The 65,134-nt window shown below is 38.3% G+C and overlaps 6 protein-coding genes across 6 annotated transcripts; 4 read left to right on the top strand and 2 right to left on the bottom strand.

The window, feature by feature from the left end:
• The first annotated feature begins 4,509 nt into the window (after window positions 1-4,509).
• Window positions 4,510-10,329, top strand: LOC133720481 (carbon catabolite repressor protein 4 homolog 1). The gene is made up of 12 exons (XM_062146816.1): window positions 4,510-5,176; window positions 6,781-7,534; window positions 7,903-7,989; window positions 8,069-8,152; window positions 8,235-8,321; window positions 8,415-8,501; window positions 8,625-8,678; window positions 8,791-8,882; window positions 8,972-9,086; window positions 9,179-9,326; window positions 9,419-9,573; window positions 10,146-10,329. The coding sequence occupies exons 1-11, from the start codon at window positions 5,019-5,021 to the stop codon at window positions 9,562-9,564; spliced, it is 1,812 nt and encodes a 603-aa protein (XP_062002800.1). The 5' UTR covers window positions 4,510-5,018; the 3' UTR covers window positions 9,565-9,573; window positions 10,146-10,329.
• Window positions 10,330-12,914: 2,585 nt separating this feature from the next.
• LOC133721164 (F-box protein At3g58530) lies at window positions 12,915-16,758 on the bottom strand. Its single transcript, XM_062147697.1, has 12 exons — window positions 16,472-16,758; window positions 16,294-16,353; window positions 16,021-16,104; window positions 15,314-15,444; window positions 15,153-15,228; window positions 14,900-14,970; window positions 14,512-14,598; window positions 14,362-14,434; window positions 14,205-14,272; window positions 14,044-14,112; window positions 13,319-13,424; window positions 12,915-13,236 (listed from the first exon to the last, which is right to left on the bottom strand). Exons 1-12 carry the CDS (start codon window positions 16,631-16,633, stop codon window positions 13,171-13,173), a joined length of 1,053 nt encoding a protein of 350 aa, XP_062003681.1. The 5' UTR covers window positions 16,634-16,758; the 3' UTR covers window positions 12,915-13,170.
• A 1,028-nt stretch (window positions 16,759-17,786) lies between these two features.
• On the bottom strand, window positions 17,787-23,125 carry LOC133723023 (DEAD-box ATP-dependent RNA helicase 52-like). The gene is made up of 4 exons (XM_062149858.1): window positions 22,988-23,125; window positions 22,087-22,203; window positions 21,833-21,946; window positions 17,787-18,248 (listed from the first exon to the last, which is right to left on the bottom strand). The coding sequence occupies exons 1-4, from the start codon at window positions 23,123-23,125 to the stop codon at window positions 17,787-17,789; spliced, it is 831 nt and encodes a 276-aa protein (XP_062005842.1).
• Window positions 23,126-25,802: 2,677 nt separating this feature from the next.
• Window positions 25,803-27,640, top strand: LOC133723435 (stemmadenine O-acetyltransferase-like). Its single transcript, XM_062150260.1, has one exon. It carries the CDS (start codon window positions 25,969-25,971, stop codon window positions 27,358-27,360), a length of 1,392 nt encoding a protein of 463 aa, XP_062006244.1. The 5' UTR covers window positions 25,803-25,968; the 3' UTR covers window positions 27,361-27,640.
• Window positions 27,641-29,630: 1,990 nt separating this feature from the next.
• LOC133723647 (uncharacterized) lies at window positions 29,631-32,157 on the top strand. Its single transcript, XM_062150537.1, has 4 exons — window positions 29,631-29,743; window positions 29,914-30,826; window positions 30,943-31,122; window positions 31,298-32,157. Exons 2-4 carry the CDS (start codon window positions 30,308-30,310, stop codon window positions 31,625-31,627), a joined length of 1,029 nt encoding a protein of 342 aa, XP_062006521.1. The 5' UTR covers window positions 29,631-29,743; window positions 29,914-30,307; the 3' UTR covers window positions 31,628-32,157.
• Window positions 32,158-43,054: 10,897 nt separating this feature from the next.
• Window positions 43,055-44,466, top strand: LOC133720118 (cytochrome P450 704C1-like). Its single transcript, XM_062146298.1, has 3 exons — window positions 43,055-43,532; window positions 43,663-43,962; window positions 44,054-44,466. The coding sequence occupies exons 1-3, from the start codon at window positions 43,527-43,529 to the stop codon at window positions 44,381-44,383; spliced, it is 636 nt and encodes a 211-aa protein (XP_062002282.1). The 5' UTR covers window positions 43,055-43,526; the 3' UTR covers window positions 44,384-44,466.
• The last annotated feature ends 20,668 nt before the right edge of the window (window positions 44,467-65,134 follow it).

The following is a 65,134-nucleotide window of genomic DNA, read 5'->3' as shown; positions in this document are numbered from 1 at the left end:
CTAAATTAGTGTTTTTGTGCACCTCCAGCTTGATCATGCTGAGTTGTCGACTTGCCGACCTCAATCTCTTTAAGATCATATAATCATTGATACCAATTTTAGGCATGATATTCTTTTTGGCTCACAATTCTGAATGTGTTTGAGAGAAAAGAGATTTGGAGAATACTTAGATGATTTTATTGATAATAAGGGTCTCTTTATATAGAGGATTACAAGTACAAAATCTTAGAGTACAAAGAAACCTAATCAAACATTGATTAGGAGATCTAGAAGATTCTACCATCTTACAATTAAAACAAGTAAATGTGTTTGGGCTAGGCAAACATAATTTGGGTTTCCTTCAACACTCCCCTTGTGCCTTCCAAACAGCGGTGCTCCTCATGTTGCCTTGTCAAAAACCTTATTGAGTAACAAAAACTCAGTGGGACAAAAATAACCTCGGTCAAAGGAGAAAAAGAGTACAACACATCATTTACATTTCGAGATCAAAAGCATGGAGACATCTGCCCCTGATGTCTGTGTCTCTCCCTGATGACTACTAGCGCATGAAGATGTTGCGGCACTCTGGATTTATTGTGGGTCTGAATCCATCACGTCATCCTTCGTTTTTTCTCTATAAGGATAGAATAAGCCTATATCTATCGTGTCCTTTAAATATAAAAAGATATTCTTAACACTAGTCCAATGGTGTCGCGTTAGCGTAGAGCTATACCTAGATAACAAGTTCACAACAAATGAGATGTCAGGTCTTGTGTATTGTGCTAAGTAAAATAATGCGCCTATTGCACTTAGATAGAGCACTTCTTCCCTAGCACGTCTTCGTCCATCATCCTTGGGATGAAACAGATCTTTTTTAGGGTCAAGACTACGAACGACCATAGAAGTGCTCCAAGACTTAACTTTATCTTCATTAAAGCGCCTAAGCATCTTGAGTATAAGCTGATTGGTGAATCAGAATACGACCGACACAGTGCTCAAGTTCCAAACCGAGATAAAACCGTGTCCTCCCAAGATCTTTCATCTCAAACTCGGATTTCAAATATTCAGCGGTTTCCCTTAACTTATTAAGGGTTCCAATTATGTTCATGTCATTGACATAAACCGTGACAATAGCAAATCCGGAACTTGTCTTTATAGTGAAAACGTATGGGCATAGTTCATTATTGACATATATCTTCCCAATCAAGTAACCACCTAGACGGTAATACCACATCCATCTGAATTGTTTCAATCCATATAGTGAGCATTTCAACCTTATTACAAACACGTTTTATGGTCTAGAGTCACTTGACTTGGGTAACTGAAGTCCATCAAGAACCGTCATGTATATTTCCATATCTAGATCCCCATAAAGTACGTTATGACCACATCCATAAGCTGCATGTTCAGTTTTTCAAAAACTACCAAACTGACAAGGTAGTGGAATGTAATGACGTCTATTATAGGAGAATATGTCTCATCGTAGTTTTTTTCCAAGGCGTTGGGAGAAGCCTTGCTCCACAAGGCGAGCTTTGTATCTTACAATCTCGTTTTTCTCATTACGCCTTCTAACGAAGACGCACTTATGTCCAACAGGCTTTATGTTAGGTGGTATTGGTGCAATGGGCCTGAATACCTTCCTCTTCGCTAGTGAATCCAATTCAACCTGGATTACATATTTCCATTTAGGCAAATTCGCTCTACATTGGCATTCATCAACGGAACGAGATTCGATATTATCGGACTCAATAATCCCACGCGCAACAGAATACGAGAATACATCATAAATAAGGATGGAGTTTCTATCCCACGTCTCATGTACATTAATGTAGTTTACAGAGATCTCTATATTCTCAGGAGTATGTTCTGACGTTAAGGTATCGTCCAACGATGTCTCTTGGACATAACCATAATTCGGAACATTCTCATAAGATATATTTTGAGTATCAATAATCAAAGAATCAGGTTGTGCCAAAGTCGTTCTCTTTCTAGGGTGAGTATCCCTTGAACCAAGCGACCTCTAGTGCTTCCTCACGGGGGCTACGGCCTGTAACGCCACATCACCATCATAAGGGGGGCGACACCATCCTTAATTTAATGCCTTAGGGGCGGCGCTACATTCTGTATTCGAGACGTCTATCTATGCAAGCATGTTTGCAGCATGTATATGTGATCTCATCAGTTTAGCAATGTCAGAAAAAGCATCAGGTAAAGCATCTACTAGTTTGTTACGTTCTGAAGCTCGATAATCCTTCACACTTCTAGTTAGAACTGTGTAGTACGTGGATCGAGATGAGACAAAGTGGGGATAGACCATGACAATTCCTATCGTTTCTGTTGAACGTTGACATTCTTATCTTCCCCATGATAAGAATGTCTCATTAAATTAACAATCCGCAAGTTGGTTGAATTGGTCCACAAATATCCCCTTGGATTCTATGTAAGAATGAACTGAGAGCTTTTATAGCCTTTACATAGAACGATCTCAGTCCTAATTTCCCTAAGGAACAGGCTTTACAAAATGAGCGAGAGGTCTTATCAGCAATCAATGAGGATTTTGGTTGGACCAAGGCACCAGAAGTGGCGTTGAAAGCAAAATGGGACACGATGATGCCACTAGTGGAGTCATCATGGGGCCACCGCCAGTCCTATGTCAGCGGTGGACCGTGATGGCACCAAATACTGCCGCGGCGGTCCCACGTGGTTCTGGAATTAATTTTGATTCTTGCTTCGTGATGCTCGAAAGAAATGATGTCCGTGTGATGTCTTTAATTAACGGATCATCATATCACGATAAAGATGACCTAACATGTGGTGTTACAGTCAATATGTGATATTCTCTTATAACACTATTGGATTCAATGGCTCAAATAGTGGGGACATAAAGTCCAATAGAGAGACACATACGTTTCTCTAAGATGCGTTTTAGTTCGTAATCACTAGAGTGATGCAAAGGAACCATACCCGTCCTCACTATGCATTTCCACATGAAATTCTTTGGTTCTAATATCTTTAAAGCTTAATAGGGTTCGATTTGCCCTAGAAGCGTAGAGAGCTTCTGCGACATTGATCAAAGGCAAGAGGAATTGAGCCATTCAACGTCCTTGAACTAAACTCGATGGTCCTGCCATCGTAGTCATAGAGGAATGCGTAGGTAATATTTCCAAGAATAGTTGCCTATGGCGGAGAATTGTGTGTATAGTCACACTATCCGCGAGACAATGAAGTTCTCCAGAGTCCATTCATAAAATAAAGAGCTCAGAATTAAAATGGAGTCGATATGGAAAGAACTCAAAATTTTATTCATAAAGCCAATGGTTGCATACAAGTTTCTAACCATGAAAATATAATCTAAACTAGCTAATGCAAAAAAATCGGTGGTTTCATCTTCCTTGCCATATTTGATGTATTCAACCCTTAGCTCGGAGCTTAAAAGCTACCTATGAAAAAAGATTAGTTCGGAGCTTAAAAGCTAACCACGAAAACAATATGAATTTCTGAGCGTAATTCGCTCCCAAGAAATTCGATTCCAAGAGATATTGGATTAGATCGAAACAGTGATGTATAAAGGTCTATCGTAAGAATAATATCAACGAGTCAATACTCGGAGATAACACAAATCCCCACAGTTCGGCTCAAATCCCACGTTACAAAAAATGTGGGAGGTAGAAAAAGAGATATTAGAATCCCCGAGTGCAAGAAAGCAGGAAAGTAAACGAAAGCAACAACTTTTAGAAAAAATTACCTTGAAAAGTCACTTACAAGGCTAACTTGTGCGGGGGATGAGCCTAGCGAGGCTAACCAGTGCGTAGGAGGCGCTGGAGAGCGAGGTTAGCTATTGGCCGAGACTCGACTGGTGCATGACCGCGTCTAGCAGAGTGCGCTATTTGGTCGCGTCTGGCCGAGTCTTGTTGCGTCTGGGCGAGGTGTGAGATTTTTAACTTTCTAGGGTTTTGACTTTTTGATTCAGGGTTAGGGCTTCGTGCTGATAACGTGTTTAAGAGAGAAGAGATTCAAGAGAATAATTGGATGATCTCATTGATAATAGAATAGAGGTCTCTTTATATAGAAGATTACAAGTGCACAATTTTAGAGTACAATAAAACCTAATCAAACTTTGATTAGGAGATTTAGAATATTCTAACCTATTACAACTTAAACAAATAAATGTGTTTGGGTCAGACACACATAATTCGAGTTTCCTTCAACAAAATGGTAGTTATTCTCAAAGCTTTTCCAATTTTCATTAATCCACTTCAAAGCAATTTAATAAATGATAAATAATAACAAAATGAACCCCAAGCCACCAATAGGGGAAAAAAAAAACATTTTACCATTTACCATGGTATATTTTTTTCACCATTTTCTATTTCCCCGAACAGAACAAAGAGATCAATTCTCCAAAAAAAAAAAAAAAAAGAGATCAGAGAAGTAAAGAAGTTTAGAACCAAAGTAGAGTCCCAATTACACACAAATTCCAAATAAAAAAAAAGTCGTATCAGACTCGCCTTCGTATCGTATATAAGAAAGAGCGAGAGCCACCTCTTCTCTCTTCCCCTCTCTCTTTCTGCGTCTCTCAATTCAGAAAAAATGGAGCCAACCAGATTACTCTCACTTCCTCTGTAAAACCCTAATTACCGATCCCCCTTCCCCTTCCTCTCCTCCATTTCTCCTCTAGCTCCCCTCCCCCTCTCTCAAAGCCACCCTAGCTTTCGCTCTCTCACTCCACAATCCTCGATCCCATTCCCCCTCCCCAATCGATCCACCGCAACCACTCCCTAACCTCCGCCGGAGCAGCCCCTCTCCTTCCTTCTCCCAAACCCCGCGTCATCTCAATCGAAGGGGCTCGATCTGCGGCGGTCGAATTCGGAGACTAATTGTTAGGGTTTTGGGAGGTCCGTCAAGGCTGGCGGGTATTGGGGCCATGTAAATGGCGGATCCGCCAGGTATCCGCCTCGGAGTTGTTTGTGAATTTGGTGAGATAGGGTGTCGACATTTTTGGTGTAGAGAGTGAGAGAAACGAGAGAGAAAAACAAAGCATGCTTAGCGTGATACGCGTGCACCTTCCTTCTGATATTCCCATTGTAGGCTGTGAGCTCACGCCTTATGTGCTCTTGCGCCGCCCTGATAAGACCGTCACTACTGACGATGTGCCGGAGTCGGCACCTATTGATGGCCAGTTCTTGAGATACAAGTGGTGAGTTGCGGTTTTTTTGGAATCAATTTGAGTGTTTGTTTTTAGTAATGGTTTGTGTGGTTTTTGATTGGGTGTTTGTTAGGTTGGTTTGATTTCGGGGTTTTGAGCTTGGTTTTTTCGGGTTGTCAATGATTTTGGGACTGTTGGTGTTACATACGTGTTGGTGGTGGAAAGGACTGTGTGTGTAAGAGCATGCATTGTTGTTTAGTGTAGTTTGCATGTAGCAATGCACGGCATTCTTTCACTTTTGGTTTAGGGGTTATTTTGTTTTTTGGAAAATGGTTTCTGTTGATAAAGATGTCAGTGTGATGTATCAAACTCGGTGGTGTTTTATCTGGCTTTTGAATTTGAATGCTGTATCAATGTTTTAAGTTGCGGTATGGATTTCCTTGAACAGTCAAATTCAGATAATTGAATGCTGTATCTTGGTGTTTTATCTAGCTTAATAGTGACGTTTACTTTGATATAAAAAGGTAAAATGATTTGTCAATGTGCAAGCATGTAATAGTCGGTCATGAACTCATTGATAAGGATTAATAGCAGAGCTATCTGTGTTGCAACAGCTCTAATACTGCTAACTGTCATTTTGTAATAATTGTTAGGATATCCAGGTTAGATTTCTGCCTTTCCATCGCTAATGCATTATTAAGTGTATATGCTGCTAATTCAGGATGAGAACCTACTTACCTGGTGGTGTGCTTATAATAGAGCGCTTACACTTACTACCAAAATCCAAAATTTGATTCCCTTCCTCCCAATCTTATTAGAGGAGAAACTGAAAACATAACTGAATACAGTTTTTGCTTACTCTTTGTCTGCCATATTGGCTTTTGGATTTCTCAATATGGAGAAAGGCTATATGCCCATTAGAAACTAACCTAAAAAAAGAGAAGGAATTTGTTTTGGACAATGTCAAGGTTGGGGTTATAAATAAGTATCAAGTTGAGATGTTTGTTGAGATAGAGATACTGTGATCTCAACCCCCATCTTAACTCATACACTGACTCATTTTGATGTGCAAATTAGGTGTTTTACTTTTTTCTTTTCTTTCATCATCCTTTTTTCTTTTTTTTTTTCTTTTTCAAGAAAAGGCTTAGTTTCCATTTCCTGTTGGGTAAACGGTTTGTAACGAAGAATTTCTTGCATCACTCAACATTTGAGCTCTCACCTATCAAATATGCTTTTTTTTTTTCTTTTTTCTTTTTTGGTAAGATGGGGGCCTAAAAAGACCCAAAAGCAAGAACACTGACTTAAAGTTAAAGCATTACAAACTTTCCTAGATCTAGGAACTTCATCAAATCATCAAGGAAGGCATTCAAATCTGCTATTTTATGTTACAACCAGTTGGATAGTGTTCTTCGTGCCTGTAAGTCTTTACTCTGAGCATCCTGCAAAACTTAACATCTGAACTTTTTGCAAATTATATGCATTTTGTATGATATTTATTTGGTGAATTTATACATACTTTAGTTTTTCAATATGCTTCATAATGGTGAAATATCAATGTGCAGAGGAGTTGTGTTCATTAAGCAAATAAACTGCTGTTGGTGGTTATAAAAATTTATCTGTGATTTATCTCGACTCATTCTTGGTCTTGCTTGCAGGTATCGCATACAAAATGATAAAAAAGTGGCTGTCTGTAGCGTACATCCATCTGAGCAAGCGACATTGCAGTGTCTAGGATGTGTCAAGGCCAAACTACCTGTTTCCAAAAGTTACCATTGTTCACCCAAGTGCTTCTCGGATGCATGGCAGCATCACCGTGTTCTGCATGACCGCGCTGCTAGTGCTGTAAATGAAAATGGAAATGAGGAGGAAGAGGTGTTTGGGCGCTTTAATAGCTCAGGATCTGGTGTTCTCAACACTAGCTTATCTGGTTCTGTGTCAAGCACTAGTTTAACAAATGGTTCCACACCTTTGTATCCTGCTGCTGTTACTCAAAGAAGTGGGGGTGAAACATGGTTTGAAGTGGGACGTTCTAAAACTTATACGCCAACCGCTGATGATATTGGGCATGTTCTGAAGTTTGAGTGTGCTGTAGTTGATGTTGAAACCAAAGTACCTGTGGGACCCCCTAATGCCATATTAACTTCCCGTGTGATTCCAGCACCCTCTCCCAGTCCACGCCGATTGGTTCCTGTCAATGGAGTTGATGTGATGGGAAATATTGATTCAGATGGCCGTATTTCATCTTCTGGAACTTTTACTGTGCTTTCATACAACATTTTGTCTGATGTGTATGCCACTAGTGAATCATACAGTTACTGTCCTTCATGGGCACTTTCTTGGCCGTACCGCAGGCAAAATCTGTTGCGAGAAATTGTAGGCTACCGTGCAGATATTGTTTGTCTTCAGGAGGTACACATCCACACTTATTCCATTGCTTTAGTGATTCATGAGCTTTTATATATTTTGATATTGATTATTGCAAGAAGAATTTTGTTCTCTTTGGATTCATAAGATCAAGGTTCCCAGAGATTATATAAGGTTTAAAATCATAAGGAGTTTGTGCTCTGCTTTTGATAAGACAGTGAACAAGTTTAGATAAAATCATAAGCTATTGCAAGCCTTATTCATCCCTAAAGGCAGACAAATCACCTAGATATTTGGAATTATAATGCTACATCTCACCACAAACTCATCTGTTTGTAAAATTTGAAGAAATATATATATGCATTATCACTATAATATGAACTTATCAATGGACTGATCGCTTGCTCCCTCAGGTTCAAAGTGATCATTTTGATGAATTTTTCGCCCCAGAGCTGGACAAACATGGTTATCAAGCGCTATACAAGAGAAAAACAAATGAGGTAGAGCCCATCCTTTTCATTCCTTACGGTCATTTCCTAATATTTTTCTTGTGACTAATTTAGTTTATTCTGATTTCAGGTTTACAGTGGGAACACCCAAACAATTGACGGCTGTGCAACTTTTTTTCGTAGAGACAGATTTTCACATGTCAAAAAATATGAGGTTTCTATTCATGAAGAGATTACAACACACAAATTGTAGGTTTATTTGGTTTTAGTATGAAGAAATTTTTGTTTGTATGCAGGTTGAATTTAATAAGGCTGCCCAGTCTTTGACAGACGCCATGATTCCAACTAATCAGAAGAAAAGTGCGTTAAATCGATTAGTTAAGGTTGGTTGGTTATTTATGATTTTTCTAGTTTGAACCTTATCTTCTGCAATCAACGGTGTTGTGATGCTCATGCCTAGATTTGATGTTTCATAGGATAATGTTGCGCTCATAGTGGTCCTGGAAGCAAAATTTAGCAATCAGGGAGTTGATAATCCAGGGAAACGACAGCTTCTTTGTGTGGTATGGAATGCATTATATTATCTGTTCTTTGGGCTCTGTTTCCTTTTCAACTGCCCATAATTCAGTGCAAATTTACTTGTATTTTTCATGGCACTTTTTAATTACGCTCTTCTGATGTTACAGGCAAACACACATGTAAACGTCCACCAAGATCTGAAGGACGTCAAGCTCTGGCAGGTAACTTATATGGTTTAGGTCTTCCCTGTGTGCGATCAAATTTGTGACATATTCTTTAGATGTCATTATTTTGGTTTTCTCATATTGTTATTTTTCTTCTGTTTCATATCAGGTTCATACTCTCCTGAAAGGATTAGAGAAAATAGCTGCCAGTGCAGATATTCCAATGTTGGTGTGTGGGGATTTTAATTCTGTTCCTGGAAGGTCTGTTACTTGTCACTGATTATTTTAGCTGGAATTTGATAATTATTACCAGTATGTTTCTTGCTTAAGGTACTGCTGCTTTGTTGCAGTGCTCCTCATACACTTCTGGCTATGGGAAAGGTGGATCCGTCACATATTGATTTACAAGTAGATCCTCTTAATATATTGCGCCCTCTCAGCAAGCTGATACATCAGCTTCCACTGGTAATACATGCTTTTTCATGAATCGTCTACTTAATAATTCTTACAGATAGGGTATCCGCTGGTTGTTAAGCGGTGGCTATTGCAATCCACAGGTTAGCGCATATTCATCCTTTGCAAGGTTGGGAGTTGGTCTTGGTTTGGAGCAGCAAAGAAGGAGAATGGACCCCACAACAAATGAACCGTTATTTACAAATTGCACTAGAGATTTTATTGGTACCCTAGATTACATATTTTACACTGGTGAGTTTTACCATTGCAAGTTTAAATAATCGTTCATTTCGATGTTTATCTTTGATCTATTACACATGAAGTCTTTTGGTTTGTGGTTTCAGCGGACTCTTTAACGGTGGAGTCCTTGTTGGAGCTCTTGGATGAAGAAAGCTTAAGAAAAGATACAGCACTTCCTTCTCCAGAGTGGTCATCAGACCACATTGCACTTCTAGCTGAGTTTCGCTGCAAGCCTAGAATTAGACGTTGACAGGTTCAGGTAAAAGACTTTGTAATCATTATTTTTTGGTTCCGTTGAAGATGAATATCATACATGGTTTTGTCGAAGCTTGTCATTGCTAAAAGCTTTAATTGTTGTCGGGCTTCGTAGGTAGTTTAATATATTTATGTTATTTTCTGGCCCAATCATGGGTTTGTTTATTATTAGATCAGGGCAAATTCAAAAATGCAACTAATTGAAGACATAGAATTGTAACTGGAGATTTGGGGAGTGAAAAGTGAGTATGACATTGCTGAAACTAGGCTATTTCATTTTGTTGCTCTGGATTGTTTTCCCTCCATATAAGGTTCAGACCTTTGGTTTTTTTTTTTTTTTTTTTTTGGGTGTGAATATATTAGCTTTACCAAACTTTTCATACCCGCTTAGTTGATACTGGTTTTATCGTCGATATTCTTACTTAAGTGGGACCTCACAATCTGAACTTTCTTGCATCATTGATATGAGGCTTTAGTTTTTATTCAGAACTGAATGCATACAATTGCTGTGTGTGTGTTTTTGAATGTGTCACTTGGCTGTACTTATTGTATTGATGGCAATCTCAATGCTTGTAGGAGCGTATCGGAGACATCCAAGAAAAAGGCTTGAGAGAAGCCGTTGGATGAAGTTAAGTTATTGTAAGATGGTAGATCATTCCCCTGTTCTTTCCTGGTATCTCCTTATGAGATATATGCTATGATCTACTTTGTATTATGCCACCTTTATCTTATAGAAAAGTTATGATGATTCCTTGCTCAATCGCCCAGCTCATTTTTGCCAATAGAATTTCTTAGAGATGCTCACTGGCTCATCACATATAGTCGTAATCGTGTACTCTAATCCCTGAAAGGCTAGTGGTTAGTGGCCTGCAATATTTTTCTTTCTCAATGTTCTCTAGGATGTGATCAGCCCCCATTTTCCTTTTCTATTTTGGTCAAGGAAACAAAGATAAGTAATAAGATTTTGATTTTTTTTTCTTTACGGGTTCTCTTTTTCTTCGGATCAGTTCATCTTATAGTCTGAGGGTTGTGCACGAGTTCTTTCTGTTTTCCCCAATGAATGATATTGTAAACTCTACTTGGACTGTTGGGCTGTATGTTGAACACATATTTTTCCGTTTCATTCTGGAAAATGAAAAGCAAAGGGGCTGGAATTCATTGTCTTGATGTGCTATGGGGATCTTTTTTCTAACTTCTTCTTTTTTTGGCCGTAAGGTTTTTATTTTTGACAGAAGTATAGAAGTGTATTCTCTTTTAAAACCAAATCCCAAAGTTTAGTATTATTGGGTCCAAGCAATCCCAAACTACTTGTCCACCCTAAAACAATATGAGAAACAATGGAGTAATAGAAGTATGGCACGTGGAAATTTATAGTCAATGGGTTTTATAATACACCTTTTTCATGTATGTTGTGAGTTGATTACCCGAATTCCAGCAAATAACATGTCCAAAGCTTTGAGCTGGAAGTGATGAGAAACAACACAACTGAAAAGGCGACTACCTTGGCAAAGCAATAATTCCTTTTAGTCAAGCTGTTTATTGGGCAAATAATAATTGCAAATCTGGTTACTTCCACCATTATCTTGAGCATGTGGTTTGCTTCTAAGTAACATGTTGCATAACTAATGGGAGATGTCTTTATTTTTCTGGTCTAGATCTCAGGTTTTAGTTTCTTGTCTGATTGTAGATGAGTTTCTGAAAAGAATTGACCGGTTTGGCAAATGACTAAACAGTACCATAACATTGGGCTGGAGCCCATACCCCGTGAGGCGTTTTGGTCATATCATCATTCCGGAGCTGATGTGTAGCCTTGAAGATTATGAGTCGTATCTGCTCATGACAACTGTCTCCGGACGAAGCCATTCTGCTGTATGCGACTCATATGGCCTATTCAGTCATTTTACCTTATCTTGATGATATCGTTATGGAGCAAGTGTAAATCATACATTCATAAAAACTATATAGTAGACAAAATCAATTGGGCAAAATTATAAGAAAAATGTACAAAGATTTATTGGATAACCACGATTGATCATACTGAAAAAATGGAAATTCTTGGAAGTAAAGTGCATCAAAGAAACACAATAGAAGTTCGTTGCAATGAATCATGGGGAAGGAGGGAAAGAATCTTGGACCATTTGGTAATTAAAATCGTACGGAGGGTGGAATAAGGGTTTAAAAAAAACAAAAACAAAAACAAAAAATTAAAATCATATGGATGCTCATCATCATCGTCAGTGTCAATACCTCCAAACAAATCCAGAGGCAACCCTTCATTACTTTCGGCGTTGTTATCTCCAAATAGCTAAGGAGGCAGCCCCATATCAGTTCCCATAACTGCCCAAACATGTATGTGGTTGCAGCAGCCCCTCTATGTCCATTGCACTATTACTGCTAGAAATTGCAATCTCCATTCCAAATTGTTTTCCATTTACTCTTTTCAAATGATGAAATAGAGAATCAGTGGTTTTTTTTTCCTTTTTTTCTTTTGTTGTGATCGTAAGACTCCATTCTCGAGAGCTATCTGATGAAGATTCTTCTCATGATTACAGTAATCAATTAGCGTCTTGATCTTATCTATCGTTTTTGGAAGAATCCATATCAGTTAGTTCCTTGTGTTTAAATTCATGAAAAAATTTACCTTCTTTTCAATTTGGTTAATGGCATCTTCCAGTTCCATCTCACTGTTCTTCTTAAGCATCTTCCAGTTCCGCTTGCATTTAGGCTACTCTCTCCTCCTTATAAGTCTCTTGGTCCTTTATTTTCCTCTCGGCACGAAATTAGGAAGTCTGAGAAGCTGTTCCATTGGCTTTCAATGGTCACACTCAACCCACTTTTTCATTTTTATTTTTTTTTGGCTGATCAGATGCTATGGGACATACTGATTACATCTTAAAATTAAAACATAGTGGAATCGAGAGTACTAGGGTTCCAAAAGCAACAGATGCATGAGAGAAAAGAGCTAGCTTCATTTGTTAGCTCCATTAGTCTTTTAACTATTCAGCTCAATATATATTATTGACTTCCAGCACCACAACCAATTATACTATGTTGACAAACGACAATTGGCGCAGAATCTCAAGGTCGTGGATGGTCGAACCAAGGTCCAAGAAATGCTCCAAAACTGTAACTCTTGGATCATTAGTGTAGGAAGCATCAGTATAATATCTTCATGCCCGTAGCCAAAGGAATGTGATTCATATCAATTTAATGGTACAAAAATGGGGGACTGGCATAGTTCAGTGTGGGCAAGGATGTGACTGAGGTTTTATTTATTGTTGTCATTATCCTACTGTATAATCTAAAGTGTCAATTCAATCCCTTTGCAGAGATTTTACACACACATATAAGGCAAAACCAAAATCACTTGGAGTCGTTTGATTCATAACAGTCATTTCAATGTTTTATCAGAAAATCTGTACTTGTTCATAAATGCTGAGAACAGGATGAGAAAAAAAATTACAGATTGAGATTCCTGAGGTCCTATTAAGAGTGAATGCAAAAATTTGACATGCCACAACACACTAAGCACTCAAAATGTGTAAGTTGCCGTTTCTTAGAAGCATTTCTCATCCGCAATGTGGATTCTGTATGGCAAATGTTAGCTGTGCACTTTGAAGCACCGCAACTTTGGAAACAATTTAAGCAATTCATCACGACTCCGTCTCTACAAGGGAACAAATATACAGTCAGGTGTACTGGTCCAACTACTAGTAAATTCTGTTACTAAATATTAACTGCATCCTTACCTTAATTCCAATACATCCATTCACATCAAGAGTAGTAATTGTGTTCGAACAGGTCCTTGAGAGGGAATCCAGGCATGCATCGGTCACCCCAACTATCCCAAATAAGCTGCATTTTGTATTTTCATAAGTCAGTTCTTGCAGGAAATCATTCAAAAGCATGGGAACACTGTAGGTTCAATTAAAAATTAAAAGAAGTTCAAGCAAGTGTTTTCAATTTCAGTTACATATATAGTTAAAATAATTTATATTTTATACCATAATATATAAAGTCAAGACATTTCCAGAAAGCAGTTTGTCAACTGCACTGATGATTCTGGTACAAACAAAGGTAAGTAAAATTACACAGAGCTAACGCCGTTAATCTTCTTCTTTTATTTTTTATTTTTTGCCCATTCTGGAAGTGATAAAGCTCAAAGCAATATTGCAGCTTAATAAAGTGCAGCATGAACATGCTTCTCAGTCGCTATATGACTTTAGGATGGAGAGATTATGAAAAAAAGCAACATCAGTGACAATTTGGCTAACCAGCCACTCAGAGGCAGTTCCATTAAAGCAAAAGACTTCAAGCGCTTGTAATGCATGTCATCTACCAAAGATTCTCAAAAATCATCTTTGGAAAAGGGCAGACTTAAGAACATAAACATAACTCAGAAAGCTTGATATTCCACAGTTGACGATTCACAGACCAGTCATTAGGCTCTTCCAAAATTTCTTATCAAGATTACCTGAGATATTCGAGAGAGGTGCAACTCTCTGCAATGGCTATGACCCCCACATCAGTGACACGTACACACCTATTAGAAAGTAGAGATTGGTACTGAAAATATCAATTGATGTACTTCCTTTGCTTCATATACATATTTAGGATTTCAGGAGCTTCAGTTACCATGTCAAACTGAGAGACAGAAGGCCCTTGCATCTAGCTATACAAGAAAGCCCTTCATCTGATAGATTCTGAAATCAGATTTCCCATAAGTATTTATCATCAGTTTCCAAAGATTTATATCTTCAAAAAATAGTGTAGTATATATATATATATTTACCTGGGCACCACATAGATCCAAGAATTTAAGATGGGTTAGAAGTGATATCCTCTTGTAAGCTTCATCAGTGAAGCTGAACAAAGGAAATGCTAAGAATCAATACGCAGCAAGAAAACATAGTTTAAAGTAAGCAAAGACTCCACCAAATACCTAGACAGGGCATATAAGTTGAGACTCTGGAGACTGGAGCAACTGTTCAATATCTGCTGCAAGCCAAAATCTGTTAACTTGACACACCTATGAATTGCAAATTACAATCTGTGAGCAAAAGTGGGACAAATATTGCTTTGCACATAAAGTACAATTTCACTACTTGACTATGTAGAAAGGAAAGTGTTTGAGAGGAGTTGAGAATGCCACAAAATCACTAAACATTCTCATTTTGATCAACTCTCTACCATCACCATGTCTTGCAAATTATCAATATTTTATATTTTCATAGCCTTGATATAATGTTGTGAATTGTGATACAGTAGAAGAGTTAAATTCATTCTTTACATGAGCTTTCTGATATAACCTTATGAAGAGCGTTTTCTACCTTGTCAGATTCAGCAACTCTAATTCTGGATAAGTCTGAGCAACCAGTTGCAAACTTTTGTCTGAAAGATTCTGTGATTTTCACATCAAAGCTCCGGTCAATAAAAATCTTTCATGAAAATTTGTACTAACCTAGTTCAAGAAATCTATAACCAAACTTTTGCAGAGATAAGCGTTATTAGATAGCCATATACACCATGCACAGTTCGAAATCCGCAAAGCATGAAGTAGGATGAGACTCAGTAATTAAATACCTTACAGCCACTTATATTCAGATCAATGATATACTTGCAATTTTTCACCAGGTGTGTTATACCTGTATCTGTCACCCTGAAATTTACATTCCAAAATCATTAACCGTTATGAAATTTTCAATTAGCAGTATGATTTTTAAGCACAGAGAAGCCTTCAATACCTCACATTCCAATAAATAGAAAAGACCTTCAGATTGGCACAAGCACTGGTTATATCTTGAACTCCCTTATCAGAAATCTTCTGGCAGCTATTCAGATTCAAAACTTCAAGGTTTTGAAGAGAACCAAAACACTGTAGAAATGGTTAAATTTCAGGCCATGCAAATTGCAAAAAGCACCTCTTTGAAAAAATAGTGTATACTTCAGCAAGAGCTCTTAAAACAGAATTACAATATTGTGGTCAACTACCTTTGTCAAGGTGTCACATATAATAAAAGAATATTCAGAGTTGTAAAAATGATGATGAACCAGGGATGGAGGTTTACAAACAGCTGGGTGTAGAGAGCAACTAGTATCCTTTCCATTCTGTACCTCATGATACACAAACATGCCTTATGCCTAGTGTTGAGGAGCTAAGATCGCTCCGAACCAAGAACCAGATGTAACATAAAAGCTAAGACAGAAGCCTAATTAATTTTATAACGGGAAATATGTAACTATGCAAGTGTCAAGCCTAACAGAATTAGATGTAGTCTATGACAAGCATGGAGGTTACAAGTCCTAAACCTTATCTCAAGTCTCATAACTTACAAATATTGACCACTATATGGGTAACTTGATTGTGGCAAAATCAACAATATATTCAGTTTAAGGGTGACCACTATATGAGTTTGTTGATTCACAAACTCATAGTAGAATGGGATGTTACCTTGTTCTTTATGAGTTCAAGATGTTTGTCTTCAATATCTTGTGCAAATTCAAGGTTTATGTGCTTCACATGCCGATATCGCGGCTAGAAACATTGCAGCATGAAAACATGGTCAGTGTAAAACAATGCCATTAATCACCAAAAAAAAAAAAAAAAAAGCCATTCTAAATAAGCAAACTCCCACATGCAATGGGTCCAACACATAATTTCGGCATGATTTATCGAGAAGCTACATACAACATTTCTTTGCAATCCAATTCACAGTAAACTCACCAGTGACAGAGCAGCTATTAGGCGATTCCCAGCATTATTCATTTCACGAAAATCGATAAGCTGAACCAAAGAACCGAAACCCACATCACACAAAACAAATTCAAAGAGACCCACATCGCTTAAAACACTCGGCAGACCATTCAGAATCAACAAAAAAGGAAAAAGAGAATAATAATACCAGCCAAAGGGAAGCGTGGGAGATGAGAGTAGCGTTGAGCCATGGGCTGAGTAGCAAGAGAGAGATGAGGTCTCTCTGAGGGAGTCTTGTGCTCACTATCTTCACAACCTTGGGAACTGTTTCTCTGCTCCATGTCACCTCCTCACCTCCTTCTACTTCCATTTTGATCACCCCGATTCTGCAAACACCCGGTTATGGACCCGGAAGGACCCAAAACAATATCAGTAGCGGGCTATTTTCCGGGCCGGGTTTGCAATGAGAAATGGGGTTTGACCCCGACTTGATCTTGTGAGAAACCAAAAGGGTTTCCTTCGCTAAGGTTTCCTTGACTTTAATTATTGGGCATTCATTGATTGAAAATTCCAACGACACCTCAGCAAATTAACTTTAAACCCTCATTTAATAGGATTAGTAAGTCGCTTTGATTTGGCGTTTGAACTTTGAACGTTAATTTTTTTTTTCATTAGTTCATCTCTACTTCTGTGAGATCTTTCCATCCACTTATGATTAGATCTGTAAAAAAGGAGCGATTTTGATCCGGAGCGCATTCATAGTTATTGGACGGGTTGGATTGAAAAATTTGATCCGTTGATCCGCTAATGATCCAAATCCATTAATCCGTTTATTTAATGGATCAAATACGGATTTCGGTTGATCATATCCGTTAACGATCCGATCCTTTTTAATAATAATAAAATATTATTTTTTATTTATATATTATTATTAAAAAAAAAATATATATATATATATATATAAAATATACAATATTAAGAATAAATTTGGAAATTTAGTATTTTTGTTACCTTTGTTTATTGTTCTAACGAACATTTTGGTAATGTAGTTCAACTTTTGGCGAAACTCTTTATGTTGTTTTAATATTTTATTAATGTTTTATGAGGAATCATGATAAAAATTTAATATTACTATTTAAAATTAAAAATATTCGTAACTATAAACGGATCGTATTAGCGGATCAAGTATCCGTCGTGAGCTATTAATGATCCGTCGAGTTAATGGAGCAGGTCGGGTTGAAATTTTTTATTACTAAACGGATTTGGATTTAGGTTGATCCGCTCCATTTACAGGTCTACTTATGATTACATTGTCGTTTCTCTCCCGTACACTCATTGAGAAGAGTGAACCAGACAACCAGCCTTATCCGAAATCATTCTGATTCCTTTATATGTTAGTAAACGGATGAATAATTTTACCATGTAATCATTTCCTCCCATTTCAAGTAAGACGTGCCCTTATTGTAACTACTAAACGTCATACATTTCCTTTATTGCCTGGTGGGTCATGCGTCCGTATCCAATTATAAACTAATATAACCACCCAATATTGACCAAAGCGGCAAATTCTTATTTATTCCCCCGCCATCATTTCCCCCTCCATAGAAATCTGAACCAATGTTGAAAGAATTCTCCCTTCTGGAGTCACGGCCACCGAAACGGCCTCCCCCAGATCCCCCATAAGAAGCCCTCGATGCGTATCGAGTAATCCAAGCAGGTACTTCCTGATTTGCTTCTTGCATTAGATCAGCTAGTGGTTTTGCCGTCGAAAGGTTGTTCTCATTAAAGAATGCTGTTGCAAGTCCTGATTTTCCGGCTCGCCCTGTCCGACCTATCCGGTGAACATAATCATCAATGTCATTTGGAAGATCAAAATTTACCACGTGAGCTACATGGGGAATGTCCAGACCACGTGCAGCCACATCTGTTGCCACTAAAATTGGTGTATGTCCACTCTTAAATGATCTCAGTGCCTGTTCTCTTTCCTGCATACAGACATACCGGAATTATGTCAGGACTTGAATTAATGTTAAACTTGCATGGCCAATGTAACATCTAAAGAAAAGGACTACCATTAACAACAAAGTGATCTTTCCACTTGGCATCAGTATCATAAAATGCCATTACCCAAATCAGAAACCTATCTCTATTTAATTGAAGAGAAGTTTGACAGGTTCATAGGTGGTCTTAAGACATTATCAATGAAACAGACACTATCTTACTGCAAGAAAAACAGAAATATAATCTGCACGCTTATTCAGCTCAACAAAAGAGGTTTTTGTGTTTTTCTTAGATTCTCTTTTCCTAGTTTAGAAGTTTATGCCAGCTTATTCAGCTCATGTGTTCAAAGTCCCCAACCAAAAGCACCTAGAGCTCCCTACCGGATCTTATAGACACACTTGTGAGTGCTTGCCCGCATCTGCCTTGAATAGATAATACTGTCATGGCAAAATATTCTAACTACATTCAAATTACAAGTATCTAATGAAACCAGGGTTTTTTTTTTTTTTTTTTTTTACAAACCTTGAAATTAAGTAATAATGTAGGGAGCTTCTATTCATACCTCCAAAATTGGTTTTTAGACCTCCCCACTTAATAGACCTCCAACTTACTTTTACAAATAACCAATATGCTATCTACACCTCCCTAATTTTCCCATAATACCCATCATCCAATAATATCAATAAAAACTTTTTTTTAGAGTGTTCTATTCATATACCCCCAAAATCGGTAGTTAGACCTCCATCAATTTTTGAACATTTCACAATACTATTTTACTCTTGATACAACTAAACTAAAAAAAAAAAAAAAATTCAATTGATAGCTCTCCCCCCCCCCCCCCCCCCCTGTCTTATTGTTGTATTTTGTAGGCATATGCATCTTTAGAGACCAAGAGCAATTCATTTCTTCAACATCCTCAGATTCCCTCGTTTCATATATTTGCTCGATGGGAACAATATGCTTCAATGGATGAGTATGATTTTAAGAGAAAGTGGTTTGTTGGTGTTTTGGTTAGAGAATATTGCATATCCGAAATTGACTTGAGGAACTGCAAAGTAAGGAACTGGTCTGTTGATTTCTCCGCTGCTTGGTAAGGATGAAGACCATAACAAAAACAAAAGGGAAAAAATGGCATGAGGATGACCATTTGTTGATTTCATACCTCTAAAAGGGAAAGGACTTTATTTAATTTTTTTCTTTCTTTCTCTTTTGTGTCTTTATTGGTAATTTGACATGAGTTGACAAAGTCAACTATCACTTGAAAAAAGAAAGAGGTCCAAATGCCAATTTTGGAGGTATGAATAGAAGCTCCCATAATGTATATCATTAAAAAAAATATAAAATTACACACAAGTGTCATTTTAAAACTTAATTTTTATTGTACATATAAGGCCACTTTCATCTTCCATTTATTTTTTTCTTGATGATTTTGCCCCTCTATAAACAAAACAAACCGTCTCTAAAATCAAAACCCTCTCTCTCTCTCTCTCTCTCTCATCTCATGACCGCCTCCAACTCCCATTCTCTCCCTCCGTCTCAGCCATGGCCACCGTGCACGAATCACCCACTGGTCCAAGCTGTTCCTCAAGTACCTAATACTGGAGCCCTAGCCCAAATCCAAGACTCCAAATCAACAGCTCCAAATCTCACATAATCAATTGGATCTCCCAGATTCTTTCGACTTCACCGTTGTCTCTCTCCGCCGACTCCGATCTCTCGCAGATCACTATCGCCGCCGACGGATTCCATTGCTTCTCCCACAGATCAACAACGACGACTTCGTCTCCGGCTTCGAAGGCAAGTCCAACCTCTTCTGGCGGCTTGATACTGGATCTCCAACTCTCTCCTCTTCCTCTCAATTCCATCGACCACATCTCCGTCTCAGGCTCCTCGACGACTCCCTCCCTCCACGGTTCCGTCCTCCAAGGCAAGCACAATCGAACGCCAGCGAGTCCAAAGCATAGCGCCGTCGCAGCCGAGAAGCCTCAGCAAGCTGAGGTCGTGGATCCGAACGATGATGTTCGACTCCTAAAACCTCCGATCTCGGCGAGTATTTTCGTCTCTGACCTTTTCAACTTCTAATCAAACGTTTCAGAATCGTGATCCATTTCATTCTCTTACTCTGCTTGTAATTTGATCCGTTTCATTCTGTTAAGAAGGATTGTAGTTTTATTAAGTTCTTGAGTTATGTTTGGTTGAAGTTGAAATCGGAAAAATTTGATTCAAGTATTTGAGATTTTCAATTTACAGTTGTTTTGATTTTTTGGAGTAGCTGTTGTATTGCTTGACACTAGCTTTTATAGTCGATGGGAGTAGCTTTATTAGTCTCAACTTTAGGGGATAGCTTTTGTTCTACTTAGTAGTAGCTTTTGTTGGTGGTGATAGTAGTTTTTGTTGTTAATGACAGTAGTTTAATTTTTAGTATTTGTGACAGTAATTTTTTTTTACCTTGCAGGAAATTTCACTGGTGTAGCTTTTATTGTTGGTGAAAGTAGTTTTTGTTGCTGGTGACAGTAGCTTTTAGTGTTGGTGATAGTAATTTTTCTTATCTCGCCAGTAGCTTTTGTTGCGGGTGAGAATAGCTTTTGGTGGTGGGAATAGTAGCTTTTGTTGGTGGGAATGGTAGCTTTTGGTTTTGGGGAGCGTAGCTTTTATTAGTGGTGGGGAGCGTAGCTTTTGTTGTTGGTGACAGTAGTTTTGTGACCTCGCCGAAAATCTCACCAGATCTCACCAGAGTAGCCTTTATTGCTGGTGATAGTAGTTTTTGTTACTGGTGACAGTAGCTTTTGTGACCTCGCCGGAAGTTGTCAGAAATCTCACCCGAGTAGTTTTTATTGCTGGTGACAGTAGCTTTTGGTGTTAGTGACAATAGCTTTTGTGGTTGCCGGAATTGACCGGAGGTCGGCCGGAGACTCGTCGGAGGTCGGTTGGAGACTCGCCGGAGTTGACCGGAGACCTCGCCAGAGAGGAGAGAGAATGACTGTTGATTTTGTGCTCTAGTGGCATTTATGTAAATATATTGGTTTTTAATATCCAAAATATAACACTCTTTTTAATCTAGTGGCTTTATGAGGGAAAAAACTAGTTGGTGGCCTTATGACTAAAAAAACATTCAAATATGCACTTATATGTAATTAACCCTAAAAAAAATGAAAAAAGAAAACTATTATCATATGTTTGCAAGGTCATTAGAGATGGCATATTTGTTTATTTCATGGTTACACAATGCAAAAAGCTACAAGTACAATGGCTTGATATCTCATGTCTTGATCACTCTTGATTATTATACCTTCTCCAGTTCCTCATTATTCCTTTTTAACTCTTTTAAGTAACGCATAAATTAGGGGTAGAGATAAGGAGGGAATAAAAAGAATGGAGAAAGCTCACACCTATAAACAAGGAAGGGCATGGCCAATGATTAGGAAAGACACTAAAGCAACAAACTACAAACTCCAAGTTTCAGTCAAGTCATCTCTTTACCAAGAATTTATGTAATAAGAAATATCACTCGGACACAGAGCAGTTGAAAACACTTCTTATACCCTAGATTAATCTCGAACCGGCTAACCTGTTGTGTTCTGTCACCATGAATAGTAGTTTCCGGAAACCCATTAATACACAACCAGTGTTCCAGTGCATCTGCTCCCTTCTTTGTCTCCACAAAAACTAATGTCAAAGCTTGCTGCAGATTCGGTTACACGGAATTATTAATATAATGCAAGTTACTGATCATTTGTTTAAAGAAATAGATATTACAAGTAAGTTTGGTCGATTAAATTCAAATAAAACATTTTCAAATAAATTAAAAAAAAAAAAAAATACCTTGCCATGAGTTCCATTTTCCCTTTGTGCGTGAAGGAGGTCCAGGAGATGACTCCTCTTATCGGATTCATGAACAAATTCAACTCTTTGAACAATTAAATCAGTACTTGAGCCAAAATATCAGTACGTACTTATACATCAAAAGATAGATGAAGGCTAGGAGATCATAGTGGCTTTGGTTCATCCTCTTGTCCATTTGAGAGATCAATTGGGTTGTTGCAGATATACCTTTGACAATTAAAATCAGGAATATAAGAACAATATATCAAGATAACACCATCAAGACTGAGTTGGTGTGAAATCTTTTACTTTCTACTTTCATATCCGCTATAGAGGATGCAGATGATGTGGTTGGAGACACAAAACCATGACGCGACCGGCGTGAGAATTGGAGAATGACGCTTACTTAGTAGGAATTTATACTCGGAATTTGTTATCTCCAAATTAATTCCACCGATTTTGCTGCAAAGAAATGGGGATTTCTTTCTTAATCTGCCCAAACGAGGTAAAATTATTTATGAAAATTGAAAAAAAATATAACAAATTACATATAAGTTATTGACAAAAACCCTAATATTTATAAGGGGCCGTGACCACTTACCCAATTACAGCTTAGAAATTGTCCACTTACTCCACTAAGAGTTTTTTAACCCCACTTACCCAATCTAATATCTTTTGACAATTTTGCCCCTATTATTAAATTGAAACTGATTTTCTCTCTCCTCCCCCCCCTCACCGATATCTCTCTCTCTCTCTCTCTCTCTCTCTCTCTCTCTCTCTCACTCACTCACCCACGACTCGGCACTGGTCACAGTAGATGGATCGCCTGGAGCGCATGACGTCCTCCTCGACGATGTCCATGGGAAGGACGACGGCGGGGTCGACCCGGAGGGCGATCTGCCAGGTCAGCAGGGAGGGGAAGAGCGAGGAAGCCGAGGAAGGCTTCCGACGACTCCGGAGGAGGAGGGAAGGTGAACAGGTCGGGCAGATCGGCGGCAACCTTCCTCCTGGCTCTCTTGGTAGCCTCGTTCACAACCATGGTAGATCTGAGCTTTGTCGAAAAAACCATGGTAGATCTGAGAGCCTAGCTAGCTTCTGCAGATCGTGAAGCGAAGGTCGGTGCTTCTGGGGTTAATTAACTCCGGTGGGTGTCAGAGCAATTTATGGGTGCCCAGAGCAATTTTTTTTTTTGGTATACTTTGAGTTCCGAGAATAGGGAAGGAAAAAAAAAAGTGAACTTGTACAATTGAACATATAAATTGAACAATTGTGTCTGTAGTGTGTTCATTTTGGTTTTGGGTGTTTATGCAATTCACTTGAGGGAAATAAATATGATTATTGGAGGGTAATAATATGATTAGTGGGGGCAATAATACGATTATTAGGGAGCAATGATATGATTACTGGGAGGCAATAATATGATTATGGGGGGGAAATAATATGATTATTGGGAGGCAATAATATGATTATAAATTGATCAATTGTGTCTGTAGTGTATTCATTTTGGTTTTGGGAGTTTATACAATTCACTGGACGGCAATAATATGATTTTCGGGAGGCAATAATATGAGTATTGGGGGGCAATAATATGATTACTGGGGGGCAATAATATGGTTACTGGGTATTATTAGGGGGCAATAAATTCATACGCCGGAATCCCGACACCAGTCCGGTAGCCGAATTCCGGTGACCGGTCGCCGGATTCCAGTCATCGGTTGTCGGATTCCAGTGACCGGTCGCCGGATTCCCATCACCGGAGTCGGCGGCCGGCCACTGGTCACCGAAGTCCGGCAAGGTGGAGGATGACTTCTCCCTCTAAGTGAGAAAGAAGGAGATGGCAAAAAAGTCCCAAAAATAAATAAAAAAGAATTAATTGGGTATTAGGGAAATAATCTCTTAGAGTGTTTTGGGTAAACGGGGTTAAAAAACAGTTAGTGGAGCAAGTGGGCAATTTTTAATCTGAAATTGGGTAAATGATCATTTCCCCTATTTATAATTCAAGTTGCAAAAGAGAAGTCACTCCTTAATTTAAACCCTAAACCCTATTTCTCTCTGAGAGAAACACTGCGTCCTTCCCCCCTGTCCGGCGGCGAGCCTTTTGCCGTCGTCGGACGGGTCTCTGTCTGCCCGTGTGGGTCTGGAGTGAGAGTCGGGTTCCTCGATCGGCATCTAGTTCGAATCGGGGAGATTGCGATGACGCTTTGTGAGGTGAGGATGGGGGAGATCGAGGCGGCAACCGGAGTGTGGTTTGTCCTTTGCTGGCTTGGTCGGCGGTTTGGCTTGGTGGCGCAAGGTTGGAGACTGCTGGGTGGTACTGTGTTCGTGGAGGCGTGGTCTGGATCGGTTCAAATCAATCCGATCTGGATGGGGTCTATTCGATCTAATCTAGGGACGGAGTTGTGGTGCAGGAGCGGCGCATTTCCAGGGCGTGGCAGGGATGGCGATATGATGGTGGGTGGTGCTGTGGTAATGGCAACACGGTTCCGATCTGCTCAGATCAGTCAGATTCGGATTGGCCCTGTTTGATTTGTCCTGGTTTTCGATCAGGGATGGCGACATGATGGTGGGTGGTGCTTGTTTGGCGTAAAAAGGGAAGATGGAGGGCAGGAGAAATGGCCGGTGATCGGAGTAGGGGAGACGGAGATGCAGTTGGGCTGGGTTTTGTTGTTGGGCCCTTGTTGGTGGGCCGGTGTTCCTAGAGTTTTAGAGTTTGGTTTTTTGTTTGTTTTGTCGGTAATAAGTTCCTACCAAGGTTTGGTCAGGACGCACTGCAGGTTGTGACAGAGACAATCTTCCTTTTGGCCGTCTAGCGGGTCGTTCCTGTTCTGGAGTTGGGTCAGCAGTGGTGGCAAAATTGTCTGGCTGTGGCATAGACAATCATCCTTGGCCTTCTAGTGGGTCGTTCCTGTCTGGTTTCGTGTCAGTAGGCGATGGCGATTTGGAGCAGTAGTGGATCGACGGTGTTGACATTACGGTGGTGACGGTGTTGGGTTTACTTTAGTCCCAGGTTTGACAGTCCAGCTATTCAATTTGGTCGGGTTCGAAGTCACAACGAGTGTAGGCTTGGTCGATCGAAGGCAGGCCGGGTGGACTCTGGTTGGCAAGTTAGTGTGGACAAGTTAGTGTCAAAGAGTCACTGCTTCTGTGCCTGTTGTCTTTGTCATTTAGTTGTTGTGCAAGTTTTCTTTTAGTCGAAGCCTCATTGGCTCCTTCAGTCAGTATCTTGATAGAGTTCCAGTGTGAAGTCTAGTGGCCATTTATGTGTATGAGATGTTGCCCAAAATCATTGTAATCAGTTCATTATTAATGAAGTTTCTTCTTGATAAAAAAAAAAAGTTATTGACAAAAGATGGCTTAACAAATACAAATTGAATGTGAGTTTTTTGTGTTTATATATTTGATCAGGTGCTACTATGTAATTTTCTAAAAAAAATATCATCACTTTTTCCTCTATTCAAACACAGCCTTATTGTAACGTCTCCACCTAATATAATAGATAAATTCTCCGCTAATAGATATAAATTTATTCTAACGACTGAAAGTCATACAGACATACACACATGTGCCTAGTGGATCATGTGTCAGCGTCCAATTATAAACTAATGTAACTACCCAATACATTAACCAAGCAAATAATTATTTATCGGTTCCATAGACGTTTTTTTTGAGAAGAATCGGTTCCATAGACGTTAAACAATGACTTGGCTCTTATTTCATAAAATAATAATAATAATAATAAATTAAAAATTAAAAAAAAAAACAATGACTTGCGTCTTTGCCAAAACAAAAAACAAAAGAAGAACGAAAACAATGACTTATGTATATAACACTACATAACCACAATCGATTTCATTAGAAGATCCATATAGCTAGCCGGCCGGAATGAAGCTTGAAGTGCAAGTAAGCTCCAAGGAGAATATCAAACCATCTTCTCCAACCCCCGGCCATCTTCGCTATCACCCCTTGTCTTTTCTTGATCAAATCAATAGCCCATCCTACTTCTGTTTTGTGCACTTCTATGAACTGAATGGAGGAGACACACAACCTGAAACTAGCGAGATATCCGGCCATCTCAAGAAGTCGTTAGCCGAGGTCTTAACCCTTTTCTACCCACTCGCTGGACGACTCAAAGACAACCTTTATGTTCACTGCAATGATGAGGGCATAGCGTACCTTGAAGCTCGAGTCAACAAGACCACGCTTTCCGACCTTCTCGACGATCCCATCCCTGGTGAACTCACCAAACTCGTCCCATTTGAAGGAGATGTTAATGAATTCTCCCTCGGTGTGCAGCTTAACATTTTTGAATGCGGTGGAGTCGCTATTGGGATTTCCTTTTCCCACAAGCTTACAGATGGGTTATCTATGCTCATGTTCATCAAAGCTTGGGCTGCCACTTCCCGACGTGCCCTCGGAGATCATCAAGCTGAAATCGAGCCTCCACAGTTTGTTTCAGCAACATTCTTCCCGCCAAAGATATTCACACAACACGATGCAAGCTTTGGTATGAGAAAGAATAAAGTGACAACAAAAAGGTTTGTGTTTGATGCCGCCAACATTGAGGACCTCAGAGCAAAATATGTCGACCTAGACAAACCGTTGATCAAGCGCCCCTCGCGTGTCGAGTCCTTATCGGCTTTTCTATGGAGCCGAATAGTGGCTGCTTCGAAAGATGATGATCATGTTGACGACAAGTTGTATAGAGTGATGAATGTTGTCAATCTTCGTCCACTGTTCAATCCACCGTTGCCGCAATCTGTGTTTGGAAACCTCGTCGGGATTTCCATAACATCTCCAACATCCTCGGGGGCAGAATATTCTAGTGGTTTCATCAAGCACTCACGAGAGCAAATAAGCAACATTACCGACGACTACGTGAAAAAACTTCATCAATGTGATGAGCATTTGGGTTTTCTGGAGAGATATGCTGATGTTTATAAGAGAGGAGAGAGTACCGTGACGTCCATGTTCAGTAGTATATGCAAGTTTCCTCTGTATGACAGTGACTTTGGTTGGGGAAGACCAACGTATGTGGGCGTTCCGGCGTTCAGCTTCGCGAACACGATCGTTTTCGTCGACCCCAAAGAGGGTGGTGGAATAGAGGTCCACGTTTGCTTGAGGGAAGAGGTCATGGTTAAATTTGAAAGGGACCCCAAGTTGCTCTCACGGCTGAGTTTGAGTTCGGTTGGTTCGGGTTCAATCAAAAAACCTATTCAGACTAGATCGGTAAAGTCTGGATCGGGGGGATTTAAGGGTTTGCTCTCACGATTTTGAAAGAGGAAATCTTAACATTTATACAAATTAAACTACGTACCATATTGGTTGTAAAGCTGCGATGGCTGTGCATCGATCACTCTTTCACTTGTGAGATTTTCTTTAATTTGTTGGTCTTCCTCTAAAAATTTATGATGTATCTTTGATAGCTGTTCGTTAGAGGGTGTGGGTGTTTTTTTTTGGCTGTAATGATGGAATTATACCCTTGATTATAGGGGTGGAATCAGAATCTGTAATTTGGGGGGTCGAGAATTATATAGACGTATTACCAATGTACAACATTTTTTTTAGACTTCAACCACGGGGTCCACTGGCAACTCATTTTCATAGTATACTACATGTCAATTGAATTTTAATTAAATTTAAAAAGTTATAGCAATTTCTCTCCTAATTTTGAGAAAGCTTCTCATTTTTTCATGGGGAAATATTGCAATTTTTTCAAATATGATATAGTCTATTGACTATCTTATCCTCATATAGAAAAAATTTGTTCATTAACATTTACATTATGTGAAGGCATATATGGTACTTCAAAAATTTAACCATTCCCTCAAGAATTGGCTTAATATATATATATATATATATATATATATATATATATATATATATATATACTAGCCTCTTGGCATGCGCTCCGCGCTTGCCAATTTGCTTTCATGACAAAAAAGAAAAATAGTGAAATTTTTTTCGAAAAAAAAAAAGTGAAAATTTAAGAAAATAAAAAAGAGAAAAAAAAAAATTGAAGGCAGCAACGGTTCAAAACGTGGCATTTTTTCCTTATTTTTTGGCTATTATTTCTTAGAAAAATAACTGATTTGATTTATTTACTATTTTAGCCTCATAATATAATTTTTATTTACTAAACAATTCAATTAATAAAGGACATAATAGGATTTTCAAAAATGTAACCATGGGAAGTAAGAATTTGCTTAATATAATAGATATATAAGATATACATATATTGATAACGCCCGAGTATTATGTCTTGGCCTCCTGTCATTCCTTATTTTTACCATAAAAATGTATATGATCCTCTGCTTTGGCTCAGCTAGGGTTACGCTTCTGCCGCCCTTGGCCTCTTCTCCATCATCGATGGAAACCTATTCCGATCTCCCTTTCATCGGACTCTTTGGGCATGATGGTTGTTGTCCCCTCCACGAGGCCAAGGCTAGGCTTCTCTCAATCCAGATCTGCTTCTGAAGCTCCGGTTTCACTGGGGATTGCGGATCGATCTACTTTGTTTTGGACCAGAACGTCAAGGCGAGGTGAGAGGCTTCGCTTAGGCGCTGCCGGCGGTGAAGCAAGCAGTGGGAAGCCCTCGATCTATAGCTCTGGCGACGAGAGGCTATGCTTATCGCTGGATGGGTGTGGCAGCGATACTGATCGTGACTGCAGCACTGAAGCTTGGCTGATTTCCGCAGACGGAAAGGGGCTCTTGGCTGCGGTGGTGCAAAGTGGTGTGTGGCTCCTACTCTGGTGGACGATTTTCACACTATCGGCGCCGGAGCTGCTGGTTTGGCTGCTCGAACTCCTCCTCCAGTTTTTCTTGTCAATCTGGTTCCGACCATATTCGATATTCAATGGCTTGGGCGGGGATGTCCTGATGGTGCAACTGTCTCTGTGGTTGCACTTGGAACTTTTCAATCTGGTGGTCTTCGCGGCGTCAGGTGGCGGTGCAGTCTGTAGCACGGAGCTGCTAGAAGATTGTGCGGCGCCGAGATTGGCTGGGCCTTTTGGGCTTACTTGCTCCTTTTGGGACGGGAATGAGGTCTTTGGGCCTTATCTTGGGCCCCATGAGGAATGGGTCAGCCTTCTAGGGCTGAGTCTCATTTAGGTTTTCTTTACCTAGCCTATTTACTTGTCTTTGATAACATAGTTTATAGGCTCTCTTGAATAAGTGAGCATGGGTACCGTCAAATGATCGGATCTAATCTATGTATCGATGTGGTATACCACAAACTCTTTATCTACCCAGAGATGGTAGAGGGAGGATATGTAATGGTCCTTTCTGGCCTGAGTTATTAATATATCGACATGATATTTTTTCAAAAAAAAAAAAAAAAATGTCTTGGCCTCCTGAACATAAAAACCTGGGTTTGCATAATATATACTGAATGAGTGTGCCGGCCGGCCGGCCTGGCTGGTTGGATAGGACGGATTGAAAAACAAACAAGAAGTTTGGACTTTGCTTTTGTTTGCTTACGATTATTGCATAGGACAGATGCTACTCGTCACCGTTGCTAGCTAGCAGCAACACCATAAAATACTAAATGAAAGTCCTGATCGAGTTGAGTCATCGATCCTTACATAGAGCGAAAATTCATTCCCAGATTTAATGGAGGAAGAAGGTATATGTTCAACTCCTCGGTCAGTTGAAGACAAGGTAATTAAACCGGTGGTTTTTACAGTAGGAAAAAAAATTCAAAATTTGCATTCAAAGAACTTCAAAGTTTTAACTAGCTAGTATATAGTTGAAGGTTTTCTTAATTTTTTTCCAAATTCAAACTGCTCTACATGTACCACTTCTAATTCCTTCCTCTTTGTTTTTTAAAGGATAATGAGTACCACTTGAGAAAGAGAGAAAAACGGTGATGAGTACAACTCAGTGGACCGAATTAGTGAATTGCCGAATGAAATTTCTGCTAGGATATTGTCTTTCTTGCCCCTAAAGGAAGCGCAAGCTACTAGTATCCTTTCTAGGAGATGGAGATATGCTTGGGATTCTACTGCCACTCTCGACTTTGATGCTAAATTTCATGCTCCTAGAAATTTGCGTAGCTTCAGAGCCCTCGAAAAGGAATTGAAAGACTCGGAAAGTCGCAGATATGTCAACTGGGTGAATAGTGTGGTGGAACGACACAGAGGCCCAACCGTGGAACGATTCAGGATTTGCTATGATCTTGATTGTCGTTTCACAACTTCGATTGATAAATGGATTCAATTTGCAATGGAAAATGGAGTTGAGGAACTTGAGTTGGAGCTCTTTGTGGAATGCGGCCTTGTGTACCAAGATAACTATATTTTCCCCCATAAATTACTAGCCAGTCCAAGTCTCAAGTCCCTCAAAGTTCTTCATTTCAAAAATGTCAATGTGACTGGAGAAATCCTCGAGCACTTCCTCTCTAACTGTCCATTTCTTGAATGGTTGACGGTTAATGCTTCCAGAAATTTGGGTAATTTTAGGGTTGTTGGTCCATCGATTGCATTAAAGTACTTGGTGATAAAATACTGTCCACAGGAAAGCATTCAGAAACCAAATGAAACCATTCGTATTTGTGACACAAACCTTGTTTCATTCACTTTTATTGGGGGCGAGAGAGACTTGCTTCTCACTAATGTACCATTTCTTGTTGAGGTTTCCATTTCTGAGTATGACCTTCGTACCGAGTTAATAACGCTTGTCTTCTCCCAACTTTCATGCTGTCTTTCTCAGCTCCAGATTCTCACATTGGATATCACTCCATCGGTTAGTATATGTTTAGTAACTAACATTAATTGTGTTTAATTATTCTCTCTTCTTTTTGTTGCATGTTATATGTACTAGACTACTAGCTAGTTCCTTACTTCGTGTTTGGATTTCAGGTCTCCAGTTTTTTCCTTGGGCCAGGTTATGAGGTCTACAATAATAAGAACCAAGAATTTCCTATGCTGGAAAATCTCAAGCATTTGGTTTTAATAGTTGAAGCTGGTTATCCTTGGGTTCTTCATCAATTGGCTTTTTTCATGAAGGCATCTCCTTTCTTGGAGAGACTTGTGTTGAAGGTATTGGGTACTAATTTGTGTGTGCATTTTCGGTGATTTATTCTATTCATTCCATCATGTATTTCAGAGAAACAAACGTATAAACAGAAATCAAATTAAAAGTATAAACTTTTGCAGCGCTGCAGGACACATAAGATGATAAGAATGCTAACTATGACTTGTTTCCTTGGTGCAGTTGCCATTTCCGACTCCAAGATTTTGGCAAAGACCCGATCAAAGAAGAAAAATAGAGAAATCTTTTAAATGTCAGCATCATTTCCTTAAGGTAGTAGAAATAATAGGGTATCGTGGCCGTGCTGATACTCATGTCATGTTCATAACAAGGAATGCTGTTTCATTGGAGAAAATTGTTATTGATCCTGTTCGGCGTTGGTTGTTTCCTCGTGGAATGGACACAGATAGAGGAATTAAAGAAATTGCCAAGGAAGTGAAGGCACGAGCTCATGCCATGCAGAAGCTGAAAGAAAAATTGCCTTCAACTATTGAATTTGTATGCCTGAAATAAGACTAAAAGAGCAATGGCTAAACTTTGAGTCAAAAAGGAAATATAGAATTTAAATGAGTTCCAAAACTTGCGAAGCTGCATGTTGCATTACTTCACTGACTAAACTTTCGTTGGCAAGCTGATTTTGTCAATATGGGAGCCAAAGTTGATATATCTCGTAATATCATTGCTGCGCTTAATGCTTTGTCAGAAGACCTGAGAAAGGAGCTCCAATTGATGAGAGTAATTAATTGGGTCATTTTCAGTCATGACTAGTTTGAGATTTGCTCCTATATATAGTGTAATAAGGTCACTAAATGTGTGGCTAAAACTGCTATGTTTTTGCCTTTTGTTACGTATTGGTATTGGTCATGGATCAAGTTTCCATTACTTTGGTTCAATTCTTGCAGAGGTCAAGTATAAATAGATTGAGGTACTCTTTTTATATTTGCTCATTTCTTGCAGATAATTGAGTCGAGTGTAAATGGAATGAGGTTTAAAGGTGAGTAGGTGACTAGTCAAATGCCCTTCAATTTGTAAGTTTTCTTAATTTTAACGGGGGTACCATGTTGGCTGACTGGTTGTTGTTGATATCAACGCCGGCAGCATGTTTGTTGGAATAGCGATATGATGCATGGTTTCTGGGCTTCGGCCTTAGCTTGTCATTGCATAATGGGGGAATAGCTTATACAATTTTACTGTATAAGTTTGTGGACTTCATCAGGATTAACTCTCTCTTTTTTTATTTTTTAAGGGGAATGAAAGATAATTGGGAAATTTTATTCGCACATCTCTAAATACTTAATACACCAGTCATTTGATGGGTTAAATAACACAATTCTACTTTGATTCATTTTGCATTTTATTTTATTGTTTAATTGTCTTTTTTTTAAAAAAAAAAATAGTAATGCTATTGATCTAGATTTGGGTTTCAAATGATGATATGACATGCAACATATATGTTGTCGATCATGTTTTTCCAAATGAAATACTGTTGTGAACAGAAAAACTGATTGGCGGGAACCAAAAAGAATGACGATTAAGGAATAAAGTCTCCTAAATTTTCCTCATGATAGAGTGTCCCAAGTACTTTTGTATTGACTGATCAGTAGTCACAGAGCTTGCTAGCTTAGGCTTGACTAATATTGTGTGCATGTCCTTCCTTTCTAACATCGTAATGATCATTGATATGTTTTTTTTATTTTTTATTACAAGGATGCTCGAAGGCAAAGGACAAAAACCTAAATCACAATTAATCTTGGCTTAGACAAGCCCAATAGATCAGCTTCCAAAAGAGGCACGACATCAGTAGGAGGGGAGCTAAAGAACCTGCAGCCAGGCTCATAATCATGCCCAATATTTGCTAACAAATCAGCCACTGAATTACACTCTCTGTAAACATGGGTAAGGGACACATTCCAATCCCTACTCAAAAACTCTTGACAACTTGCCACAATACTATAAAGAGGATGGAGATGATCAATAGGAGAGAGAACCAACTTGACCGCAACAAGTGAATCCATTTCTATTTTCAACTGTTGACAACCATTCTGCCAAGCCATTTCCATTCCTTTCAGAAGCCCCCAAAGTTCAGCTTCAACAACTTGACCAATGCCCAACTTGGCAGAAAATCCATTCATCCATTCACCCTTATCATTTCGAAGGGCTCCTCCAGCACATATAATCCCAGTATTTTTATGCAAACTGCCATCAACATTTAACTTGAGCCAATCCTTAGGCGGAAAATGCCAACACAGTTGAGCCACCTGTCGTGAAGGTTTAGCATGTGTAATCTTATTTGCTTCAAAATATTCTTTGGTAAACTGATGAATAATTAAAGAAGGCCAAACTGAAAATTTAAAAGTATGATCCAATATGATGTTGCACCTCCATTTCCATATATACCAAAGCCCCATAGCAAAATAGCAACACCAAGGAACCTCATATTGCATTCTCACAGAAGACTTTAAATTGATAAGCAACCAATCATTAAAGGGAAGGTTGTAAGTGGAAGAGAACTCACTTGTAGGATGGAGGGCAGACCAAATCCTCATAGAAATAGTTAGGGCTGGGCTCGGGTCGGGCCGGGCCCGAAATTTAGTGAGACCGATACCGAACCCAAAACTGTCGGTTCGGGCCGGTTCGGGCTTTTTGTAAACTGAAAACTGACAGAAACCGAACCCATTCGGGCCGGTTCGGTTTTCGGGCTTTTCGGGCCCAAAATGCCAGTTCAGCCTGTTTTGCCTGTTTTGGTACCTGGAAGACTGGAATGCATATCAACTTAAAATTTAATAACCCATCACTAAAACATAGCTTCACCAAACTCAATTATACCTTGTAATTGTTCAATACTAATTAACAATCGTATGCCCAGATTCCCACTCCTAGCTTTTATATCACAAACAACTTGTATTCAATAATTGGCACAACCACTTAATATGCAATGTAAAAGGAGTTTTGACAATTTCTTTCTTTAATTCCCAACTATCAAACCATAACCACAGCTCTGCAACTAAATCTAAACAACACAAACCAAACTTACGGTATCATAACTTCAAAGTTCAAACCTTTAAAAGAAATCCCAGCTTGCCTTACCGAATTTTTTGACCAATTTTGTTTCTATACACAGCTGGGCTCTTGTGAGTCTTGTATGAAGTAAGAAAACAGTGTTCTCCACCGCTTCACCACTCCTTCCTTTCAACACCGACAATTCTGTATTTTTTTTTAAAATACCCACCATGCATGAGTTCTTAATCCCATATACAAAAATCAATTCGGAAATGGCCAAAGAGAAGTAAAACCACCGTTGAAAACAATGGCAGCAGCACTGAACCCAGGAAGATCTGAACCCAAGAATTAATCATTATCACTAGTTTGAACAAAACAAAAAAACCCAGAAAGATCATAACTTTATAACTGCAAAGAAAAAAATAAAAATAAAAACCCAAGAGGATTGAAAAGTCAAATTGAAAACCCTAGAATCTAGATTACTCACCGAAATTCGCTGCGAGGAGCGAAGTGTAGACTGCAGACCATCAAGGCTCAAGGAGAATCGACGGCGACGACGAACTTCTAAAGCTTCATTGGAGGAGGATTTCGATTTTCCGAGATCGAGACTGGAGCAGGAGAGAGAGAGATAGACAACTCAGAGAAGGGTGAGGGAGGGACTGAGAGAGTGAGAGGGAGATTTCAGATTTTCATCTGGTAATCACTAATCTGGGTTTATCAATTTCTGAAATTTGGGGCTTAGACTGAGATGTCGAGATGGTATCGATACTATCGACAAGCAAAGAGAGGAGGCTGAGGTCGAGTTAGTCGGAGTGTAGCCTTTACTCCTTTAGGGTTGTTTATTTTATTTTATTTTAATATTTAACTTATTATTATAACACCCAATCATGGACTGACATGTGGCAAACTGCTACAGTATTCGGGTCGGTTCGGGCTTTTGGGCCCTGAAAATATGAAACCCGAGACCGAACCAATTACATGAATTCGGGTCGGGCTTTAGACCGAACCGAAAATTTCTATTCTAGAACCGAACCGAATCGGGCTTTTTTCCTCGGTTCGGGTCGGGTCCTCGGTCTTTCGGGTCCAGACGCCCACCCCTAGAAATAGTGCAGTCTTTGAAGAGATGGTCCAAGGATTCAAGCGGGAAGCCGCACCTTGGACAACGAGTATCTATAGCCAAACCTCTACGAACCCTGACTTCATTCGTTAACAATCTATCATGCACAAGGGTCCATAAAAAGGTTTTCACCTTAGGAGGAACTTGAAGCTTCAAAATAAAGTTTCATGGCCATGGTTGAGGTTCCAAATTCAAAAACAAAGAGTGATAAGCAGATTTAACAGAAAAATTACCATTCTGAGATAACCTCCATATGATCATGTCATCACCACTTCAAATACCTCCTGCATGCAGACTCACAATTTTTAATTTCACATCCTCAGATAAAAATTCTTGGACCCAGTGTAAATCTCATCCACCATCACCGAGAACATCACACACTCTTAGCCCTTCAATATTGGGAGGAATAGGCTTCAAGGCTATAGCAGACAGAACACCAAGACCTGTCCAATTATCATTCCAGAAGGATACTTGCGTACCAGATCCAATCCTCCACATGTGGTGCCCCAGTATGTCGATTGTTTTCACTTGAAGAGTTGAAGGAAGCAACAAACGACTTTGATTTCTCAATGTTTTTGTGTGAAGGCTCTATGGGAAAGGTAACCAGCAGACTCAATTACGATTAAGAAATATACAATGTTTTGCCTAAAAACTTCAATTCCGATTACACATTTCAAAATTCATGACTAACTTGTAGAGCACTAGAGCTAGAGTTAATGAGCAATGATAAAAGGAATCGACATTGGAATTCTTTCATGATCACTTAAGCTCTCCAAATTATTTCTTATATGTTATTTATCAATTCTCTTTATCTCAATCTTCAATCTTTTGCAAGTGTCCCAAACATATAATGCTAGGAGTTATAATTATAATAACAACAGTCATGTATCCTTTAGGGTGTGATTATTCTTTATGTTTACTCTTGGATTTATAATTTGGGGCTTTGTTCAATACTCTTGTGTTTATTCTTTGTGATTATTCTCATCAGTTTGTAGCTTGGTTGGCAGTCTCTTTATTTAAGTTCACTATAGTTCATTTTATGGTAGATGTGTAACATGCTGGAAGGCTTGATAATCTCTGCATACTCAACCAAGTCTAGTAGCAGGTGCATCAGAAGAACATTTTTTGATTTCTTCCTCTGTCGAGATTATATTGTAGGTTAGCAGTGGCATTCAATACAACTAGTGTTACTTTCTTATATTTCTTCTTTGTGTGTAAGACGAAGCATATTTTATTATGTGGTTTCAATTTGGAGCGGCTTATTCTTATTTTTCATTTTATTTTTTTACTTTATTGCATACTTCAAGGCATTGATAGACACAACAGCAAAAGCTGGAAGGCAACCTCAATTAAATCAAAGCATCACTCGCTTCTGTTACAGGTCATCAGTAACTCTGGAACTTTGGCTTCTTTTGTATGTTGGAGAATCAATTGACTTTTTTGATGGGATAATAAGAAGATTAGTACTTCTTAAGATAGAATCAAATTTTCGTAGTCTCTTTTGGTGATGAAATTATTCATCTGCTTTCTTTCTTTCTTTCAGCTGCTTTGCAGATAAGCTTGGATGTGAACCAGAACATATAAGCTAGCTTGCAGATATGCTTGGATGTGAATGAGAACAGACAAGTGACTTTGAATTGCAAGCTTGTGATACTCAACCAAGTCTAGTAGCAGGTGCAGCAAAAGAATTTATTTGGAATGCTAGTGTAACATGTTGGTCATTAGATCTATGTTGTTTAATTTAATTTCATCTTAATTGATCTACATGCCCTTGATCTTGGTTGCTGCACAATGATGTCTGCATGTATGTTTGTTTATGATACAAACATTACTTTACCTTTTCATCTCAAGCTGATTAACATATCAAAAATGTGCAGGAACTTACAGCTGTGAGGAAGTATGGAAATTGTATGGCTGATCATACATTCCTTGAAGTACCTAACTGTGGAAAGCCATGGCAAGTTGAACTGAGAACATCAGCTCCATTGGGTTTACTTAGAGTTTAGTAGTTTTTGGGAGAGAATTGGAGTTTTTTTTATGTATTGTTGTATGTGTGAACCTTAAGAGTTGTTTAATGAAAAAGATAATGACATTTTGATTATTATGTCACGCCCCTGATTTTTAACACAAATAAAAATCGATATATAATCTCATAATTATACATGCGTGATCGTTCAGCCATCAATACAAAATACATGGAGACATCTTCCCTTTAAACCAAGTACATATTGATGCCCTGAACCCACAATTCCAATATTGACCCACTCCACAGAGTCATATATTACATAAGCTTACGAATTAAATTGCCATCACAAAATAAAACGTAAATGCTCATCAGAGCTTACTACATAGCGGAAGTCATAACAATGGCAAAGCCAACAAAATTTGCTTCCCACCCGTTCTACTGGCAACAAGCTACCTCAGCTTCAGCCCCGATTATCCTAACCTGCAGGATTAACCCCTACACCGTTTGAATGGTGCACCGGGTTGCCACACAACAAACCCGGTAAGCTTTTGCAAGCTCGTATGAGTAACTCATGAACATCAATCAACAATTCACACAAATACGCTTAAGGAAACAATGCAATTATGATTCCTTCTAACATTCCATGTCCTTTCCACCGAATGGACAACTTAAGTCACCGCTGTGACAATGATCTATTTGCTAACTTAACCATCAAGAAGCAATTCAAGTCTCATCTAGACAATAAAAGAGAGAATACTCTCGAGACTCTCTTTCAAGCTACATACTTATGAGTCTCCAGCAACCTCGACTGTTACCCCCATAAGCTATAACGACAGACAGACTAGCGCTCTAGCTGATCGTACCCACTTGCCCGGCCAACTGCGTGATTCCCTATTTCTTGCCTTGGTCACTATCTGAGACCTGTCACCATATGTGACCTATGATCTTCAGACCCCGTCTGGTCTCGGAATCAACCGTTGGTCACCATCTGCAACCTGTCACCATCTGCGACCTGTCACCATCTGCGACCTGTCACCATTTGTGACTCTTGATCTTCAGACCCCATCTGATCTCAGATCAACAATTGGTCACCACCTGCGACCTGTCACCATCTGTGACTCTTGATCTTCAGACCCCATCTGGTCTCAGATCAACCATTGGTCACCACCTGCGACCTGTCACCATCTGTGACTCTTGATCTTCATATCACATCTGGTCTCAGATCAACCATTGGTCACCACTTGCGACCTGTCACCATCTGTGACTCTTGATCTTCAGACTCCATCTGGTCTCAGATCAACCATTGGTCACCATCTGCGACCTGTCACCATCTGTGACTGATAGAAGCATTTTAATGCGACGTTTTACTTGCTTTTCCCTACATTTCTTGCGTTATTTCCTTATTAAAACCCTGTTTAGGAAAGTTTCCATTCTTTGATTGGGAAAGTTCCTATTTGTAGAAAGTTTCTATTTTTGTAGTTTTTATTTTTCATTTTTGGAAAGTTTCCATTTTTTCTTAATAGTTTCTATTTTCAGGACCTCGGAGCTAAAAAGTGGAAATGAACTCACAAATGGAAAGAGGAGCTTGCGAACGTTAAGGGGAGCAAAAATGAGAAACAATGGACCACAGAAATGAGAAGAAATGAAGAAAAGAAGTTTTCCTACTTCAACCAGGAAACCCTGCGAAAGGGAGGAGAGCTTACCAAGCAAGTTTCCAACGCAACCATGAAAACGAAATGGAAAAATGAAGTGTTATGGCGTTGGAAGGTGACAAGGCTTGAAGTTGAAGCAACAAGGCCCAAGAACTCTCAAGACTTATTGGATTTTCGGAAAATTGGATAAAAGCCCATAAAAGCCCATGCAATTAGGGTTTGTGACGCAAGGTAAACCCTAGAGATGTTGTTGCCGTGAAATCCCAAGAGATAAACAAGGGAGATGGCGTGAAAAATCAGAAATTAAAAGAAGATTTCGGTTGAGATTTTCTAGGGTAATTTTTATGGAAAGAAAATATACTTGGAGACTTATCTAGAGAGTTTGCCATCCAAAGCCAAGAGAGATTCAAGGGAGAAATAAAAGGAAAGAGAAAAAGGTGGAGACCAAGAAAAGTGCTAAACAAGTCTAGATACATTCCTAAAATCCCTAAAGGAAGTTTGGCCGAATTTGAACTATAAAAATCAGAAATTATCTCAAGGTATTTCGGCCAAGATTTTTAGGCAATTAAAAGAGAATTTTGTGATTGGTTGGACCACCTCATAGGGCTTATGTGGCAAGCAAGCATTGGAGGAAATTATGTGGAGTTATCACATTGTTGCCGTGAGAAATTTGAGGAAGCACACGGCTTGGAGAGCAAGGAGGCCGTCCCCTATATATACTCCCTCTTTCTCAACGTCAAGGGTTCCCCTCCTTTACGTTTACACTTTAGAAAAAAATCAGAAAACCTCTAGAATTGCCGTGAGCTTCTCCATCCTCTAGAGCAAGCCACGAAGTTCAAGCAAGGCCAAGGAAGAGAAGAAGAAGCCGTGATCTATTCCTCCACCATCCACCTTTGAAGCTTGCTTTCGATTTTCAAAGGATTCCATCGTTATTCACCCATCATCATCTTCCATCCACGGTGTAATTCAACCTCTACTTTGTAACCTTTGCTTTGTATTTCGTTGGTTTTGTTCTAGTTGACATATATGTTTGAACAATTGTTAATTTCTGAAATTTTATGATTGATTGAGAAATTTTCAGATCCTAATATTGTAATTCGAGAGTTGCTTATGTGAGTTTGTTTAATTAAATTTGCGTTATAGATATCTTTTGTATTTTGATCTTATGTGGTTCGAAACACTTAGGGTTTTGATATGAATGTTGCTAGGTTTAAGAGCATGAAATCAACTTTTTGTTTTGATCATAGTTTCGGTTTTAATCTTTGTTCTCTCATTCCATTCGTGTTTTTGTGTTTTATTTGTTTTCTTTACTTAGTTTAATTTTCGGAAACCAAAACAAAATCCCCCCTAATTTCGTAAATAATGTTTATAATTGTGAATATTATACTTTGTTTTAATTTTAATTGTTTAATTGTTTGACAATGACAGGTGTACCCTCAATCCCCGGAATAGAACGATCCCTACTTGCTTATACTACTATGATATTTTTAGGGTTAAATTATGCGCTTGCTCAAAGCGTGTCAGTGACTCTTGATCTTCAGACCCCATCTGGTCTCAGATCAACCATTGGTCACCATCTGCGACCTGTCACCATCTGTGACTCTTGGTTTTCAGACCCCGTCTGGTCTTAGAACCAACTGTTGGTCACCATCTGCGACCTATGCTTTTCAGACCCCATCTGGTTTCAAAATCAACCATCGATACTTTTCAAACAATAGAAAACATCTTTTTCCAAAATATTGTTTCCTGAAAAGTCGCCTTCAACAATAATATGAACACGATCATGCATATTATTCATCACACATCACTCACAAGAATATATATATATATATATATATATATATATATATATATATATATATATATATTTCACGTAAATATATATATATACGAGTCATTCGCTCAGGAATGCCTACTGTACCTACATGTGCATTTGCAAGCATAATTAGCTATAATGAGCCACACTCATGGTACTGCCAGCGGTACCAACTCTCGCCAAAGGAGTCACCTACGGAAACACAGCCAGGCGGGCTACCGCCTGAGCCCCGGATTGGCCCCAGATCACCGCTGACGCGCCTCCAAGCGCCGCGCCGAGATAGCATCAGAAGCTCCAGACGCTGGGAATTGAAGCACATCAATCCCACATCGAAAACAAAGAGAAGATCAGCTCTCTCCTCACCTATAAAAGGTTCTCTCATCTCTCCTCATTAATTACGCATTTACTACTCATTTATTGTTATGCTGTCTATATGCATTGACTGACTTAGGCATCAGAGAAGAGAAGACCGCCCAACGTGGTCTCCCTCTGACGCCCTGTCTTTCGTTTGACAGCTAGCGAAGATTACCAGTTCCTCAGAGTAGCGGTCCGCCCACCAAACCAGCGTTAAACGAAGGTTCGGCTACAGCCGAACTTTGAGCATTAACACTACTAATACCAACTCTAGTTTGCAGTTAAACAAATAACGCCAAAACAATAATGGTAACTCCATTCGTAAATGAACCTTGTGAGATTACTCACCTCGAAATTCCCGCTGCGTCTTCAATATAGAACAAAGTAGCCAAACCACAAAACAACGTCCAAGAATACTTCGTCAAGTACCTAATCACATACGGTTTCTACTTAGTAACGATTCACAAACGATTTAAGTTCGAAACCCCTGTTTTTAACTAAAATCCCCAAGGTGGCGCCAATCGAGGTGAAACCACATCCGAGACCACCCAATGTCTCCGGAATACTTCTACAATCGATGTGACAAAACCACAAGTTGATCGAACGCTCAAATCCTCACGGATCGAATCAATCGAACGGTCCGAAACAGTAAAAATCATAACAAATCCATACGAACTCCAAAAATTGCGTATTATATATCGAAACGCTCGTATCGACGAGTAGAAGATATATATTACCAGAAACAGTCCCTTACATGGCTTTAACGCTGCCAGAACGCCGCCACAGGCGGTGGCGCACCGCCGCCTGCCAAACTCCATATTTCACAAAACTCCCAACATCAAAGATGTTCACCTCAGCATGCTTATCAACTTTCATAACTACATCAAAGTCCAAATATAAACCAATCGATCGAATTTTACCTTAGAACAAAACAGCCAGATTGAAACCCTAGAATTTCAAATCCAAAATTCGACCTCCACGAGTTGAATCGATGCAAGCCACCTTGTGGAAAGCATCTACGTCCTCCGAGCTCCAAAATCCCTCAAGAATTACCGGCAAAGGTGGCCGGAATATCCGACTCCGATCAAGGCGAAATTGTCCCCGATGCGGCTTCTTCTCGGCCTTGCAGTGCCCACCACAACTCGTCCCACGCTCGATGGGTACCACAGGCGTGTAGAGGAGGTTGAGGCGAAGAGATACCACTTTGAATCGCGTCCAGAGGCGGCCAGACGAGGGAGAACGACGCCGGCGAAGGAGAAGGCAGACGAGGGCTCGGGGAGAGAGAAAGAAGAACAAGTTTCCCAAAATGGAAATCTGATATTTTTTTCTGAAATTCCCCTATTTAACCAAAATGGAAACTTTTTCCAATGGCCATAACTTCTTTATACAAACTCCGATTTCCGCGTTCCACATGTCCACGAACTAGTAACGACGCGTTCTACGACTTTCGTGAAAGAAGTTTTCAGAGAATCTCAATGTATCAAAAGTCAACCTTGAAACCCCCCCTAAATCCACACTTTACGAATAAAAATTTGTCCAAAACACTTCCGCTCCATCTACGAGCCACGAAACCGTCCAATAACCATAAAATTAATTCCGGAAAATCCTCAAAAAATAATTACGAATTTCTGGGGTATCACATATTATCTGGTCTTGTTTATTTTTATTTAATATTTGAATTTTGTTTTGCCTGGGTATTGAATTTATCATGGGGAAAAAGAAAAAGAAAAAAAGCAATAGGCACAGATGCTGAAAGTGTCCCCAATTGGTGCATAATATTTGTACAAATGTATTGTATTTGTACAAATATATTGTATTGGTAGTCTATTGTAGTTTAAGAAACTATGGGGCCCATTGTGTTATTTGGGGACGCTTAAGATATGTGTTCCATTTAGCAATAGGAACACTAGCAATAGACACACATTTGATATGTGTCTCTATAGCTCAATGGGGACACATATTTGTCCCTATACGTATCAAAAGGCACACATGTTATGTGTCCCCTTAGGCCCTTTTTCTAGTAGTGTTCCGACTCTTGATTTTTGAGTTTTCTATAGACAAGCATATTATCTTTTGTTCTCTGCAAGTATCTTAACACCTTCTTACCAGCTATCCAATGTTCATGCCCAGGATTAGACTGATCTCTAGACAATATTCCCACAACAAAAGCTATATCAGGCCTTGTACACACTTGGCAGATCAATGATCATTACGGCTTTATTTGTTGCTATCAAGTCCTAATTAAGCGAAATTTGGATCGTTCGTGATTCGGTTAAATTAATACAACGATTTTGTAGGGAGAGTACGTGCACAGCCTCATATCAGATGTTGTAGGCGACGGGATCTTCTCTGTGGATGGGGGAAAATGGCGGCATCAGAGGAAGACATCAAGCTCTCACTTCTCAACAAAAATACTTAGAGAGTTTAGCAGTGAAATCTTCAAGACCAATGCAGTAAAGCTTGCTGGCATAATTCATGTAGCTGCAACCCGTGACGATTCAATAGAGATGCAAGTGAGTTTGCAAATTTCTTAAATATCACATACTACATGTATAGCACTGTACGTTGTTGTTGTTGTTGTTGTGGAAAGTTTTTCTTTTTCTTGAAAATCGATCAATTAATTGATGTTTGTTTTGTTGGAAGGATTTGTTTATGAAATCAACCTTGGATTCAATCGTCAAGATTCTACTTGGTTTCGATCTAGGCACCATGTCTGGAACAAACAATGAAGAAAGTATCCGGTTTTCCAATGCTTTTGACGCTGGAAACGCAGCTTCCCTTTTTCCTGTTGGTGATATCGTGTGGAAGATCAAACGGTTCTTGAACATTGGTACAGAAGCAATGCTAAGAGAACATATGAAAGTGGTGGATCAATTTATATACAAATTAATCAACAAAAAGATTGAAAGACTCCATAATCCAGAAGATGATGATGAGCTACTTGTGAGTTACCTTTCTTAATTTTTCTGTTCTAGATTAAATTAATACAGTATTAGTTGCTTCTATGTTACTGATATGTGAGGTTAAATGACAGCTAAAGAAAAAAGACTTCGTCTCCAGGCTTTTAGAAACTTGTGAGACTGATCCAAAGTACTTGAGAGACATGGTCCTCACTTTTATTGCTGCCGGTAAAGACACAACTGCTTCTACTCTTTCATGGTTTCTTTATATGATGTGCAAACATCTTGATATACAAGAAAAGATTGCACAGGAAGTTAGAGAAGCAACAGGCCTAAATAATAGTTCAAGCGTTGATGAAGTTGCAACCAACCTTACTGAAGAAGCACTTAACAAAATGCAATATCTCCATGCAGCTTTGAATGAGACGCTCAGACTCTATCCCACAGTTCCAATGGAAAATTAACATATTATATAAATGCCATACATGATTATTTAAATCGCTCTTTACAGTACTTCTTAGTTACTAAGTTTAATGTTGTCATTTGGGAAGGTGAAAGATGTTTAAAACAAAACATCTTTCACCTTCCCATTAGAGTTAATCATTAAACATCTTTTGCCTCTACAATTTCATGTATTGTTCTTGTTTCTTTGATACATCAAACTTATGGTGAATAAGTACTTGTAGTTGATGAGCATTGTCCATTAGTAAATCAAGGTATACGCATCATATATATATGTTGGGAAGTTGTATTGTAGTAAAGGCAACTTGCAATATATGCTCTCCTTAGTTATCTTCATATTACATTTTTAAAGGCAAATACGTATGTACCCGGAACAATGCATCAACATGCGTGTCATCAAAATGGATGGCGCCCTTTTAAAAAAATTCATTCGAAATCTGTATTTCATATTATTTAGAGTTTCAAAATTTAGGATTTTAGACTAGGCATCATTAAAAAAAAGTTATTGGACAGCGAGCTTGTGGTATATGAATTGTAGGTTGGCAGTCCATGCCAAGCAAGGCTCTTACCTTCTTAGTAAAAGTTGCATTTCGTTAAATCTCATTCAGTTAAAAAAGTTGACAACTACTAACTTCTAAGTAGGGCTGTCAATTCCGACACGACCCGATTACACGACTCGAAACCTGCACGAAATAAAGTGGGTTGAACCCGCACGATTAAAAAGCGGGTCAGTCGTGGGTCAACCCGCCATGACCCGTTTAATAAATAGGTCGGCCACGGGTCAACCCGCCAACACGAAGTGAATCAGTATAACCCAATTATGCTATACTTCTTCTTGAAATTTTGGACGTTTGGGAGTATTTGATCATAGGATTAAACAATTTGAAATATTTTACTTTATAATTATTGGATTTTATTATTTATGAATTATATATAATTATTTATATTCTTCGTCTTGTGGAGTTTTTAGCTAATTTAATCAATTTATGCATTTTTTTAGTTAAATGGGTTGTATTGTTAATCTTTAAATGATTCATTTTGTCTAACAATACACGACCGATTTATTAAATGAGTTAAACGGGTTGGAAACGGCCGGGTAACCCGTTTAATAAATAGGTTGGGTTTGGGTTTAAATTTTTGACACGATTATTAAATGGGTTGGGTTTGGGTTTGTCTATTGCGACACGACAAATACCTTGACTCTACACGAACCCAACCCGATACTACCCATTGACAGCCCTACTTCTAAGACACTGATTTGGTACCCATGTATAAGACTTCAATCTCTAAGTTATTTCAGAAGTACAAACAGCTCATATAGAATTCTAAGAGCTTAAAATAAAAAAATATAGGGAAATGTTACTCTTAGAAGATGAGATGAGATCATTCTATTCTCTTTTGTCTCTTAGTGAGGTTGTCTTACAAGCTTTGGAAAATGATTTTTTTTTTTTCTTTGAGATCTTCATATAATTTAGGAGACTTCTCCTTAGACAGATTTTTCTAAAAAGGTTTACTACTCCTCACTCAGATTCGCTTTGAGAGGATTTTTTCTCACCTAAATTCTCCTCGAGGTGATTTCTCTTCACCAAAATTCCCCTTGAGTGAATTACTCCTTACCCATATTCGTCTTGAGGGGATTTCTCTTCACACAGATTCACCTTGACAGATTTTCGCCTCACCCAAATCTGCTTTGAGAGGTTTCACCTCTCCCAAATTCGCCTTGAGGGGATTTCGCCTCACCAAAATCTGTCTTGAGAGATTTTACCTCAAGACATTTTTTCCAAATAAATTGCTGCCTCTCTATTAGGCCATTTCCTGACTAGAAACCATTCTATTTTACACCTCCACATAACCTCCATATTTTATAATGTATGTTTCTCTATGAATAATTGAGTAACTTCTGATCTTTCTCTTCTGACATTTTACATATATTTCTTCATTTTATCGGATTATATCTCAAATATCTAATATATCGGAGATATTTGACGATACCAGAGAAATTTCAGAGAAACGTTGAAAGATAAGATGTTTTTCTTCTATGATATATTGGTCCCTCAAAAAAGAAATATATCAGGAGATATATCGGAGATTCTGCAGATATTTTAATCCTTACTCCATGTCTATTTATTTGATTGATTGATTTCATTTATACAAAAAAATGATGATTTTGTAATTGTTATTGATCCTCAATAAGATTTTGGACTTTCCCTTAAAATAAATAAAAGTTGACTAAAATTAGAATCATAATCCAATAAGGAATATATTATCAAACTTCCCAGTAAAGTTCGAGAAAGTTAAAAGGTTTTGAGAGGTCCCGAGAGCGAGAGCGCTAGGGTTTTCAAAGAAAATTTGTTCTCTCCGTTTGGCGGTGCGTCCTGCTGTCATCAGACAAGACTTGTTCGACTTGGGTTTGCTTGTCTATTCAAACCTTTGATTGGACAAGGAACTGGAGAAGATGGTAGGGGAGATCAAGGTGGCTGGGGGGTTTTGGTTCCTTTCTTGCTGGCCTGAGTTGGGATCGGCGGGTTGGTAGTATGAAGTGGCGTTGCAGGTTCAGAGACGGACTGGAAAGGATGAGAGCATGGCGGCGTTGATTGGCTCAGATCGGACTGACCTGATCTGGATTGGTTCTGATCGAAAATGCTCGTTCTGGGTCACCACGTTGGACTCCGACTTGGTGAAGGGAATGGCTGGAAATGGTAGTGCTTCTCCACGGCGCTGCGAGGATGGAGCGAGGTTGATGGCGATCCAGCTAACATGGTTGTCGGCGGTGGTAGGATCGGGCCAAGCTTGGCTGGCATCTTGTGATCAACTTGCCTGCAGTGATACTTGAGCTTGGGCCTTCTTCTTGGGCCCGGCCTGGGCTGGTAATTTTATTTATGTTTTTCGTTTTCCTTTTTATTGTTGGTTAGTGTTGTCTCGCTATTGGCATGTAATAAGTCCCTACAAGTATTTTGTAGGGCTAGTCGGGCTAAATGCTTGTGTATGCACTCTAAATGTCTTGTCTAGCCTAGCGAGGCGACGATCCATTGTTAAATGGTCGCAACCTCCTAGTGGCAGGATAAAACTAAGTGTTGTCGGATTTACTTTTCAGCGGCAACATAGTAGGAAAGTTGTGCTTATGGTAATTATGGTACGTTGTGATCGGGTTACATATCGAGTTATCTTTCTGTTATATCACCGCTATGTCAAAGCAAATAGAGTATCTAATGGTGCACTCTTTGCTAGTTGGTGCCTATTTGAATACATTTATTTGGTAGAGACTCTTGTTATTATTTCAGGATGTTCTCTGTATGCTTATTGTAATCAGGGGTTTAGGCTCAATGTCCCCCCCTTATATTCAACATTTCATTAATCAAGCCTTGAGGACAGCCGCACCAGCCCTTTATTTCAAAAATAATAATAATAATTTAACTAGGAAAGAAAAATTTTATGTCGACAAGAAAATACAAATAATATGCAACGAAATTTTAATAGTTGCACAAACAATAAATGACAATTCATATAAGTCGTGCCTAATTGATTTTCAGCGAGGAAGTTCAAGTTGTCACATAATTAATAAATGATAAGCTGTAGGAGTTGTTGCCTAATTGGTCTTTTGTGAGAAAATTAAAGTTGTCACATAAACTTAACTGACAACTCGTACAAGTCGTCGTCTAATTGCTTTTCAGCGAGGAAGTGTTCAAGTTGTCACACAAACATTAAGTGACTACCTGTTAAAGTTGTCACCTAAATGATTTTTTTGCAAGAAAATTAAAGTTGTCACATAAACATCAACAACTTGTTGATGTTGTTGCCTAATTGACCTTTTGCGAGAAAATTAAAGTTGTCACATAAACATTAACTGACAACTCCTAGAAGTCGTCGCGTAATTGGTTTTCAGTGAGGAAGTTCAAGTTGCCACATAAATATCAAGTGACAACATGTGGAAGTCATCACTTAATTAGTCTTTTGCATGAAAATCAAAATTATCACATAAACACTAACTGACAACTAGTATAAATCATCGCTTAATTAGTTTTAGTGAGGAAGTCCAAGTTGGCACATAAATATTAAGCGACAATCCGTTAAAGTTGTTGCTCAATTGATCTTCAATGAGGAAGTTAAGGTTGTTAATTACATAAATATTAACCAACATTAATTCACAGAAGTTGTTGCTAAATTAATGTTTAACAACAAAAATCTAGTTGTCACATAAAAATTAAGTGACAATCTGCAGAAATCGACGCCTAATTAATCTTTTGCAAGGAAGTTAAAGCTGTCGCATAAATATTAACCAGCAATTGGTAGAAATTGTCGCCTAATTGACATTTTGTGAGAAATTAGGTGTCGCATAATGTCATATGGGCGATAGCTGTCAATTTCTCGTAAATACCTACTTTATTTGACAAGTTGATTGTCGCCGATGGGATCATGTGCGACAACTAAAATTTCCTCGTATTTGTCAAACTTTTGCGACAAATTTTGAGTTGTCACAATGAAATTCCTCACTTATGCTATTTTCTCTTATAATGGCACTCTTTAATTACCACATTTTATGTTATTTAATTTCATAAAAATCAAGATGGGATTGTAACGGGGAGGTGCATGAGAAATATCTTGGTAAGAAGCTCAAGGGTTGGAAAAAGAAGTTGTTGAGCAGTGCAGCTTGTAAAGAAATTTTAATTAAAGTTGTACCCATTTATGCTATGAATTGTTACCTTCTTCTTCAAGGTTTTCGTGATGAATTATACCGTGTGCCCAATTTTGATTGAGTGATAGTGTGATACTAAGGATAAGCGTACGTGCTATACATTTGCTTGCTTAGGATGAGTTGTATAATCTAAAGAGTAGGGTGGTTTGGGGTTCAGACATTAATTTGTATGCCTTTTTTTTTTTGAAAAGGATGAGTTGTATAATCTAAAGAGTAGGGTGGTTTGGGGTTCAGACATTAATTTGTATGCCTTTAATCTTGCATTGTTGGCTAAACATGGAGAGACTCATTCAAAATTCGGGTTTCTTTGGTGAGTTGTTTGTATAGAGCTATCTATTTCGCACATTGTTCTTTTCGGACAGTGGACCTAGCTAACTCAGCATCGTATTCTTGGTGAAGCATTAATTCATAAGGTTAGAGAGGTGCTTAAGGCTGGTATCAAAAGATTGGTAATGGAGTATCTACATCCATATGGCAGGACCCGGGGCTGCAGGGGGTGGACTTAATTAGGTCCTTAAAAAAAAAAAAATTATTTATCCGAATTACAAGCTGGTTTTGGACTTGATGGTGGAGCTAGCCAGGTCAGTGGGATGTTCCGTTGCTTGGTAATCTCTTCCGTCCTCCTATAGTTGATCAGATTATGCTTCTGCCAATTAGTTCAAGAGGACATGAAGTAGGGATGGCAATGCGGAGGGTAGGGTAAGGACTATATTACTAATTTATTATATAAAAATTCATACAAATAATTATGGATTGTAAAATATGAAGTTAAAATCTGGAAATTATTCTATGCACCGACGGTGCAAGTGACCCAACCCTTATAAAATAATCTCAACCCTTGATATTTATTATCAACTTTATTTTTAATAAACAAAAAGTGTATTTAATGCAATCTAACCATTCATTTATGTTGGTGCAAGTGCACGGCGGTGCTCTGAATTTTAATCAAACATTGAAGTTAAAATCAAACATCAAAATAAAAGTCTGCATTCGACAAAAAAATTCCACAAGCAACTGCTTAGAGCATCTTTAGCAGACTCTCTATTTTTGCTCCTTAGCTATTTTGGAGAGCATGTTTAGCTTTTTATATATTTTAGCTGCTGCATCAGACTTTTAAGTGTCTCTCTATTATAACTTTTAGCTATCTCGCTCCTAAATATAGAGAGCGAGATGAGGCTCTTTATAATTTAAAACATTCCTATTGAGTTATTTTATATAACATATACATATATTTAAACTATTTAATCTTCATTTAAAAATAATATAAATTCAAAGTTAGCTAGAATAGAAAGCACTAATGCAGACTTATTTCTAAAATGGCTAGCCAAAATGACTTTTTAGCTACTTTAGCTAAAATTTAACTCAAAAATAGCTAGCATTGCTAAAGATGCTCTTAGTGTAACCTAACAACTTGCTCATTCACTCCAACAAGGTGAAGTGAATAATATCAAAAATATATTGACATAATTTAAATATTGACAAAAAGAAGAAGTTTACATAAATATTTATTTATAAATAAGATTAAAAATATATAATAAATATATTTCAGACAATTCTTGTTGGGTGGGTATGGGGTTGGGGATCAAAATATCATCCCCGCCCCGTACCCGATTTCAGAATTCGAATACTAAGGATCCCCGTCCCCGTTACCCGATTTCCCCCGAATTTCTCCCCGTTAGGGTCGAATACCCGATAGGGATTATTGCCATCCCTAGTCATGAATATAGATGGACTTGGGCACCTGAAAGAAGAGGAACTTTCACGGTCAAGTCAGACTATAGATTGGCTAGCGATCAGTTGCTAGGGGAAGATCCTCCAAATCCTTCTGCGCCTTTTTGGAAGAAAATTGGTCCGTTCTAGATTCAAGCATACGCGAAAGATAAGCTACAACGCTATAGTGCAGGCAATTGTTGGCCCCTGATATTCTGGTGATCTATAATGAGATAATCTGTCGCCTTCCATTTCAGCAGATAGTAACCGCTCCACCTCGGCCATCAAAGTTTCAATGCACAATTAAAGTCCTTTACATGTGCCCCTCTCTGCCCTTGACATAGCCATTCTGAGTAGAGATCGATAGTCAAGATCTGAGTAGCCATTTAAGCATAGGTCTCTCTCTGCTTAATGGATTAATAGTCAAGATCGATAAAGCAATTTGGGAACACTTGTTGCTCCCTTTTAAGTCTTACCCTAATCCTATTTCCTTGTCCCTTCTTTGTTGTGGCATCGGAGATTAATTAGGACATGTCTGCAACCTGACTTTTCTCTCTTTTCGTGGGAGAAGGACAACTACTCACAACAACTAGCCTCCCCTATAAGTAGTTGGAATAGTTGTCTTATACCAACTCATTGATCAACGCGTGTATTACATGTACGAGAGGAATTAATTACGTAATGTACCTACCTAAGATCGAAGATAACGAGTAGAGGTGGCAAACGGGCCACTAAGCACGAGCACGGCACGCTGAAAAGCGGCCCGGCACGACCCGAGCACGTTAGAATAACGGGTCAGGCTGGGCCTAAGAATATTGGCCCATTGGCCCGACCTGGCCCGAGCCCGTAATGGGCCCGGCACGGCCCGAGCACGACATATTGTGGGCCGGCCCGTTACAAACACAAAATTTCATTTTGTTTTTAAAAATATTAAAAAACTACAATGATGAGATTTGAATATGAGACCTTTTTATTTAAAATCTCATGACAATTTCACCAATGCTTTCTTTTAGGGCTAAATACTAGTTAGTACCCTGTGGTTTAGGTCCAAAATCAATTCAGTCCCTGGACTTCTAATTTCATCAAAAACACCCCTGCACTTTCAATTTTGATCTAATAGGTCCAATTCGTTAATATTCTATTATGGGTTCAAGTTATAGTTGGATTATTTGTTGAAAAACTATTTATTTTTAAGAGTAGGACTCACTCCTAAATTGACTATGCAGACCACCTTGACACCACATCATAAAACATAGGCCATATATGAGCCACGTTAACAAGTTAAATAACTCAATTGTCGGAAAACTAATAAATTGGACCTATTAGATCAAAATTGAAAGTGCAGGGGTGTGTTTGATGAAATTAGAAGTTCAGGAACTGAATTGATTTTGGACCTAAACCATAGGGTAGTAATTTGTATTTAGCCCTTTCTTTTATATTGTCAAAATAATGAAACGAAACATTATATCATTGTTTTGACATAAATATTTTTTCTAAATATTAAATATATGTTTATTAATAAAGACTAATCTCATAACTATTAAATGAAGGAAAGAATAATAGATACTAAATCTTCATTATATTAATAAAGATTAATCTCACAATAATATACTAAAAACAATATATTTTGAGTTTTTCTTTCTTTCTTTCTTATAGTGGAATATAAAAAATTATTAGAAATCTAATCTTAAAAAGTTAAGATTAAGAAAAACGTTGTAGAACTTAATTTATTTTAATTTTCTAAATAGTTAAATAAAATCCTTTCAAAAAAATAGTTAAATAAAATTAATTTTTATTTGTTCAAATTAAGATTTTAAAATCGTGCTTTATAGTGGGTAGGCACGAGCACGGCCCGGCACGATATGGGCTCGGGCCATGGGCCGACACGAGCCTGACACGATAATAAATGGGCCGGCCCAAACACGGCACGAAGCACGACTAGGCCCGCTTAAAATGGGCCGGGCCGGCCCGTTTGCCATCTCTAATAACGAGTTATCTGTACTACTATAATTGGAGGCTCTCTATTAGTGTCAAAGGCTTCTCCAAATTTTAAAAGTGCCTATAATACCCTTCAATAACATAATTATCAAATTAAGTTAATAAAATATAAATAAATAAAAGAGTAAATTGAAAAAATACCCAAACCACCACTATTCTATGTCTAAAAATAAATAACCACTATTTTTTTTAGTCGATCTATTTTCCATTAACATCACATTATCACCTGCGAGAAATGCGGGCACGTTGCTAGCAAGGTTCGAAAAATTGCTAGGCGCTAGTCGGGCGGTGGCTAAGCGACTAGCGCCCAGGCGCCTAGGCGGGTGACTAGGCGGCGCCTAGGCGGATTTGTATTTTTTAATTTTAATTTTAATTTTATAACATTTATTTACATAATAAAGACTATATCAAGACTTAATGCCTTATATATATATATAAATATATATATATATATATATATATATATATATATATATATTTATATATGTTGGGAGTGTTTTATTGTCCCCTTCTATCCACAAAAAAAAAATGCCCTGGACTCAAAGTTCAAAAGCTGACCATTGTTCCCAGTTCCCACGTGCCCCTTCTATCCACATTCCTATCTTATCTCCTTTGACTTTTTCTTGCGATTTATCTCCCTCCACCCACTCAAAGCTTTGTTCTGCAACTAGCCAACAACAATGTTGAGTCTGTCCAGAACTCACCCCACAACGACGCTATCCACTACCACACCTCAACCGTCATCAATATACTCCGAAGACCTCACCAAGCGCCTCTCCTCCAAGCTGAGCAGAAATACTAAGAAAGCCTTCTCCCTCTGGATCCCGACTCGACTACTAGCGATGCGACGCACCATCTTCCGTCAAGCCCTCACCTCCGCCGATCTCCACGGAGCCACCGTAGTCATCTTCTCCCAAACCCCCTCCCAGATCTTCAAACGACTCGACCGCCTAGCACCTAACACTATGTCAAAAAGGCCTTCAGACGACAGAACTGTTCTGTCGTCTGAACGAACCAAAATGTGTCGTCTAGTACGATGTCGTGTTTTGGGCGTATCGAACGACAGAAGAGTTCTGTCGTCTGAATTTTCAGACGACATAAAAAATGTGTCGTCTGATGAGTTTTGCATTTTGGGAACATTGTGATCTGTTTCTTTAAAAGCATTCAAACAACTGTTTTGTATTGTCTGATAAACAAAACAATGACAGTATTTTTTGAAATACTATTCTGTGAAGCATATTGCAAGACTTATTTGTGTGGTGTGAATGCCTTTAAATAAGAAATATGAAGACTCATATGTAGTGTCTTCTCTCATATAACAACACTTAAAGGTTGTGCTAATTTACTTTACACGACAATTATATGTGGTCGTAATGTGTATCAGAGGACAATTAAGTGTCGTTCTATGGTTTATTTGTATGACATTTAAGTGTTGTGTGAAAGATTTTTCAATTATACATATGTGATGTTGGGAAATGGTTTAGACAATAGATTTTTGTTATGTCAATCTCATTACGACGACAAATTTTTGTGGTCTGAATATAACAAGGACCACTAATTTATATTGTCTGTAATCACGTCCAATCACACTTATTTGTTGTTGTTATACACTTTAGCCAGTACTTTGAACTAACTTATGTTGTTGTTTTGGCTTTCAGACTACAATTTTCTGTTGTCCCATTGTCAAACAGACAATAGACTTATTATTGATTTTTGTGTTATGTCTGTGCAGCTGCAACCACACATTTTGGTGTGCTTTTGTTGTAGCTTGCAGTTTGTGATGACACATTTTAGTAGTCTCCTGTACAATTGGTATGCATGCATTCTGGAAATTAAAATTGGCTATTAATCCTGAAACCATAAAATCCACATCCAAAATCATTCATTGCAATTTCCATTAATCCACCATTGTCTCAGGTACATAGTTCTAATCATCAACATCAGAACCTAATCATCAACATCACAGTTCTAATCATCAACATCAGTTCTACCATTGTCTCAGGTACATAGTTCTAATCATCAACATCAGAACCTAATCATCAACATCACAGTTCTAAACAGCCCATATATACTAAACTGGGCAGCCACCAAAATATATGCATGCAGTACTGCTTGCTAATAAACCAGAAGCACAACACAATGTGGGCAACCAACTAAACAACAAGCAAAATAGCTAGCAGTACTGCAATCAAAATCTGGCCTATATATATATATATATATATATATATATATATATTGTTATAAAGTAGAGAGAAGATGAAGAGAGAATAGTTGAGAGGAAGTAGAAGTGTTATCATTCAGTCTCATTAGCCTCCTTTATATAGAGGTAGGGTTTACATCAAAGTACATAACTAATGAGTATTTACATGGACATCCACATAGATAATAATATTTACAACACTCCCCCTTGGATGTCCACCAATGAATGATGGTATTGGACGCGCTTATTGTTGCCTCGTTAAAAACCTTGCCAGGTAACAAAAACCCAGTGGGACAAAAATAACCCTGGTCGAAGGACAAAAAGAGCACAACGCGCATATGTCCTAGGTAGCATGCTTCTGGATGCTCCCCCTGATGAGAATCTCCCCCTGATTGTTGCAAGCCACATTCATGTATGCGATAAGCTACATGTACCATGTATAGTAGTTTGATGTGTCTATCACTGAAGTGAGACCATGTGTGCTTTGCATATAGGGGCTCATCACAAAATTTCATACCTGCAAAGTTAAAGCAATACTAACAAAGCTAGATGATTTTCAATAAGCCTTACCTCATATGATAAGGTTAGAAAACAATCTCATATGCTCAAAATCATACACAAAGTAATAGCTAAACAATATAAAGAAATTGACACATTTAACTTCGTATAGTTTAAAACATTGAAAAATCATCATGGCATACCTAGCCATACACATCAATATCTTTGTGTATTGATACGTCTCATCTAAGCTCTTCAAGAGCTCTAAATAATTCATAACTTTTCGAAAGTTAGAATATGTTGCAACATTATAATCATAATTCGAATTCGATAGTAGTCTTGTCATAGTACTCATTAAGGCAATTTAGATCTCGTTGACTAGAACGAAATGAGTACATATGAGCTAGCTTTAGACTCTTTGATTCCATGAGTGAGCTTCAGGCTCTTTCAACCATTCATGGTCTTGCATTTTGAATCCTTCAAGGATTTGATAAGCAAAACGCTTATAATGACACTTTACTTTTGAGATTTTGCTTTTAGCAATGTGTCTTTAAGATCTTCATAATATACGGTGACAACATGCCATAAATCTCTCGTCAATATAATAGCTATATGTAACACTGTACTTATAGAAAATTGTCATTCGTATGAGGGAAGATATTCATAATCTCATGTCTCGATAAATAGACATTGTGTCATAGTGATTTATCTTCACTTTTGATAAATACCCTTTTGTGCCATGCAGGGTTAAAGGTCCAAGTATTTCATCACGTTTCAAATATTCAATTTCATTGGAATTGCCTCTTTCCAATTTGGCCAATAATATACTTTGTCGACATTCATGGTGAAACGTGGTATAGCATCAGTACAGCCCTTAATGATTTTTGGTAGCTATCAAATATAAATTATCATCGATGATCATTAATCATAGATCCCACACATTCTTATATGCATGCATGCTATAATAAGCTTATTGATATTGGGTACCCATGCCACTTCTGGGGCATACATTGTCGCTTCTAGGACAATCATCACTCATAGATGAATCATGTAGAGAATGTGGATCATTTTACTTATAATCTCCTGTAGAGCATTATAGGGCTTGTATGAACTTTCCTCTTTGGAAGCTTATAACTTTAGACCTGGTGGATACATTCCACACAAATTCACGCCGTTATTTAAATGACAGTAGTCTTTCCTCCCCCTAACGGCGGGAAGACTGTCTTATTTTGACCATGCTCAAAAGATGCATTCAAAAATCTATCACTTTCTTTGAAGTGAAGATGCTCATTGGTTGGTGGCGAGCCCAAACCAAGATTTAGGTCAAAACATGCTTTATTCATTAGCATCAACCATATTGATTTATTATTGTATCACTAAGACATCATTTCCTAATGGCATACCTACACCCTCTGTATGTGTAGCCATATTAGGAGTTGTGATATTGTTTAATGACATTCTCTTCAGGAGAATCATGTCAATTGGATACACTTGCATCCCACAAATCAAATGGAGTCTACATTGTTTGTATTAATATGGTTGGTCTCTGGGACTTTAACCCAGGCAGATGCCTTTGCACTTAGCATATAATTTTGTCACTATCTTTTATCAAATCACTAGCTTAGATATTTCTCAAGATCAAATTGAGATGGTGGATAAATATCTCACACCAATTCATGTCGTTCTTCAGGAACAATCTTTCTCCCCCTCATTGCAAGAGGAATGTCTCATTAAAGTGACAACTTGCAAATATGCGATAAATAAACAATCTGCTTATGAGTAAGATTAGCAGTCATCAAACTTGTAAGTGATTCCACGCAACATGGTAGACAAAAGATGACGTAATCAATCATGCCAAATAGTGTATTTGGTTCAATGAACTTCTGGTTCATGATATTACATATATGCCTCAATTTATTGTGAAAATTCGATACAGTATATATCCGATCGATGGCATAAAGGCTTCTCCAACCATATAGGAAGCAATTAATGCAACAATATTTCAAATTCGGTAACATGATAGTAGCTCATTGGGAGCCATAAATCAAGATCTACAACTCATGATATGAGTGTTACCTTAGCTTGAGTAAACATCAATTGTGAAATATTAACAATTGGAATGGACCAAATTCATTTTGAACTGCAGGCCAGAATGATATACTCAAATGTGTACCATAGGTGACACACGCCCAATTTTTAATTTCCTCACATGTGTGGATGTTAGGGCAGTATTTGCATTGACTCATGATTTTTCTCTTGCCATGATCCACTTCTAGTGGCATTTCATGGTATAGCCATGTCACTCGGCTTTCTTATCAATGAGTTCCATGAGAGGGGGAGGTTATACATCTCTGGTAATATTGGAGGCACAAGATGCAAAAAGACAATAATATGTGCTCTTCTGGAGCCATCAATCAGATATGTAAGATCTTAGATGATTGTTATATTATCTTCATGACCATAACTTAGAAATGAGGGACTTTATATTGTCATCTAGTGAGTATGATCATTGAGGAACTTCAAGTCCTCATGTAATTAAGGATCAAGAAACTACAGGTTCTGATCTCTTTTAATTACAAAATTCTCGATCACGAAATTGGGTTTAATGGATCACTTTCTCAAAATTACTGATGAGGACAAAAAAAAAAAAAATGATATCAATTTGAGAAATGACGTACCTGAGTTCAAAAGATATACTCATTGTACTCGTTAGTTAAGTGAATAACCAACAGTTGAATATATGCTTACTTGTAAATTAGTGTCTCGAGTTGAGGTTAACCCAACTTAAAATGCTATGATAAATTGTCTATATATTCACTCAAAACTTATGGCTCGAGTCTGCACAATTAGAACTTCAGGTTCTAAGGTGGAATGCTTTAAGCAAGCATAAAGAAGAATGTATCAATCGACATATGAAAATTTACTCGAAACTTCTAGTTCAAGTTGACATAAAGTCAAATAAACTACGAATGAATTATATGTGTAATCGAAGCTTCAGGTTCGAATTTATTTCTATGAACTGCAAGTTCTAAGATTTCGTAATTTGAACTTCGGGTTCAAATAAATTTGGCGCTCGAAACTTCAGGCTCGAGGTGACTATAGTGAAGCTTCAAGTTCACTTTTAACTAATTTATATTTTATACTCAAAGCTTCGGGTTTGAGTTTTACTGTTAGAACTTCAGGTTCTACTATGAAATTTTGAACTTCTGGTTCAAAAATATTACATTCGAAATTCATATGTTCGAGGTGCTGGTCCGTATGAGTAACAAAAAAAATATGTACTGTAATGAAGATATACAATAAAATAGAAAAATTGCGGGGAAAAAAAAATTAATTAACACTGGAAACTTCTGGTTCCATGGATGAAGAAAACAAACAGAACTTCTGGTCTGGTTAACTTCATATGATAATCTTTTTTTCTTACACATTCACAAAAACAAAAATATATCTTGTGATGAACCTCAAATTCTCTTTATATAGAGATGTAGTCACAAGCTTCTGGCTTTGATTAAATTTCTAACTTCGAACTGCAGACTCTAAAGGTCGTTTGAGTTTCAAATCCAAATAGTGACAAGGAGGAGGAAACCCAATTTGTCATGCCAAAACATAACGAAGAAGTAGAGGGATTTCATGCCCTCATATAATTAGGGATCAAGAAAAATATGATTTCATATACGTTTATATAACGTCGAGGATCTTCTGGCCCTCGTTAATTGCATAAGCTGTGAAAAACTTCATGTCGCAATTTTCTAATTTACATTTCATTACCCTTGAGGAACTTCAGGCCCCCATATGATCATGGTTCAAGTAACATGCGATTTTGATCATTGTATAATTATGAGGAACTTCTGGCCCTTGTTAAGCTTTGAGAAAATTTCATGTCACAATCTTGATTATGTAACTCTTAAGGAACTTCAGGCCCTCTGTAATCGAATCAAGAGACTTCAGGTCTCAATCTATTTTGATTACAAAACTCACAAGTAGATATAGGTGTGAGTTCACCATATATATATCAACTATCCATGTCCAAAAGTTGATGCACTAGTTAATAAACCTACACATGCACTAGTTATCTCTGAACTTCATAACATACTTTGCCCACTCTGCCCGGACAACATCAACATTCTCCATTGTGTAATAGTGATTTGCTTTTCTTTCCCACTGCAAGGACAGAAGTTTAGTTATGCATAACAATGGATAATTAATCCAATAAATCACTAGTACAATAAATTAGTTACTGATTACCTTAGCACTCCACTCTTGGTTTTTGTCCTCTACTATATCCCTCATGTAATGCATAATCCAATATCCACAAGTCTTATCACCCATCTGCTCCGGAATGCCCTGAAAGAAATAAATATTTTCAGTACCTAATAAACCTTGCCTGAACTAGAAAAATGCAAATATAAATAGTTAGCTAGATGGGGAACACATACTGCACAGTTTTTCCATTGAACAGTCTTTCGGCCTTTCCTATGTTTTTGGGCATTGAATATTTTGATGGAGCTTCAACAACAACATAATACACAAAATTATGATGAAACTAACAACTTATAAATTGAGAATCGATAAAGATTGCAAAAAAAAAAGAGGACTAAACTGTTTGTACATAATACCAACAAAAAACCAACAAGCTAGCTGCACTTACTTGTCCACAATAGTTCTCCATTCACCGGTGATGAGTCGCCTCTTTAGCGGATCCATAAAATACACAACTTCTTCAGTGGGGTTCGCCACCGTCAACATCCAATGACAGCTGGCATTCAAATTTTTGATAATCAATACCAACATGAATCTGATCTAGGTACTTGCATTGCTATATTTATGAGATCAAAAGTCAATATTTACAAAAACAAAAATGCATGAATGAAGCTTTCGTACCCTGAATTATAGGGGACCAAAAAAATCTGACCAGGCTTCCCTCTTTCATAAGAAACTGACAACGAACGAGCCCGTTCAGTCGGATTTCCACAGCCAATGACACCAGTATTAGCAGGATCTACGAAGCCAATCATGTCAAGCATCTTCGATTTCTTCAACACTTGATAAAGGAAGCTGTAAAACCACAAGTCTCAAAATATCATTCAATAACACTGAATTAACAACTCCATTTAAAATGCATTACAGACCTCATATACATCACAACGCAGCCGGCAGAAACCTCCTCCATGTTGGTCATGGCATACACATCCCTTCTGAAGATGGCGACCTTCTTTCGATATCCAAATAATTCCTCGCCTAAGGTTGTGTGGATGGTGATCCCATCCTTTAAGTTATCATTAGCCCATGTGGCCAACGTCTTAAGTGGTGGAGGCAAATTGGGTGGCAGCTTGTCCAAATCATCATGATCAAAAAAATCATCATATGTATCCTTCTTTTTCCTCCTCACATTTTTATGCTTTTGTTGCTGCAATTGATATAAAAAATAACATTGCATGATTAGTATTTCTATATGATGTAATATAGCAGCTCATATGGTCATTTTGGTAAGAATAAAAAGGTTAAAAATGACAAATAATTTAAGCAAACTGCATTACCTTTGCATCAGCTGCAGTGGGTATAACCCAGTCTCTAGGCCAAGCAACGCATGTACCAATTGCATCGCGGACAAACAGAATCTCATCCTTAATAGGAATTGGTAGCAAAGCATTGGCAACAATAGATTTGGTGATCGACACTCGGACATTTTCCTCAACCAATGGAACACCATGGATGGTTTGCTTGCTGGACTCAACATCCACTTGAATGATCGTTCCTTCAGCCACTATGTTGTCCAATGAATCTATCGCAAGTTTACACCCTGACTGGACAATATTGGTGGACTGAACCTGCTAATTCAAACCAAAAAATATGTAAGCATTAGTCACATTTGAGGCAGCAATGTCATCAATATGGTTGATCAAATGTAATTGTAAAGAAAAGAAAAGAAAACTAATTGTAAGGAAAAAGAAAGTAAAGCTAGGGTAGCGATTAATTACCGGCACTTGCACTTGCTCCACAACTGCATTTTTTTTTGGAGTTAAATCATTCCTAACCTCCTCCTCAATAATCGAGGTTAGTTTGATGTTCAGCTCCCCATCCACAAAGACTTCATTCTCTTCAACTACTTTCTGCTGGTCCTCCCCTAAAACTAACTTCTTCTTGGCAGTTTTCGCGGCTTGAATTTCAATAGCTTTCAAACCAGCCTGTTCAAGTAGCCTTGAACAGCTGCCCTGACCAGAGCCTAAATCATTCAGCGGTGTCACAGGTTTGGGTGAGTCAGCTGGCATCTCTTTTCCCTTAACCATCGCTTCTAACTTCTGAAATCTTTCCTCCCAAGCAGCTCTTTCCCTAGCAATTTGTCGCTCCATCTCCAACTCCCATTTGGCTCTTTCCTGAGCAATGATATTTTCTTTCTCTTCTGCTAGTATCTTCTTAACACTTACCCTAACACTATCTTCTACATTTAGCATTGGGCGTTTAGGTAGATGAAAATATGCGGAAGGCTTGACGAAGCCACCAACACCGCGTACCCTACCAGGATACTCAGGATTTCCCAACGCCAAAGTCAAAACATCATCTGTTCCTTCAGGGTTGATTTCTCCTTCAGACACTTTCCTCTTCAAACTTTCCTGATATAGACATCAATCACAGCACACAAAAATTATCCTTCGGATACAAAACCTGAAAAAAAAAAAAAAAAAAAAAAAAAAAAAAAAAAAAAACAACAACAAGTAATAAACAATTATAAAAAACTGAACTTACAATTTTTTCGACCTTCTTCTTCACTGCTGGCCCTTTGAAGTTGCCGCTCTTGTCTTGCCGGGCCTTTATCCACATCGTAGCACGATCCAATTCTTCAATCGGTATTTTTTCAGCCTATAAATATGAATAGATACGTGTGAGATCATGATCAGCTTTATGTAAACCGAAAAGAATAACAAATATATTGTAAATAGATTGTAAGACGAATACTGACCAATTCTTCTTGGAAGTTAGCATATCCTTTCCGTGACAATCGATGAGGATACTTATTCTCCTTCCTCTTTATTTTCTGCTTTTCACGGAGTACCTACAAAGCATATGTGAACTTATGCATTATATTTTAGTATTTGCATAATCAGTAACTAATAATGCATAAACTGTTCCACAACTGCATGTCCAAGTATGGTATTAGAGAAACCTGAAATTGTTCTGAAGTTCTATCAGCCACGAACGTATTCCATTCATCTACCTCAATGGATCGATAATCATCTGGAGGGAACTTTAAAAGTTAAGGAGAATCCAGATAGGGAATAATATACCAGTTCGTTAGTTTGCTCTTGAACTCTCTCCATTTGTGGCCGGCTGATGTAATCACCAATTTCTTCCATTCTTTTGGCACCACATAAGCATCCTACACATTAACGAATACAAAGTATCATAGCTTTAGTTACTGTGTTTTGAAAAAAATAAGAATAATGAAATGTAAATTAGTGAACAGCAACAACTTATATATCGACTGATTGTTTACCTGAATACTATTCCAAATCTTGTCTTTTTCATCCAAAGGCACATTTCTCCAATCATTTATAGATATTGGGATCTTGGTGCGTGCTAACACCCCAATGTATGACTGCATCTCCTTAGCTGCCTTCCCAATTGGCTCCCCATCAGCATTAGAATTCACCTTTAGCTTCTTTCCTCGAATCAGTCGCCTAGTAATTTTATTCATGCTTACCATCCCTCTCTTAAGCAACCTCAATCCACCAGTGATGTTGTCATCATCATCAGAATCCTCGGATGACTTGCTCTTTGCAGACTTACGACCGGACGACGACTTCTTTGCTGCCACAGCCACCTTGGAATTTACTGCTTTAGGAGGTGCCATACGTCTCCTAGAGGACACATCCTTGCTGGACTGAGTAGCTTTATGTTTTCGCGGACTTCTCCTAGGAGAGGTAGCCTTGTTGGCTTCTATCAGTCTTGCTGCAGCCTTTTTGGGGGTAGTAGGTTTACGATTTGGAGAAGTAATAGGTGGTTCAGAGACGGTTTTTCTACAACGTTTCATCTGCACCGCCTTCATCCTTAAGGCTATAGATCTAGCAACTTTCGATGTGCTTGCAGATGGAGCCATGACCTGCAATACACAATAAACACAGTTAGCCCCATAATATAGGTTAACAATTAATGTCAATAAACATATGAAACAAAAACACATAAAACAATGAAATAACAAACACATAAAGCAATTAATGAAATTACTAACACAACTCAAAATTAAACAACACAGAAGACAATGAAATAACTAACATAATTGGAAGTGTTAATATACATGTTTCATCAAACACATCAGTACATATATATAGGCATTTTAAAACAAGTCAATCATGAACAAACAACTTTAACTAAATGTTTTTTTTTCCCCTCAGCCACGTTGATTGCAGTCATTTTCCACCCATATTGCTTCATCTCCAGGACGCATATAATTGCTATGTTGATCACCATCTATATTATCAAAAGTCTCGATCGATGGCATTGTTGCTTCAAATGGCTGTTGTTCTACTTCAATATCTTCTAACTCCTCATCTGAATCAGTCCCTTGATAGTCTCTATCTGGGACCCTTACAACCACTGACCATTGAGGATCGAGGGGATCCTCAATGTAAAATATTTGCTTAACATGGCTAGCTAAGACAAAAGCATCATTAAGATGACCTTTCCTATTCAGATTTACCAATGTAAACCCTAGTTCATCTACTTTAATGCCCCTAACATTCTCAACCCAATCACATTTAAACAACGGTACCCTAAACTTGTAGTAGTCCACCTCCCATATTTGTTGTATGACACCATAGAAGTCCATATCATTAGTTTTGGGATTTTTATCCTTTGCACTAGAAACTTGCATTGCATCAGCCACCAAAAAAACCCCACTGTTTTGCACTGATCGCACATTGTCCCGCTCCTTAGTGTTGAAATCAACACCATTAACCTGGTATCCACTAAAGGTCGACACTACATGATTCGGTCCACTTGACATCCACCTCATTGTTTCCGAAACATTATTGTCCGGAAACTGCAGTTCATTTGAAACCTTCAAATCAATAATAGATTACATTAGCGTAATGTTAAAATCTTATTTTTTGTTAATCACTAAGAATCAAGTATATGATCGCATACCCTTTCTTTTAACCAGACAGAAAAGGTCTGGTTTTGTTTATCCTTGAGCCACTTTTCATTTTTGGAAAACCTTGGATTGAGAAGCTTCAACAATTCCAGATGTTCACTGAATATCAAACACAGAAAACTCAATGATTTAAGTAACAAAATATTGAATCAATTCATGGACTGTAGGAAAACTGATGATAATTAAAAGTTTATGACTTACATGAAATAAGGACTTGCATCCTCGGTATTCTGCAATATACACAGAAGTGCTTCATGCATCTCCTTGCCATAGACAGAAATCATGGTAGCGCCTGATAGCGGTTTGGATGCATTACGGGCTCGTGGTTTGGAACTTTCAGGGATTCCAGCAGTAGAAGCATCACTAAGTATACGTTCAGTGCAAAACTCAACAGCCTCTTCAACAATATAAGACTCTGCTATGCATCCCTCAGGATGCCTTCGACATCTAACCCACCCTTTAAAGACTTTCATGTACCTCTCGAAGGGGTACATCCACCGAAAAAA

The sequence above is a fragment of the Rosa rugosa genome, chromosome 7 (assembly GCF_958449725.1).
Source record: "Rosa rugosa chromosome 7, drRosRugo1.1, whole genome shotgun sequence".
Taxonomy (NCBI): Eukaryota; Viridiplantae; Streptophyta; class Magnoliopsida; order Rosales; family Rosaceae; genus Rosa; species Rosa rugosa.
This window is presented reverse-complemented; position numbering and strand designations above follow the sequence as displayed.

Coding starts and splice junctions, on each gene's coding strand:
- LOC133721164 (XM_062147697.1), bottom strand. CDS start 16,633: ATGGAAGTAGAAGGAGGTGAGGAGGTGACATGGAGCAGAGAAACAGTT. Junction 15,229..15,313: donor TCTATTTATTGGAATGTGAG/GTATTGAAGGCT, acceptor TGTAAATTTCAG/GGTGACAGATACAGGTATAA. Junction 14,435..14,511: donor AACTTATATGCCCTGTCTAG/GTATTTGGTGGA, acceptor TCCTTTGTTCAG/CTTCACTGATGAAGCTTACA.
- LOC133720481 (XM_062146816.1), top strand. CDS start 5,019: ATGCTTAGCGTGATACGCGTGCACCTTCCTTCTGATATTCCCATTGTA. Junction 7,990..8,068: donor ACAAGAGAAAAACAAATGAG/GTAGAGCCCATC, acceptor TTCTGATTTCAG/GTTTACAGTGGGAACACCCA. Junction 9,327..9,418: donor AGATTACATATTTTACACTG/GTGAGTTTTACC, acceptor TTGTGGTTTCAG/CGGACTCTTTAACGGTGGAG.
- LOC133720118 (XM_062146298.1), top strand. Junction 43,963..44,053: donor AAGATGATGATGAGCTACTT/GTGAGTTACCTT, acceptor GTTAAATGACAG/CTAAAGAAAAAAGACTTCGT.
- LOC133723647 (XM_062150537.1), top strand. CDS start 30,308: ATGGAAAATGGAGTTGAGGAACTTGAGTTGGAGCTCTTTGTGGAATGC. Junction 30,827..30,942: donor CATTGGATATCACTCCATCG/GTTAGTATATGT, acceptor TTTGGATTTCAG/GTCTCCAGTTTTTTCCTTGG. Junction 31,123..31,297: donor TGGAGAGACTTGTGTTGAAG/GTATTGGGTACT, acceptor TCCTTGGTGCAG/TTGCCATTTCCGACTCCAAG.
- LOC133723023 (XM_062149858.1), bottom strand. CDS start 23,125: ATGGTTGTGAACGAGGCTACCAAGAGAGCCAGGAGGAAGGTTGCCGCC. Junction 22,204..22,987: donor TTCCCCTCCCTGCTGACCTG/GCAGATCGCCCT, acceptor ACGTACTGATAT/TTTGGCTCAAGTACTGATTT. Junction 18,249..21,832: donor ATGGTGACAGAACACAACAG/GTTAGCCGGTTC, acceptor GTCTGTATGCAG/GAAAGAGAACAGGCACTGAG.
- LOC133723435 (XM_062150260.1), top strand. CDS start 25,969: ATGAAGCTTGAAGTGCAAGTAAGCTCCAAGGAGAATATCAAACCATCT.